The 72,089-nt window shown below is 38.5% G+C and overlaps 1 protein-coding gene across 3 annotated transcripts; it reads left to right on the top strand.

Moving 5' to 3' along the window:
* Nucleotides 1-18,227: 18,227 nt before the first annotated feature.
* Nucleotides 18,228-27,352, top strand: LOC127556460 (T-cell-interacting, activating receptor on myeloid cells protein 1-like). Of its 3 annotated transcripts, XM_051989627.1 has the most exons (12): nt 18,228-18,340; nt 18,567-18,602; nt 18,801-19,073; nt 22,340-22,639; nt 23,049-23,078; nt 23,531-23,560; nt 24,009-24,038; nt 24,235-24,327; nt 24,490-24,517; nt 24,639-24,706; nt 24,789-24,826; nt 24,991-27,352. In XM_051989627.1, exons 1-12 carry the CDS (start codon nt 18,307-18,309, stop codon nt 25,120-25,122), a joined length of 1,092 nt encoding a protein of 363 aa, XP_051845587.1. In that variant the 5' UTR covers nt 18,228-18,306; the 3' UTR covers nt 25,123-27,352. The 3 variants fall into 3 exon arrangements, with proteins under 3 accessions (XP_051845587.1, XP_051845588.1, XP_051845589.1); XM_051989628.1 differs by lacking the exon at nt 23,049-23,078; XM_051989629.1 differs by lacking the exon at nt 23,531-23,560.
* The last annotated feature ends 44,737 nt before the right edge of the window (nt 27,353-72,089 follow it).

Raw genomic sequence — 72,089 nt, 5'->3', positions numbered from 1 at the left:
ACTTCCGTTCCATGTCATCACCTCTCTTCCAGACGCAGGTACTCTATTCTCTTTAGAAGCATTCAATGTACCCAGGGCATGTATTACTCCCTTGCATCACTTTTGGCTTCCCCTTTTCTTGCCTTTGGGCTGGGACAGGCTTTTGAAATTCCCACGGCAGAGCGCTAATCTGTGAGAAATTTGTATAGTGTGTGTGTGAACATAATCACTTGCTCAACAGATGAGAGATACATAGACCATCAAGGAAGGATGTTGGATTAGCCAAAAGTTGTGCTGTAGGCTCCTGGCTGAGGTTGTTTGATACTTGGCACTGGGGATGGTGCTTAAAGCGACAGTCCTGAACATCAAAAGGACATCTAGAACTGGAAGGAAGGAGACAAGGAAATGAACTGTGTGCCAGGCACTGTGCTGGAGGTACAAAAAGAAGCAACAGATGATCCTTATCCTCGAGTAGCATATATTCTGTTGGAGGAAGGCAACATACAAAAGGGAGCCATAGGGTGGGGCAGGAGGGGCCCAGGGATATCCCCCTTGTGATGGGACTTGCAATCTGGAAGCCAACAGGAGAGATAGGGAGAAAATGAAGGCCATCTTGGACCCCTCCACACAATGGAAAATTTTCTAATGGGAGAAAGGGATGGGTCTTATATAGAAATACAGCAGATTGGAAGATGCAATGTCTGGACTAGCTCTCTGGAGGACCTAGGTCTTAGTGGAGGAGTGAAGGAGGCAGGACAGCTGTGTCTGTGGCTGAAAGAGCATTCAGTCTCTGAGACTCCCTTAAGTACCTCAGTAGCTTATATCACTGCAGCACACTGAGCATGCGTACCCATTACATCACCATATTAAGTACTATGTGTATGCTTAGCGATAAGTACCTTGCTAATCTAGATTTAAGTTCACCTTTTCAGAGTTCTGGCCCTCTACAAGAAGGCCATAGGGATGGTTGGATATTCCAGAGCACAGAGATCTCAAGTGCTGAAAGAAGTCCCTGCATGGTATATCATGATTTGCAAGTAGTAGGTCAAGGAGGAGCACTGATTTAATGAACAAATGTGTCCAAATCACCCCAGGAATTTTTCTGGGTACAGAAAATGTTTCACTGTGGGGAGACTGGCTATATTAATTAGGGACCCTTGGTTAATTGGTTTTCCCCTCTCCCTCCCACCCCAACTGATGAAATTACCAATTACAAGAGGCAACAAAGACAAAAAAATGTTAAGGTGTTTTAAAAAGTGCAAAAATGAGTATAGTCTTGCTGTCTTTGTGTCTCTCTTTCTTTCTCTGTTTGTGTCTCTGTCTCTCCCCCTCCCCCCCAATGGTATCATTGAGTTCTTCAGTCATGTTTGACAGAATTAGAGAGTGTACATCTATTGGCTGGTGGATCCTTGATGGCCCTTTCAAGAGCAAGCACATTTAGTTGGGAATTGTGTGGGAAAAAGGTGAAGAACTTACAGATTAAGCACATATTAATCAGGGACTGTTAGCTAAAGCCTCAAAGGCCTCAGCTTAGGAAACATGTGAGTTTAGATAAGGACTGGACTATATTCTATTGTTCCAAGAACACTGCTGAGAAAGCTGTACATCTACTGCATCCCATTGACCAAATAGAGGAATAGACTTATGTGACCAATTACATCATATAGAGGGTGGGATTTTGGGGGTTCTTTGTCTGAAATGTATAAATATTGTGAACGTTTTCAAGGGATTGGCCCTGTCCTGCTGTGAATTTGGCTCACAGACCAGGATGGGGTCTGCTTCTCGAGATTCTAATAAATAATTCTGTTTTCTATGAGTGATCACTGAGTAGACACTTTGGGTAGGTTTTTTTTGTCCCAAACAGTTGGGGGCTTGTCCGGGATGGGGTCTTTGGGGGAGATGGCTGTGCACCCTGGGCAGGGACAAGTGCTCACAGAGCAGTTTTCTCCAAGGTCTCTGGCTCTGGGTGGGCAGCCTCCCTCTCCTCTTAGACAATGACCCGAGGCAGAGGTACTCAGTGGAAAGCACAATTGAAGATTGAAGGAAGTATAGTCATGGCTGGCCGGCTCAGTTTTAGAATCCACATGTGATGGCTCGATAAGCTCTCAGAACAGTTTGGGGGTTTTATTGGCGGTGTCTTAGGGAACCTGAGGGAATAGCCCTTGTTAAATTTTGTTGAGTGCTGGACTGTGACAGGCCCCAGTGGTAAAGAACTGCTGAGGAAAACTTCCAGGGAACTGCTGAAGTTATTAGTTTGGGAACTAAGTATGGGAAAGACACAGTCCAAAAATGAATGTCAGGATGTTAGCTAGGGAATTTAAGATAAAAGGGAAAAATAGAGCTCTGCCTGTGTCTGTGTGTGTATGTTAGTTTGCTTTGCATTTTGTGTTCCATGTTAAAGGTTAGCAAGCTCATAAGAGATAAGAATTCAGCCTCTTTGTTTCAGGCTTAGAAAATATCAAGCTGAATTGCTTGAAGTAGAATTCATTCAGAGTAGTAATGCTTTCAGAGTGGCTTAGGTAAGAAAAGAAGTTTGAAAAATCTTTTTCTCTTTCTCTTTATCTCTGGCTGACTGCAGCGGCCTTGTGGGGAAAAGAGAGAAAAGGGAGGAAAAAGGGGGGAAATAAAAATATAGATTAAAAGGGATTTGCAAGTTTGGAAAGTTTAAAAAATATATAGAAGAACAGTGTGCTAACATTTAAAGAAAAGAAGTTTGAATGGAATATCTAGGCATTCTCTGTGAAGGCAGAGAGTTGCACTAAATGGGCTTGGAAGTTTACAGAAACTCCCTTTGGATTCTGGGAGGGAAGAATGTTCAAGGTGAAACAAATTTCTCTGGGGGAGTCCTGGAAAAAGCCCTAGTCTGTTTTGCTGATTTAAAAGCTCTGTTAAGTTTTAAGAACAATAACTGAGAAATTTGGGAATTAGTTATTTGACAATTTGCTTGTGATTTTAAACTTTTTAACCTAATGTACCAATTTGTAAGTAAGGAAAAACTGGGCTGAAGAGTTTTCAGAACCTGCCAGAGTAAAGAGCAATAAAATTCAAGCTTACCCTGACTTGGGCAATAAAAACCTCTGGAGATAAAATGCTAATTGCTGTGAGAAGAAATGTGGCAGAAAAGGAAAAAAAAAACTTTTAAAAACAGCTGTATTCAGTTTGATACAATATGTTACCTTCTGAAACATATTGGGTAATTTGTTAACATTGTAAGTTATGCTTTATGGAGTTTTTCTAGCTATTCACTATATTGTGAATCTTAAGAGTTCTGAAGGGAACTGGAGAGGAGAATGCAGGAGATTTATGAAGGATTGATTTGTAGAAGCAAATTGAGAGCCTGAATGATATCAAGAAGGAATCAGTTGGAAAAAGAAAGGAAATAAACTGCCTAAATCTTGAGAAGTATTCCTGTGTAGGAAATTGAGTGAGGGGGGAGGGCAGCATGGAAATGGGCCTTTGTTTGTGCTGGGGCTGAACTGCTGAAGAAAGCAGTCTAATCTTTTAAAGGGACAGGTTGCTCTTATAGGGTATTAATTGACTGAATATTTGTTTCTTTGAAATTTATCGAAGGATCTTAGCTGTGAAACGGGTGCCTTGGTCCGAATCTACTTACTCCACAACACATACCCTGGAATGATGTGCTCAAGGAGTACTTTTACGACTGCTGAGGCAGTCGCCCAGGCAAGGGAGGAAGGCCTCCACCCATGAGGTCAGATGGTTCACTACAACCAATAGGTATTTGAGATGCCCCACTGATGGGGCATAAATGTGATCATAAATGATCATAAATGTGATCTATAGTTTGAAAGGGTTATTTCAAAAAGTTTAATTGATATTTTTAAGAACTTTTCAGATTTTTTTATGTGAAAATAGGAAGTTTTAATTAACTTTATTGATGCCAATTATTTAAAGGGACTCCAAGGATAATAGTTTTTGCCTTTGTCCTTTTGAAAATGTTTTTGTTATGGACAATATGTAGTTTGAGATTTTTCTGTGTATTGGGTATTTTAAAAGCAAAATGATAGGTATAATATTCAATTTATGGAACATCTACTTGGGCATGTAAGAATTGTGTGAACATTCTGGGATAAATTTCTTACTGTTAAAAGTCTTACAATATGTAGATGATCTTGTGGCAGGAAGGAAAAAGAGTGACCTTGTCCAAGTCACTATCAGTTTGTTAAATTATTTAGGGGCACAGGGACCGAGAATTTCTCAAGACAAATTGCAATTTGTGAAACATGAGGTAAAATATTTAGGCCATTGTATAAGTGAAGGGAAAAAGAAATTAGATCCTGTAAATTACTTGAGGGAAGGAATGGAAACAGTAAGGGTAAGGGACTGGCACACAGGGCATTAGTCACTGAAATTTTAATCAATCTTATGTTCCCTAAGAACATTACAGTGATTCATGGGCAGGGCCACCAAAGAGGAGATTCATTTGAGGCGACGGGAAACCGCTTTGCAGATGAGGAGGTGAAACGGGCTGGAGAAGAGGAATCTGTGAGTCTGGAGGAGATGATGGTGCTGATTCTGCCATTTCCTCCTCCAATGCCTCCACCTTCCCTTACCCCAGAAGAGAAGCAGGAAATCCAAAGCCTTGGTGCTCAGGAGGATAAAGAGGGGCGATGGCTCCTCCCTGATGGCAGAGAGGTACTGACTACAGCGGGTATGGGACATGTGCTCCAACATTTACATCAGGGCAGTCACTGGGGTGTCCAAGGCCTGTACAAGGCAGTGATGACTAAGTTTGTGGGACTGGGCTTGTACACAATAGCAGGCAACTGGTCAGCAGGTGTCCTGTTTGTCAGAGGATGAATAGTCCATAAAGGAAGAAGGCCCCTTGGTATCAGGCCTTTCCAAAGCATAGAGGTGGACTTTACTGAGCTGCCATCAGTGGGCCATCTCAAATACCTATTGGTCGTAGTGGACCATCTGACCTCATGGGTAGAGGCCTTCCTCCCTTGCCTGGGCAACTGCCTCAGCAGTTGTAAAAGTACTCCTTGAGCACATCATTCCAGGGTATGTGTTGTGGAGTAAGTAGATTCGGACCAAGGCACCCGTTTCACAGCTAAGATTCTTCGATCTGTGGCCCAAGCTCTAGAAATATTCTGGGACTTACATATCCCATGGCATCCACCCTCATCAGGTAAAGTGGAAAGGATGGATAAGGAAATTAAACAGCAACTGACTAAATTGGTGTTAGAGACACAATTGCCCTGGACCAAGTGCCTTCCCCTTGCCTTATTAAGAATTAGAACAAAACCCCGAAGGGATGTGGGATTATCACCTTATGAATTATTGTACGGTCACCCTTATCCAAAAGGAATCAAAATTCTTCCTTGAACCCAATATTTGAAACCAAGGATCTGTTTTTAAGGAAATATGTCATGTCTTTACTGCAACATTTGAAAGCCTTACAACTAAAAGGGATTATTGCTCAGACAACTCCCTCAAGATTCATGGTGCATAAGTTCTAGCTTGGAGACTGGGTCCCAGTTCGGACGTGAAAGGAGGACAAGCTGACCCCAACCTGGGAAGGACCATTCCAGAGCCTCCTGACATCAGAAACAGCAGTGCTACACAGGAAAGAGGGTGGACTCAGCATACCAGAATTAAAGGACCAGTGGACCCTCCGAGGGTGTGGATTTCCAAACTGAATCCAGAGAACGAGCTGAGACAAACATTGAAAAGGAACCGATGAACTGTGCATGTGAAATCTTGATCTGGGGTACCTTATTGGGGCATTGCCTAAATCAAACAGGGGCAGGACCATGGATGGGAGAGAGTAAGTGTGAATGGACCTTTACTCATCACCCAGAGAGGGTAGATATTATAGATTGTGGAGAGCATAGAAACAGATGGAACAAGTCAAATATTGTTTGTGATGATGAGTCAGTGCTTAATTGTGTCCACCAGCATTCATTAGGGGGTATTGAGGGATATTTGAAGGAATTTAGAAAGAAGCCTACTTGTCAAACAGCTTGGAATCTATTCAAACTGATGATGCTAATGGGTGGGGAGATGCCTGGCCCCCAGCACAGATTATCAAGGAATATGGACTGGTGACATGGGCCCAAGACGGTGGTTGGGGATATTGGAAACCAATATATATATTAAACAGATTAATAAGCAGTCTTAGAGGTAATAACTAACCAAACTGCTCAGGCCCTTGATCTATTAGCTGATCAGGCCACCCAGACAAGAGAACTGATTTTAGAACATATATTAATTTTAGATTATCTGTTAGCAGAGGAAGGAGGGGTCTGTGAGAAACAAAACCTGTGCAAAGGTTTACAAGTAGTAAAAGAAATTACTAAGGGCATTCGCAGCATAATTCATATGCCTGTATAAGTTTGGAAACCCCCCTTCACAAATGGCTTGTGGTCTCTGTTTGATAGTGGCTGGTGGAAACCGCTCTCATGGTACAGACGTTGCAATCAGTGGTTATTTTGTTCCCACTATGTTTATCCTGTATGATTATATTGGTAACGAGAATAGTTCAAAGATTCCTGTCAAGAATCTTACAGACAGAGGATGCCATTAAAATGACAGAAAGAGGGATGGGAGGCAGTAGCAGGGGATGATCCAGATGAGGAGATTAACAAGCAATGTGTAGAGATGTTAATTGAATTTAACCACAATGTTAGTTCTTCATGAGGAAACATATATATATACACACACACACACACACACACACACACACGCATATATATTTATGAATAACAGGGGGGATTGTGTGGAAAAAAGGTGAAGAACTTATTGATTAAGCACATACTGATCAGGGACTGTTAGCTAAAGTCTTAAGGGCCTTAGTTTAGGAAGCATGGGAGTTTAGATAAGGCCTGGACTATATTCTATTGTTCCAAGAAGGACACTGCTGTACATCTACTGCACACCACTGACCAAATAGGGGAATAGACTTATGTGACCAATCACACCATATAGAGAGAGGGATTTTGGGGGTGCTTTATCTTAAATGTATAAATATTGTGAACATTTTCTTTCTTTCTTTTTTTTTTAATCTTTAAGCCTTTATAAACTGAGTATATCTACTAGTAAATTTTATGCACATTTTCTTTTATAATTATAACTTTTTGTTGACAGAATCCATGCCAGGGTAATTTTTTACAACATTATCCCTTGCACTCACTTCTGTTCTGATTTTTCCCTTCCCTCCCTCTCCATCCCCCTCCCCCCCAGATGGCAAGCTGTCCTATACATGTTAAATATGTCACAGTATATTCTAGATACAATATATGTCTGCAGGACCGAACAGTTCTCTTGTTGCACAGAAAGAGTTGGATTCAGAAGGTAAAAATAACCCAGGAAGAAAAACAAAAATGCAAACAGTTTACATTCATTTCCCAGTGTTCTTTCTTTGGGTATAGCTGCTTCTGTCCATCATTGATCAATTGAAACTGGGTTAAATCTTCTTTTTGTCAAAGAAATCCATTTCCATCAGAATACATCCTCATTCAGTATCGTTGTTGATGTATATAATGATTTCCTGGCTCTGCTCATTTCACTTAGCATCAGTTCACATAAGTCTCTCCAAGCCTCTCTGTATTCATCCTGCTGGTCATTTCTTACAGAACAATAATATTCCATAACATTCATATACCACAATTTACCCAGCCATTCTCCAACTGATGGGCATCCATTCATTTTCCAGTTTGTTGCCACTACAAACAGGGCTGCCACAAACATTTTGGCACATACAGGTCCCTTTCCCTTCTTTAGTATCTCTTTGGGGTATAAGCCCAGGAGAAACACTGCTGGATCAAAGGGTATGCACAGTTTTATAACTTTTTGGGCATAATTCCAGATTGCTCTCCAGAGTGGTTGGATTTGTTCACAGCTCCACCAACAATGCATCAGTGTCCCAGTTTTCCCGCATCCCCTCCAACATTCATCATTATTTTTTCCTGTCATCTTAGCCAATCTGACAGGTGTGTAGTGGTATCTCAGAGTTGTCTTAATTTGCATTTCTCTGATCAATAGTAATTTGGAACACTCTTTCATATGAGTGGAAATAGTTTCAATTTCATCATCTGAAAATTGTCTGTTCATATCCTTTGACCATTTATCAATTGGAGAATGGCTTGATTTCTTATAAATTAGAATATATTTTGGAATGAGGCCTTTATCAGAAATATTGTGAAGATTTTCAAGGAAGTGGCTCTCTCCTGCTGTGAATTCGGCTCACAGACCAGACTGGGGTCTGCTTCTTGAGATTCTAACAAATAATTCTGCTTTCTATGAGTGATCTCTGTAGTAGTCGATTTGGGTAGGTGTCTTTTTGTCCCAAACAGTATAAACCAAGGGAAATGAGAGCTCTGAGGAGTGCCGGCTTTGTGAACCAAGAGTGGGGAGCTGACAAGTCAGAAGGAGCACAGAGAGCACAAATGAATAACCTCCTCAGAATAGATGCCATGGCTGGGGAGAATGGCATCAGAATAGCTTGAGAGCAGGCAGATAGGAGAGCACAGTATCATCAATCACCTGAGCACAGGAGCTTCTCCCTACTAGAGCGTCCTTCATATCTTCCCAGTCTGCCCACTGATGCTGTGCAGATTTATGGGGGACAGGCCCTGAAGTTGCTGGCAGGAGTACGGTGGGATGGTGTTTTGCAGTTCTTACCATGCTTTCTTTGGATGCCTTTGCTTTGTGTTAATTGTGTCCCTTGGTTGTCTATAAAAGATAGGTGCACCAGTGAGAGTTCATGAACTATAGTTATAGAGTGCCATGTGTCTCAAACAGGTGTCATTCCCATTGGAACCTAATCTTTGAGTGAGAGTTAAAGGGTAAGTGTAGAAAGGACACTATAGCAATAAGGAACTTTGTAAGGGAAATAAGAGAATATGCTAATAAGAGAATAACAATAAGGAAAATAAGAGATCAAATAGCCCAATCAGAATCTGTTACAAGTCCCCTCACAAGTATTTATCCAGTGTTTCCTTGGAAAGCTACAAGGAAGAGGATGTCCCCTGTTTCCCCTAGCTCACTCCTCTTTTGGATTTCCCCTGATATGAAATTCAAACATAGGTCTTTATCCACATTTCCAAGGCCATGGTTCTCCCCTTTATCATTGGTTCTGCCCTGTAGGACAAAGTAGAACACTCTTATTCTTCTTTTGGGATGGAAATCTGCCCTGGAGAATGAACGGTGGCTGTAAACTACACTCAGATGTCATGCATGCTGGATTGTGCCCCTTTCTGGTGGGCTCAGCCTAAACTTGCCTCCGTCTGGCAGGCTTAAATAAATGGGAACAAATGGAACAGGAACCGTTGAACCATAAAATCTCATTAATAGCTCTTTAATAACTGAAGATTTAAAAACAATGCAAGAATAAATATATAATCAAATACAACTCCCTTTTGGCTTACTCACTAATTGAAAGACAGACCTCTGTCACTGACGCTGACTGTGCCTTGAAACTTGGGAAGGGACTTTGGACAAGCTTCCTTCCACCCAGGCTAATGTTTGTATGATTCCGCCCATGCACGATACCGGCCAATAGTCCCTGGAGCCCCTCTCAGCTCCCACTGCACCACTGCACCGATCAGAAATCACCCACTTTGTCTGTTCCAGATGGTCGTACTCTCTCCTTGGGTCCCCGACTTGGTATAGGAACAAAACTTGATGCCTGAAGCTCTCATGAACTTCAGACCAATCTTCCAATGGATCTATCCCCTTCACCCTGGAATTATAGGAATATGGCAGACTCTCTGGTGAAACTCCTTTCCTGTGTAAACAAAGGGAAAATCAAAATCCTAAGGTTGGGATTGAAAAGGCAGGTTTGCAATTATGAGATGTGGGAGATCTGGTGAGGAAGCAGTTCAGTCTGAAGAAGATCTGGAGACAAGAAAAGAGGAGATGAAAGATAAGAAAAGAGATAGCAACAATAAAACCCAGAGCCTGAGATTTCTGTATGCAAATGTATAAAGTGTGGATAACTTCTGTTATCAGGGTGAGTCTTACTTTAAATTCTCCTCTCCTCCTCCCATCCAGGCCTGAGAGTTTTTTTGGTAGAAGCCAAACCACTTCCTCTTTCTCTAGTTTGTGAAAGCACTATTTGGGACTATCACTTCTCCTCCATGAGTTGCCCCATCTTCCTTGCAGTCTCTGAAGAATTCAATTTTAGCTCATTTTCATTTTCCTATCTTTAGTGCTTAATATGGTTACCCAGAACACAGTAAGACTTTAATCAATATTTGTTGATTTGCCCATTGGTTGATTGACCCCTAGATGATAGAGAGATACATGACAAATATAAGTAGGCTATATGGTCAAGTAGAGAAAGCAGCCTTATGCTGACAAATGGTACTTGGAAGGTCTTAGACAAGTCATGTTATCCCTTGGACCCCTATCTCATCATTTATCAAATGATGGGTTAGATAAAATTGCCACCATGCTCCCTTTGCCTTTCCCTAATAGGAATTAGGAATATAATAGGATTTAGAATGATGTTTCCAATTATATGATTCCCATTTGATCCTTTTTTGATTCTAAGTTGTTTCAAGTGACAACTAGGAGCATTATAGGGATTACAAAGAATCATTTCACCACAGCTCTACCTTTAGAGTTTTGCTGAGTGGAATCCACAGGATGATTTGAAGGAACCAAAACTCCAGAAACAGGGATATGAAAGGAGTTTAAAGGAATTTTTGGACCATAATTCAAGTAATAATTTAAACTGAAATTATCCCAAAGGGTCTAGGAACTTCCTGGAGAAATGGCTTTATGGGTATAATAAGATCAATGGATGGATGACTAGGAGAGAAGCTTACCCAGTCTGTGAGGTATATATGAGATGTAATGTCTGTGGTCTGGGTGCTGAAGCACCATCTGCCATATTGAAAAATGAAGAGGAAGGCCATCAACATATTAGAGGAGAGTCATCAGCTAAATGTTAAAACATTTGTGTTCAGTACAGAGTTAGCACAATAGAATCTTATATTTTCTATCCTTTTTAGTCAATTATTTAACAAAGATGAAGTCTACTGTAGACACTTGTATTGTTCGCAAAATCCTAGCTGTCATCTTCTTAAAATTAAACTAATATAAGATGTCCTTGATACATATGAAAATTGTCTCAAAAAGATTGGTGTAGAGACGTGAAAATAGTCATTTATCTAGGCCCCAAAGAAGAATGGATCTTCTATTGAGCATTTAATGGAAGACATAAAAGACCAACAATGCAAAGGAGGGCATGGCTGAGTTGTGACTTATAACTCAGCTCTGAAGAGAATACTCACATTGATGAGATTACAATGAAGATTGAGAAAATCAGATCGATTCTATTCTGTAACTGATTTCATTCTGTATTACAATTACATTTTGTGTAATGATCTAAATCACTCATTGTCTCTGAGTTAAGTTTAGAAGTTCAGGTCTCTTGCTAATTACTATTTCATTATTGTTTTTTATTTTTATTTTTATTTTTTTTAGACAATTGGGGTTAAGTGACTTGCCCAGGGTCACACAGCTGGTAAATGTTAAGTATCTGAGACAAGATTTGAACTCAGGTCCTCCTGACTTCAGGACTGGTATGCTACCTAGCTGCTTTACTATTCATTATTGTATCACAAAAGTCTGTCCTTCAAGGATGCAGGTGGATGGGAGTCTGATCTGTTTAACTTGGCAACACTGGAAACTTCAAGAAAGTCTCTTCTGCTAACATTATGACACTAATTAGCCACGTAGAGGGACCTCACTCTGGAGCTTTCCATAGTGACAAGATAGAAGGCAAAATTTTTGCTAGCTCCATATTCTAAACTTGCAGCCAATCACATAACAATTTAGGCAAGTGCCTAAATCTATGACTTTTTGACTTTGTAACCAGTCATATTGTTTCCCCCAATTATGATGCTGTCTTTTAATTTTTGAATACTCCTCCTTTTATGCATAAAAACAGTCCATCAATTGTCATTTAGGATCTTTTAGCTTTCTAAGGAACTGAAAAACTTTTTCTTTGGGTAACTGTTGCCTTACCAATAGATGTGCTCAGAACTTTGTGCCTCAGTTTACTTTTTTTTAATTTATTTTTTCATATTTTATTTTATTTTATAATCACTTTATATTGACAGAATCCATGCCAGGGTGATTTTGCCTCAGTTTACTTTAATTTCAATCATGGCAAGACCTAGCCAAGTATCTAAAAGTACACTCCCATAATTGTTATTTTTTATCTTTTGTTCACAAATAAAAAAACTTCAGCTATATCCCAAACACTTTAATGTTATGTTATGGTTGTCATGTTGAATGTCTTTTTTTACAGTCTTTATATGATTTTTGATGTAATCTCATGATCGTTATCTATGATAATAGAATGAAAAAAACAAGCCCTCGATCTTTGTCAGATGCTGCACTAAGTGCTGGGGATATGCATAAAAAATGAGGAAAGTCCCTATTCTAAGAGAGTTTAGATTCAAAGAGTGAAGTAGAGAAGGGTTTGGTGTCCTCTGGCCCAGAGGGTCACAAAGGGTTGGAAACAACTGACTGCACGAATAACAAAAAACATAAAAACCTCACTTCCAAAATGTGTCAAACAAGGATAAATAATCAATAAGCTAAGAACTCATCAAATGGGGAGTATAGTGGATCTGGGGAGATAATAGGAGTTAGAATGATGTTTCCAATTCTATGATTCCCATTTGAGCCTTTTTTGATTTTAAGGTGTTTCAGGTGGCAACTAGGAGCGTTATGGGGATTACAAAGAATCATTTCACCACAGCTCTACCTTTAGAGCTTTGCTGAGTGGAATCCACAGGATGATTTGAAGGGACCCAAACTCCTGAAACAGGGATATGAAAGGAGTTTTTGGACCACAATTCAAGCGATAATTTCAACTGAGATTCCAGAATAGTAGCAGATTAAAAGCAATTGAAATGAGAGACTTAAAATGTGGAAGGGCTTTTTTAGCTAGATAAATGCTTCGGAAATTTATATGATGAAAGACTTGTCACCCTGGGGCAATAGAGAGCTAGAAAACTTCCCGCTGAGGGGAAAAAGCCCCTTCCTAGCCACAGCTGGTAGCATATGAAAGCAACAGCAATCCCCAGAGATACCCAAAGGAAAATAGTCAAAAGTAATCTGATTATTGAGTAATATGACAGGAAAATATAATGATAAATGTTGGAGGGGATGTGGGGAAAACTGGGACACTAATGCATTTCTGGTGGAGTCGTGAACTGATCCAACCATTCTGGAGAGCAATTTGGAACGGTCGTACCTTTTGGCCCAACAGCATCACTACTGTTATCTGTATACCAAAGAGGGTAAAGGGGCAGTGAGTTGGTGCAGTGGATAGAGCACCAGCCCTGAAGTCAGGAGGACCTAAGTTCATATCCAGCCTCAGACCCTTAACACTTCCTAGCTGTGTGACCCTGGGTAAGTCACAACCCTAATTGCCTCACAAAATGAAAGAGGGAAAAGAACTCACATGTACAAAAATGTTTGTGGCAGCCATTTTTGTAGTGGCAAGAAATGGAAATTGAATGGCTGCCCATCAGGTGGGATGTGACTGAATAAATTGTGACATGTGAATGTAATGGGATAATATTTTTCTATAAGAAATGATGAGCAGGCTTATTTGGAAAGACTCACATGAACTGATGCTGAGTGAAGCGAGCAGAGCTAAGAGAACATTGTACATAGTAACAAATAAGATTATGTGATGATCAGCTGTGATGGACTTGACACTTTTCACGGATGGGATAATTCAAGGCAATTCTAATAATCTTGTGATAGAAAGTGCCATCCACATCCACAGAGAGAAGTATGGAGACTGAATATGGATCAAAGCACAGTATTTTCACTTTTTTGGGGTTGTTGTTTTCTTGTTTTTTCTTTCTTGAGTTTCACTTTTAATCTGATTTTTTCTTGCACAGCCTGATGAATATGAACATATATTTAGAGGAATTGTACATGTTTAACCCACATTGGCTTGCTTGCTGTTTTGGGGAGGTGGGGAGAGAGGGAAAAAAATTTGGAATAGAAAGTTTGGTAAAGGCAAATGTTGAAAACTATCTTTGAATGTATTTGGAAAAATAAAATACAATAATAAAAATTTAAAAAGTAGATATCTGATTACATCATCAAAAATACAAATCAATCAATAAACATTTATTAAACACCTCTTCTATGTACAATCCTGTGCTATTCACGGACAAAAATGAAGCAGTTCCTGCATCCATAAAACCTATATTTTCTTAGTGGAGATTGTACATATAGGAATAATGCTAGTCTAAATAGGTGGTCCCATGGAGATTTTAATTACTGTTAGTATTCTTTTTTTTTTTTTAATGGAGAAAGTTGGCCTAACAATTAACTGTCACCTTCTAAGGAATCTATGTGAAGCACTGAGAAAGAATAACAGAAAGTGATTGGGAAGAGACTTGGATAATTAACTGATGGTGGCAAATGAAGCTGTTGAACAACTTACAAGTGTGGGAGGTCATATTTGAACTCAGGTCCTCCTTACTCCAAGCCCAGAACTTTTCTATTTTATACCTAGATTTTGCATCCAAGAATAAAAAAATGAACATTTTTCATTTCTTAGATCTTTTCATAAACTAATATCTTTGAAAATTAGTTGCTATTGTGTTTGATGCACAGTAGCTACTATTTATATCTATACTACATATATTTATATAGAACTGATATATTTTCACTATTAATTGTCTCTTTAATCAAAACATAGTTATATTTATTTATCTTCATGACTTTTAACTTGAAACTAAATTGACATTTGAGATAAACACAATCTCTGATTTAGAATTTAAATTTCCAAGCTCTTATTTTAAACCTAGAAATATCTTTTTGCCTTAGATATGTTTCTTGTGGGCACACTTGGTTGAATTTTGTGTTTTGATTAATTTTTGTATCTTTTTCTTCTTTTTATAAGAGGATTGAGTCTATCAGCAAATATTAAAGGATCTAATTATTCAATTTGGGTTTTGTTCTGTCATATTCATCTCTGTGCTTTGCACTTTCAGTAACATGAACATCTCCTTTCCTTTCGTTCAGTCACAAGCTACCACCCAGACCCTCACTTTGATACCCTTCTAAGACAACCCTCTACATACCTACTACATTAATTGTAATTTTTAGTTTTGTTTAATTATCACTATACTTTTAAAGATGTTTGTATTTTTTTCTTCCTTTTTTTCTTTTTGCTGAGGCAATTGGGGTTAAGTGACTTGCCCAGGATCACACAGCTGGGAAATGTTAAGCATCTGGCAAGATTTGAACTCAGGTCCTCCTGACTTCAAGATTGGTGCTCTATCCACTGTGCCACCTAGCTGCCCCACACTTCCTTGTTTCTTATCAGAAATGCTTCAACAAACAGCTACAACAGCCATCAATTTCCATTTTGATGGGATTAACTTTGTAAATTCTACCCCTCCCCTCTTTTTAGTATGTATCCTTTTCCTCTCCTTGTTTCTAAATGAGAATACTATACCTATTATCACTCACGGTCCCATTGTTTCTTTCTCATTTCTCTTGGTGTCTTGTGCCCTTTACATATTTATTATACCTTCAATCCAATCCAACCCAATATCATTATTTAGGGCCTGTTATGCATCAGAGCCTGAACTTATTCTTGAGGATACAACGTAAAGCAAAACAGGTCCTGTCCTCAAGGACCTTTAAAAAGTTCCCATTGCTGGCAATTTGTTAGTTGAATAAAAATCATTTTTTTTTTTTTTTTGTCTTATCATGATCCCAGTGAGGGAACCACATCATCTCTATCTGTCACTGATGTTATTTCTTGATTCTCTTTCAAATCCTTAAAGATAAGTGCTATTTTTTTCCACCTGTCACATTTGAGACTGATGGATGAGTAATTAATGAGGAGCGCATATAAAAGTCCCTCAGAATGATGTCTGGATGACTGTGATGGAAAGAGTATCTACATCCATGACATTACTGATTTACTGACATATGCGCTTCAACCCAACATCCACTATATGCAAAACACTGCACTTGAAGTTCCTAATACAAGAATAAAAATATTTCATCTCATGGCATTTCTATTTTCCTGGAGTAGAATAGTGATTGGGGGACTTTTTGGGAAAGGATTCAAAGGGCTTAATTGGATACAGACGACTAGATTCTTTGAAGAACAAAAAGTTTCATTTAGAATCTATTGTATATACTTTATTTTCTTTTCCCTTGTAATCTCTGGCTTAAATACCATTTGCAGAAGACTTCCAGTCGGTGGACATTGATTACTCAGTGATCTGTGACTTTAATTTGGAGGGAAGTTGGTGAGATTTGGAAAGAAAAGAACTTCTAGTCTTTTGAATTTAGCTTCTGAAGAGAAAACATGCACCTATAGATTCTTTTCAGGACCCTGAAGGGAGAAAAAGTTTTTGGGGAATAGTTAACATGTAGATGAGCTGATGCTTTGTTCACGTCCTGATTCCCAGTTCACTACAATAGAGACTTTGGAGAATTTCCCATTGGATGAGATGTAGGCTTCCTTCCTTCCTTCCTTCCTTCCTTCCTTCCTTCCTTCCTTCCTTCCTTCCTTCCTTCCTTCCTTCCTTCCTTCCTTCCTTCCTTCCTTCCTTCCTTCTTCCTTCCTTCCTTCCTTCCTTCCTTCCTTCCTTCCTTCCTTCCTTCCTTCCTTCCTTCCTTCCTTCCTTCCTTCCTTCCTTCCTTCCTTCCTTCCTTCCTTCCTTCCTCTTTTCATAGCTCACTCTCAGAATCAGAGGCCAGCCACTCAGTGTTTGTTTTTTTTTAATCATATATATTCCTATGTACACCTTTTCTTATTTCTGTTTGCTATCAGTCCCCTCCTCACTAAGCAAACTCAGTCCCCTCTTCACTAAGAGAAACACGTTTCTGAACTGAAGTCATCAGGGCTTTCTTCAGGCAGGAGGTGATGTCTTGTGGGAAAGCTTTATGGTGCTGTTTGAACCTATCCCTGGGTGGCTGAGACACCTGACCTGTTCCTTAGAGACCAACGTTGCCACATTTAGTTTAGTTTAATTCAATTGGTTTAATTACTAAATGCTTAACTGAGGTGCAAGGTTATGCTGGGGACAAGCTCAGTCAGATCTGAAGACTGATGCAAGGAATAAAAAGGAGTTTTCTCCTGTATCCACCTCAGGCAACCCGCAAATGGAATCTGGAAACAGCTTCTCTGTTGGCAATTCAGGTACTTATCGCTTTGTTTGAATCTTTTAAAATGTGTGAATTGGGGGCAGCTGGGTGGGGCAGTGGGTAAAGCACCAGCCCTGAAGTCAGGAGGACCCGAGTTCTAATCTGGCCTGATACTTAACCCATCCTACCTGGGTGACTCTGGGAAGGTCACTGAACCTTAATTGCCTCAGCAAAAAATAAAATGACATAAAATAAAATAAACCGTGTGGATTGCAAACACTCGATGGGAGTGTACCACCCACCCCCCTCTCCCCTCTCCCTTCTGCCGGATAATTTAATGAAAAAGTGATTTCATTTCTGAATTTTGTTTTCAGTCAGTGGTCTCTTGGAGGCCATTGTCTCCATCCTACTTTTCTACTTTGCCTCATACTGTTTTTTGGTCTTCACAGAGACCATCTATAGATCACAGTGTAGCTTCTTTTCACTCCTTTCCAACTTCCAGTCTCCTGTCCTTCAACATAGAGGCAAAGATTCACTGAGGTATCTGAGGCATTGCAAAGAGTCTGCAGTGTCAGAGGGGAGGGGGAATGGGGAGTCAGGCCCAGGGCAGATTTGGGGACTTTAAATTCCAAGCAGAGGAATTCCTATTTCAACTTAAAGGCAATGGGAGCCACTGAAGCTTCTTGAGTCCTCTTCATCTTCTTCCTCTCGCCTGCCTTCCAGCTCTTTGGTGCCCCAGAAGCTTGGCCGTGTCCTGACCGTGATGGTCCCCTCGTCCCCCCTTCAGTACGGGGCACCCTCCATTCCCTCTGCCCTGAGTGGGGGTGGGGGGTGGGAACTGCCCAGGCTTCCTACTCTCCCAGCCCTGCCACCATCAGTCTCTGAGAAGGGCGAGGGGGCCTCAAGGAGAGATCAAGGGAGGCCATGAAGAAGGTGAAAAAGCATGCTTCTGGTGGAGTAGGAAAAGGGGAAAAGGGGGAGGGGACAAGGGTATGGAAGGGGAAAAGGGGGCGGATGCACCCCAGAAGGGACCTATTGCCCTCTCCCACCATCTTCACTGGACAGATCATGGACCCGAGGGCTGTGGGCGTGGCCGACAGTTGTAACCACATCCTGTGTCTTGGATCACGGGGGCCACAGGGCCCAGAGGCTGCCCTGCTTCCTCCTTGTCCTGTGGCCGGATAGCTCAGCTCGGGCTGAGGGGCCAGCATGTCCCCCACGGTCGCCTCTCTGCTCTGCCTTGGTGAGCGCCAGGGCCCCAGGCTGGGCTGGAGGGGGAAGCTAAGGGGGTCCCTGGTCAGGGGATACTGAGGCTGGGGAGAAGCTACTGGCCATCAGAGCGCTGGTACCTTTCTTTTCTTCCTGGCTTGACCCAGGATGAGGTATTTGGGTGGGAAAGGGGCACAGGGGCATAAGCACAGGGGCTGGCCCCGGGGGCAGGATGACCCGTAACCTCTCCTCTCCTCCAGGGCTGTGCCTGGGCCAGAAGATCCCATCTGCAGAGGGTGAGTCCCTCCTCTCTCAGTGCCCCTGCCATCCTTCCAGCTCAGGAGAGACCCTACCTCCAAGGCAGCCGATGCTGGGGAGGGGGCGGGGAGGGAGCATGTCCTGGGCTCCTCTTCTGGGCTGAGGGGGGTGGATCTGGGTGGGCTGGAGCCCAGGAGGGCAGGACTGCCGAAATCCAGGGTCCGATTCCCTTCCAGGGGAGCTCTTCCGATCTTCCATTAGGGCTGTGCCCGGCTCTGTGGTCTCCCTGGGAGCAGGAGTAAGCCTCTATTGTCAGGGCCCACAGGGAAACAACAGTTTTCAGCTTTGGAAGGATGAAAACTTCATACTTCAGATAAATACCAGCAGAGGGGAGGCTGAGTTCCCCTTACGAGTTGAAGGAACTAATGCCATCGGCCACTACCGCTGTCGCTACTGGCAGGGGCCCCACTGGTCAGAGTTCAGTGCCCCTCTGCAGCTGCTGGTGACAGGTAAGGAGGAGGCAGACCCGGCTCTGGTGGGAAGGGGCTGGGTCTGAGAACTGGGCCCCAGGACCCTCTCTGGGATGTCATTCCCCTCCCCCCAGCTCTATTTACCCTGGTTAGCCAGAAAGGGCACCCTGGGGTCCCCTTGCTCCTGACTTTCCTGGCTTGGAGAAGAAGCAGAGCCCCATGGCTGAGCCCCAGGGCCTTCTCTGAGATGAGGATTTATCTCCCCCCCGCCCCCCCCCCCCCGGTCTTGCGGACCTACATTTCTGGCAAAGATGCCCCTCCCGGGCCTTTGGTCAAGTCTCACTGGAACCCTGGACAGTTCTTAAGTGTGTGCCCTATCCTGTGCTGAAAATGGGATAAGAATAATTCCCACTCTCTGAGGGTCCACATAATCTGGTGGGAGGAGACAGCCCCTGTAGGATGCAGGTGGCCACGGTGGGGACTGCAATTATAGAGGAGTAGATGAACATGTTCCCTGTAGGAGAAAGGGCAGAGCTGATTGGATTCTAGATTCAGAACTGAAAGATGTGTAACATGGGGCTGGGAGAGGGACGTCATCATCTGTATCATCAAGACATGTGGTAAGAAGATAACTAGGATGGAAGATAACACGTGGCTGGAGCCAGTTTCACTCTACTAGGCCACTAGAGGCACTCAGAAACCAACAAAATGAGGCCTTAGGACAAGAATACGAGAGTGGGAATAATTCCGTCCTCCAAGGAATTCTCTTGGGCTTAGTGGTGTAAGGTGGCTGTCCGAAGACTGTGGGGACATAAGAAAAGCAGAGTCAAGGATGACGCTGAGATCCTGAGGTTGGGTGATGGGCAGGAAGTCGGTGACCTTAAAAATAGAGAAGTTAAGGAGAATAGCTGCATTTAGGGGAGACGCAATGAACATCTGACAGCAAGGAGCTGAACTAGGAAGGAGCTGTAGTTATAAAGACAAGAGAGCTAATAATATCCAGGAGGTGGAAGTAGCCAATAGTGTTGCAATTGGAAAAGGTCAACAAAAATCAGAAATGGAAAAAGGGCATCCAACTTAGTAGTTAAGAAATCACGGCTGTGGTGTTCTCTTCTTTTGTATAATATAATTGTTCTCTGTGGGCAGGTTTCTTGGGGAGGTTTTCTGGAGGCAGCCTTACTTTCAGTTCAGAGTAATAATCACTCCAAATGCAGCCGGGTGTTAAAAGTTCAAATCTTTTATTGTCTCCTTCAATATATCCCGGTTAGTTTTCTTAGCTGTCTATCTCCTCCTTGCTTCCGAGAGCTCTTGCAGCTTGTCTTTTAGCTCTTCCAGCTTCTATCTCTAGCTCAACTCTGACTTGTGGCTTCTCAATCTCCAACTGATGCTCCCCTCTCAATCTTTTCAACTGAACTCTCCTGACTGAGCTCAGCTGTTTTTATGCTCTTTTAGAGGTGTAAACTCAAAGATTGACTCCTCCTCTGAGAGTGTGGGATTATGGGTTTCTGACTCTATGGCCAGAGGGAGTGACAGGACCAAGCAAATGGTTTTAATAATAGTAGAGTCATCTTGGCACATTTATGGGTAATAGGTAAAGAATCAGGAGATGGGATTCTATATTAGAGAGGGAATGAGGTGATTGTGAGTGCAACCCTTTGAAGGACACAGGAGTGGATTAGAATCATAGACTCCATTGTCTTAACTTTTTTCCCTAAGGCAATTGGAGTTAAGTGAGTTGCCCTAGGTCACTCAGTTAGGAAGTATTAAGTGTCTGAGACTAAATCTGAACTCAGGTCCTGACTTTTTCAGGGTTGGTGCTCTATCCATTGCACCACCTATCTGCCCCTTCATTTAAGTCTTTAAAAGACCGAAGCAGAATCTATTATGCTTCAGCTGAAGTAAAAAAACAAAACAAAACAAAACAAAACAACAACAACAAAAAAACCCAGGGGTTGTGATCCTGATCTCAGATGAAACAAGAGTTAAAATAGATCTAATAAAAAGAGACAAGGAAGAAAACGACATCTTACTAAAAGGTACCATAGATAATGCAGTAATAGCAATACTAAACATATATGCTCCAAGTTGTATAGCACCCAGATTCCTAGAAGAGAAGTTGAGAGATGCATGGACAAATAGACAGCAAAACTATCCTAGTGAGGGGATCTCAACTTCCCCCTATCAGAACTAGATAAATTGAATCACAGAATGAACAAGAAAGAAGTTAAGTAAGTTATTTTACTCTGTAAAGTAAAAAGAATTTTAGATAAGTTAGGTATGATAGACTTTTAGAGAAAATTGAATGAAGATAGAAAGAAATATACTTTTGTCTCGGTGGTACTTAGAACTTACAAGAAATTGACCATTTATTAGGGCATAAAAACCTCACAATCAAATGCAGAAAGGCAGACATTTTTCTGATCATGATGCAATAAAAATTACATGTAGGATTATGGAAAAATAGTTATATTTAATGAGGGTTTTTAAGAATGGGGGAGATGTGGTCATCTTTGTGATCAAGGAAGCAGCCAGCAGATAGCAAGAGATTAGAGATTAGTGAATGAGTGGGGATGCTGGAGGGGAAGATCTGAGGAAGACAGGGTATCCTTTGTGCATGTAGAAGCATTAGCTTTGGCAAAGAGAGGTGGGCTGCCTTTTGATGTGAGAACGGGTGCTTGCTTTTTTCATGATTCCTTTTGATCTTTCTTCTATTTACTTCTCTATATGTGAATGTTTCCTAATTTTTAAAAATTGTGAATTTAACTATCACCAAAAAAGACCATTTCCATATACAAAATAGAAAAGGATGAGAACTATGTAGCTCCACTATATACAGTTTTTTAAAAAAGAAGTCTAATATAAATTCAACATTGAATTAGCAATTTTTTTTGCTCTTATTTTCTGCCAAACATCATTTTCAGTTCTGACTTCAAAGTGCTTCCAATCCATTAGGGAGAGGCAAGGCATGACTCACAAAAATGAATGTAAAGTAACTTGGGGAGGGGAGAAGAGACACTGGTAACTACTTGCTCTTGTAGGAGGGGATAACAAGTAGGGCAACAAGAAGCTCTAAGAGTAAGGACTGGAGAGAGAAAGCATTGAAAACCCAAGGGACAATCAGGGCAAGAGATAGGAGAAATGTTGAGTGTGATAAAAGTCAGGTAGGTTCATTTGATGGTGGTAGAGAATGGAAGCGAGTAAGGAAAGCCTGGTGGTGTGGAAAGGGAGTCCAAGATGGACCTTTACAATCTCAGTCCTTCTCAGATCCACCTCAGATGCCTAATTATGATCCTTTCCCTTCCCAGGATTTTTCTCTAAACCATCTTTTCTGGTCCGACCGGGCACCTTGGTAGCCACAGGGGAGACAGTGACCCTCACCTGCCAGATTTCACTACCAAGTGGCATTCAAAAATTGACCTTCTTCCTGCTGAAGGCTGGGGTACCCGACCCCTTACAGTCTCAGAGCACAAAGGGGCATGTGGCCAACTTTACTCTCCCATCTGTGAAGGCTGAGGATGCTGGGAACTACAGCTGCATTTACTCAGAGGAGGAGGGCAGGAGGAGAGCCTCAGTTCCCAGTGAGCTCCTAAGACTGGAGGTGACAGGTGAGAGGAGACGCCTGAAAATGCATCCGCTACTTTCCCCATATTTAAGGCTTTGGGGATCATAGATAATAATGATGCTGTTAATAGCTGACATTTCTATAGTGCCGACCAGGCCGCGTGCTTTCCAAATACCCTCTCAGGTTATCCTCATGACAATCCCGGGAAATGGGTGCTATTAATACCCCCATTTTATAGCTGGGAAAACTGGGGCAAACAGAACTTAAGCGACTTGCCCAAGACCACACAGGTAGTAAGTGAGGCTGGATTTGAATTCAGGTCTTCCTGCCACCAGACCCCACCCACTACACCGAGCCCCCTGGCTGCCCGATGGGTGGAAAGGAAAGGAGGGTGCAGGGATTTAACCCCAGGTATCCCCACCCAGCTGTACAATTCTCTCATTGGTTTTCAGATGAAAAGGACACACATCCTAAAAGAGAAGGTAAGAAGGAGAGAGAGTGAGGTCTTAAGACTGGAGGTGACAGGGGAGAGGACACACCTGGAAATGCATCTGCTTTTTTCCCCATGTTTAAGGCTTGGGGAGCATAGATAATAATGATGCTGTCAATAGCTGACATTTCTATAGTGCCGACCTGGCCGCGTGCTTTCCAAATACTCTCTCAGGTTATCCTCATGACAACCCTGGGGAGTGGGTGCTATTATTACCCCCATTTTATAGCTGGGAAAACTGGGGCAAATAGAACGTAAGTGACTTGCCCTAGTTCCCCCAGCTAGCTAAGTGACTGAGACTATTTGAAGTCAGGTCTTCCTGATACCAGACCCCACACTCCGTACACCGAGCTTCCCTAGCTTCCCAATGAGTGGAGAGGAGGGTGCAGGGATTTAACCCCAGGCATCCCCAGCCAGCTGTACTATTCTCTCATTGGTTTTCAGATGAAAAGGACACACATCCTAAAAGAGAAGGTAAGAAGGAGAGACAGTGAGATCTTAAGACTGGAGGTGACAGGGGAGAGGACACACCTGGAAATGCATCTGCTTCTTTCCCCATGTTTAAGGCTTTGGGGATCATAGATGATAATGATGCTGTTAATAGCTGACATTTCTATAGTGCCGACCAGGCCGCGTGCTTTCCAAATACCCTCTCAGGTTATCCTCATGACAACCCTGGGGAGTGGGTGCTATTATTACCCCCATTTTATAGCTGGGAAAATTGGGGCAAACAGAACTTAAGTGACTTGCCCTAGTTCCCCCAGTAGTTAAGTGACTGAGACTATTTGAAGTCCTTCCTGATACCAGACCCCACACTCCGTACACCGAGCTTCCCTAGCTTCCCAATGAGTGGAAAGGAGGGTGCAGGGATTTAACCTCAGGCACCCCCACCCAGCTGTACAATTCTCTCATTGGTTTTCAGATGAAAAGAATGCACATTCTCAAGAAAAAGGTAAGAAGGAGAGGCAGCCATGGCAGAGACAGGCGGCCACTTCTGCTCATCTCCCTGGGTTCAAGGGCATCCCTCGTTTCGGCTGGTGGAGGATGGGGATGCTGGATGGGGGGACAGCTTGGGGGTGTTTGGGGGATATAGTGGGGATCTACCTCTGGCACAGTGGAACCTGGGAATGGGTTCTCTTCTATTTTAGACTCCAGAACTATCATCATTGTTACTGTCAGCTGTGTCTCCTCCATCTTCATCCTCCTCTGTGTCCTTTTTTGCCACCGTCATACCCGACACAGTGAGTTTAGAGGGAGGATGAGACCTCAAGGTTTGGGGAAGGAAATGAGGCATTGGGGTGTTCGGGTCCCCCTCTATATGAAAAGATGGGATGAGATGGATTCTAGGAGCCTTTCTATTCTCACTCTTGTCCCTGTTTCTGTCCATCTGTTTCTCCTCACAGAAAGCTCACATGGAGGCACTCCCCAGAGGTAAGGATGCCCAGTTCTGTTCCCATTTGTCCGACCAACTTCCCAGATACTCCTCCCCATTGCTCATCGATTCTGGCTGGGAGAGGGTAGTGAATCCCGGTTTCTCCTTGTGTCTCCATAGCCCTTCCAACAGCACGGGTATCTCTCAGTCTGTCGGCCTCACCTCCCTCCCTACAGAGAAGATAATATGTAAGTGGGGCAGCAAAAGGGGATGGGGCTCGGGAATGTTTGGAGGGCTCAGGGACTTATGGTACCCCCTTCCCTATTCTAGATGAAGATGTATCCAAGGGGAGACAGATAGAGATGCAGGTGAGTCCTTCCTCTCCTCTCCTCAGAGAAGCTTCTATCTCTCCTGTGACTCCCTTCAAATGCTGTCCCCTATTTTCATCCCTTCTTGTTCCCTGTCCCCCACTTCTTCCCTGTCTCTTCTGGACGGCATTCACTGACCCCCCACTGGGACATCTTTCCTTCAGGCCTCAGAATCTGAAGATCCCCATGGAGTGACATACTCTCAACTGAACACAGCTGCCCTCACTGAGGGACAGAGAGTCCCGACTTCCACAGTCCCAGAGCCTTGCATTTATTCCACTGTGGCTTTGCCTTGAGGGAGGATTAGAGAGGCCCATCACCCCAAAAAGGGACTGGAGCTTCGGAGGAAGAGAAGATCAAAGAGGGATGAGGGAAAGAAGTGAATTGGGAATTCAAACACCTGAATTGGAGTAAAAAGCTCTGGAAATGGATTCTCAAGCCAAAATCCCTCCCTCTTTGACCCCACTGCCCCCAGGGGGAACATCGGACACACGGGCCACATGCATCCCTCAGGTCCCATGGCACCTGGCCTGTGGCACCTTCTGTTTATACCAATTCTGACTAGGTTTTCTGCTGACTAGATCAGAACTTCTTAAAACTTTTTCTACTTGTGACCTTGTTTTGCCAAGAAATTTTAACATGACCTCAGGTTTATAGGTACATGAAATAGGTCTACAAGCCAAGCATTCACTGATAAGAAATTGTCATTTTGTGACCCCATATTCAGTTATTCAGACCCCCATATGTGGGGCTGCAAACCACAGTTTAAAAATCTGGGGACCAGATGACCTTTGCGGTCCCTCCTAATTCTGATTAAACTTTGAGTTGTGAAATACGTCACGTTGGCAGCTAAAGCATCGTTAACACAAATGATTATTCAGTGAATGAGCATCCTTTTTTTTAATCCTTGTGATGCTGTCATTGAATAATGAATAAATGTTCTGGGGGCCAGTGGGAAAAACACGCTTTGATGCGCTCCAGTCTAGGAAGCAGCTGATGAGGGAGAAGGTCCAAAGGGGATCAGTCCATTCCACACCTTCCTCCTATGGGCCACACAGAGGGAGTTTCCTCAGGAACAGCCCCATGTCTCAGCAGTCAATCATCTTTGATACTCCCAAATCCAATGAAGTCTAAACAGTGACTTCCTGTTATTGTAGCTAGGGGTTATGCTTCCCCCTTCAACCATGTTTAAAAAAAGGAACAGCGGTTTCCTGCTCTTGTGGTCCAATTTGTAGAACTGGCTGTTACTCTATTTTCTAGTGTTCTGGGCCAGCTCTCCTTGTCTTCCTTCCCCTTGCCCTTTCTGTCATTTCATTTTTACTATTGCATCCCCCATTGTTAGCTAGCTAAAGAGAACGTGGTTGTTGTTCTGTCATGTCTGAGTCTTGGTGAGTCTTCTTGGCAAAGATTTTGGAGTGTTCCTTCTCCAGCTTATTTTACAGATGAGAAAACTGAGACAAACAGGATAAAATGACTTGTTCAGGGTCATGCAGGTAGGAAGTCTGAAACTGGATTAGAACTCATGGAGATGAGCTGTCCTAGATCGAAGCCCAGTGCTCTATCTACTATGTCATCTAGCTACCCTAAACTTTGCTTACTGACCTTAATTGATGTGATTCTTTATTTGGGTGACAGAAGTTAGGGAGCAAAAAGAGAGGCTGGATAATGTGGGAGATTGCTATGAGAGAGGGTCAAAGGCTAGGAGGACCCTTTAATCTCCCTCTCTCCCTCCCCCTCTTTCTTTTTCTCTCTCTTCCTCTCTCCTCTTCCTCCCGCCCCCCCCCCCCCAATGTAACTGGATTTGTAGGAAGCAGAAAGCAAGCTTGCTCAGTGGGAACATGGAGAGTGAAAGGAAAGCTTTGCTTGGGAGGCTCTGGTTAGGCTACATCTGAAATACTGGGTTCAGGTTTGGGCACCCCACTCCAGGAAAAGAATCGGGCAGCTGGTAAGCTTACAAAGTTAGGGCCAGAATGTTGAAGGGCCATTGGGAACTAGTGGAAAAACTTGGGGATGTGTAGACTGGAGAAGACATTCCTTGGAGGAGTTTCACACAAGCATCTTAAGTTATTTGAAATTATAATCATTTATTTGCCTTTAATTAAGCTTCTCCAGGGTGCCAGGACCTGGGCTGAATGATGGGGGACACAGAGACAAATGACAGCTGTCTTTGCCCTCTAAGAGCTCCTACTATATTGGGAGAAAAAACACGCTGATAAGTACTGTGCATAGTAATGGCGGAAGGCACTCAAAACTCAGGGTGTCAGAGAAATATCTTGCATTTGATGAGAGTATACTGTACAAAGTGTCCGGCTCTTGACTGACTCCCAAAAGCAGCAGCATGTATTAAGAGGCAGAGATAAGGGAGGAGGAGTGGAGCCTATAAAAGGGCATGGATACATTAGATTAAATGTCACACACAGGGAGAAACCAGTAAGCATTACAGCAAAAAGTGTGTGAAGAGGAGAGTGTGTAACTAACTATTCTGGACAGACAAATTGAAGACAGATAATAAAAGATTTTCCATGAGAGAGGAGTTTGCATTTTATCTTAAAATTTTTTATTTTCCCCCAATTGCCTGTAAAAACAATTTTTAACATTGATTTAAAAAAATCTGGGTTTGAAACCCTCTCCCTTCTTCTCTCCTTCCTTCCCGAGAAAATGAACAATTTGATATCCATGGTTATCCACGGGCAATCATGCAAAACAACTTTCCATAATAGTCATATTGTGAAAGGAAACACAGATTTTAAAAAGCCCACATTAAAATAAAGGGAAAAGTAGTGTGCTTCATCTGAATTCAGATTCCATTTCTTTCTCTGGATACGGATAGCGTTTCTCAAAATGATGCCTTTGGAATTATCTTGGATCATGATATCGTTATGAATTGTTAAGTCATTCCTCCCAGTTCAACTCTGCCTCTGATCATCATTACTGTGTATAATGTCATCCTGGTTCTGTTCATTTCACTTTGCATCTGTTCATAGAAGTCTACCCAGGCTTTTCTGTTTTGTTGCTGTCATCCCTGTAAATCCTGCTTATTATTTTCTTATAGCACAATACTCTTCCATCATAATCATATTCCACAACTTGTTCAGCCATTTCCCAATTGATGAGTATCCTTGAAATTTCCAATTCTTTGCCACTGCAAAAGGAGCTGCTATAAATATTTTTGGGTACATATAGATCTTTTTTCCCTTTTTTGTGGGAGCAATATTTTTGGGTACAGATCTAGTAGTGGGTAGTCATAGTTTTATAGCCATTTGAGCACAGTTCCAAATTGCTCTCCAGAACAATTGCATCAGTTCATATCTCTATCAACAGTGCTTTAGTGTCCCAGTTTTCCCACATTCCCTGCAACATTTGCCATTTTTCTTTTGTCATATTTACCAATCATAGTATGAGGTGGCACCTTAGAGCTGTTTTAATTTGCATTTCTTCAAGCCATTCTCCAATTGATAAATGGTCAAAGGATATGAACAGACAATTTTCAGAGGATGAAATTGAAACTATTACCACTCATATGAAAGAGTGTTCCAAATCATTATTGATCAGAGAAATGCAAATTAAGACAACTCTGAGATACCACTACACACCTGTCAGATTGGCTAAGATGACAGAAAAAATAATGATGAATGTTGGAGGGGATGCGGGAAAACTGGGACACTAATGCATTGTTGGTGGAGTTGTGAACGAACCCTACCATTCTGGAGAGCAATCTGGAATTATGCCCAAAAAATTATCAAATTGTGCATACCCTTTGATCCAGCAGTGTTTCTATTGGGCTTATATCCCAAAGAAATACTAAAGAAGGGAAAGGGACCTGTATGTGCCAAAATGTTTGTAGCAGCCCTATTTGTAGTGACTAGAAACTGGAAAATGAATGGATGCCCATCCATTGGAGAATGGCTGGGTAAATTGTGGTATATGAATGTTATGGAATATTATTGTTCTGTAAGAAATGACCAGCAGGATGAATACAGAGAGGACTGGCGAGACTTACATGAACTGATGCTAAGTGAAATGAGCAGAACCAGGAGATCATTATACACTTCGACAACGATATTGTATGAGGACATATTTTGATGGAAGTGGATTTCTTTGACAAAGAGACCTAACTAAGTTTCAATTGATAAATGACGGACATAAGCAGCTACACCCAAAGAACGAACACTGGGAAACAAATGTGAACTATCTGCATTTTAGTTTTTCTTCCCGGGTTATCTATACCTTCTGAATCCAATTCTCCCTATGCAACAAGAGAACTGTTCGGTTCTGCAAACATATATTGTATCTAGGATATACTGCAACATATCCAACATATAAAGGACTGCTTGCCATCTAGGGGAGGGGGTGGAGGGAGGGAGGGGGAAAAAATCGGAAAAGAAACGAGTGCAAGGAATAATGTTGTCATTATAAAGTAATCATTAAATAAAAAAATAAAAAAAATAATTTGCATTTCTCTAATCAATAGTGATTTAGAACATTTTATTTAACTATAAAAACTTTTATTTCTTCATCAGAAGACTGTCTATTGATATCCTTTTATATTTATTTATTGTAATATTTGCCTAGTGTATGCTCTTAAATTTGACTCAGTTCTTTATATATTTGAAAAATAAGCCTCTATCAGAGTATTTATGTAAATTTTTCCTCTCAGTTTTTAGTTTTTCTTCTAATCTTGACTGCATTGGTTTTGTTTGTGCAAAAGCCTTTCAATTTAATGTGATCAAAATTATCCATTTAAAATTCGAGGCCAAGAGGGTGAGTTAAGAATCAGCAATCTAATGCTAAATCATTGCTGATTTTATTTTATTTGTTTTATTATAGCTTTTTATTTATAAGATATATGCATGGGTAATTTTTCAGCATTGACAATTGCAAAACTTTTTGTTCCAACTTTTACCCTCCTTCCCCCCACCTGCTCCCCCAGATGGCAGGTTGACCAATATATGTTAAATATGTTAAAGTATAAGTTAAACACAATATATGTATACATTCCAAACAGTTGTTTTGCTGCACAAGAAGAATTGGACTTTGTGAAAGAAATAACAGTTGCAGGCAGGCAAAAATAGAGGAACTGGGAATTCTATGTAATGGTTCATATCCATCTCCCAGAGTTCTTTCGCTGGGTGTCGCTGGTTCAGTTCATTACTGCTCTATTGGAACTGATTTGGTTCATCTCATTGCTGGAGAGGGCCACGTCCATCAGAATTGATCATCATACAGTATTGTTGTTGAAGTATAGAATGATCTCCTGGTCCTGCTCATTTCACTCAGCACCAGTTCATGTAAGTCTCTCCAGGCCTTTCTGAAATCATCCTGCTGGTCATTTTTTACATAACAATAATATCCCATAACCTTCATATACAGCAATTTACTCAGCCATTCTCCAATTGATGGGCATCAATTCAATTTCCAGTTTCTAGCCATTACAAAGAGATCAGCAATGATTTTAAATGCTGCCCTTGCTAGGAATGGGGAAGGTGGGAGAAGAGATGTACTTAGAATGGAGGACAATAACATCTGTTTGGGGAGCCACTGGCTTTTATTGAGTAGGGGGAGTGACGCGGTCAGGTGTGGACGTTAGCAAAATCCCTCTGGTGGTTGAATGGAGGGTGGATTGGAGGGAGGAGGTAGCTGAGTCAGACAGACCCTCCCCAACCAGTGGTCCAGGTGTGCATCAGGGTGGAGAGTCAGAGCAGAGAAAGGGGCATAGGTGAGAGATGTTGTAAAGGGGCACTCAATAGGACTTTTCAAAAGGGTCGATAGGTGCCCTTGATGAAGGCAAGTAGTCTGGTCCAGGTGAACAGCACTCTGGTTCTGAAGGAACTGATGAATTGTATCGCTGAGCCATAGAAGTGAGAGAGATGCTACAAGATTGCATAAAGGCAGATGTTATCCTGATTTTCCAAAGATGAGGGGAAATAGAGTCTCTGAGCTCTAGGCTCTTAATTGTCGCTGAGGCTGTTCAGTCATTTCAGTTGTGCCCAACTCTTCGTGACTCCATTTGGGATTTTCTTGGGAAAGATACCAGAGTGGTCAGCCTTTCCCTCCTCCAGCTCATTCTCCAGGCAAAAAACTGAGGCAAACAGGGTGGGACTTGCCCAGGATCGCACAGCTAGGGAGTGTCTGAGGTCAACATGAACTCTGGTCTTTTTAACTCCAGGTCTAGCACTAGGTATGCAAGGGTACCACCTAGCCCCTACACTTTGATTTCTGGGAAAATTCTAGGAGGGATTCTAAAGAGATGGCTGGGGAATTTTGAGAAAGAGGAGCCAGCCTGGCTTCCTCATGTGTCACATCAGAACAGCTTATTTCCTTTTTTTTTTTTTTTTACTTAGTTGCTAAGCAAATCATTGTCCATGCCTAATATGGGAATGTGATTTACATGATTGCACATATAGAATCTATGTCAACTTGCATGTCATCTTGGGGTGAGGGGGAGGTAAGGAAAAATGAGACAATTTGGAACTCAAAATTTAAAAAAATGAATGTTAAAAATGGTCTTTACATGTAATTTGGAAAAATTGAAATCTTATTTAATGCAATAAATAAATAAATAGATCATTGTCTGGATATAACTGCTCAGTTTCCTTAATCCAATATCAATTCCTGTCTCTGCTCCCTTTCCGGTCTGGTTGCACTTGAGTGCCCCCATCTCATTGTGGGCTCTGTGGCTGAGAATTTTAGAATGATGATCAACATGAATTATCTTCCTGTATCCCACACCCAGTGAACATTTAATCAGCAGATTTTTTCTTGAATTCCAAATGTCCCATTCTTTTGACTGGTTCTCTGTTAGCAATCTCCTGGACATTCTGGAATTGTTCTCCTCCTCAAGGTAACTCTGAATGGGGATCCTCTTCAGTAGAGTTGACTGACTAATTTTATATATTTTACAGATGATTAGGAGTTCTTTTTATAACCTATTCTAAAATGTATCTCAAAGCAATTTTAATAAATACTCTTAAATTTTGCTTCTCTAACAATCCCTTAAACTCAGATCACACTTTATGGTTCTAAAATGATCAATAATAGAGTTATGAGAAAATCATTAATAACCTATAGTTTTCTTTAACTTTCAAAGTTTTTAAATACCCTTGCTTTTTTCAAACTCTGGAATTGATATAAATGTGCTAAATAAAATCATGCTATAAGAAGAATTTTTAAAATGATGTTTACGAGGCAGCTAGGCAAAGCCGTGAATTGAGTACTGGCCCTGAAGTCCAGAGGACCTGAGTTTAAATGTGACCTCAGACACTTAACACTTCCTAGCTGTGTGACCCTGGACATGTCACTTAAACCCATTTGCCTCTGGGAAAATTTTTTTTCAATTCAATGTTTTTTCTTTTAGAATTACAATGTATTCTGATTTTTTTTTTTTTAGTATTTCGAATTTTTTTTCTTAGGAAGAGTAGAGGCTTTTAAGGATCTTAGCCTTATATGAAATAGCAAACTTTTTGTGTGAAGATGACATCTAATACACATTGCATTTACTTATATGTATAAATTTCATTCATATATAATTAAAAAAAAAAACCATTCTGGGATGGGATGAGCAAGCAAACTAAGTATTTAATTCCAAATTGTATACAATGTTTTGAGTATATATCAAATGAGTTGCCTGTTAGTAAGACATGTTTGTATTTCAGGACATTATCTACAAAGAGATATTAATTCACATTAGATAACAGACCTAAGTAAAACTGACTTTTCTTCTGAGTAACATAAGGTATTCCATAAGTTACTCCTCTAGGAAAACTGATTTCCCTCAAATTATTTTCTTCATGAGTAAACTGGAAAAGTTTCTGTTTTCAACTTAAACTAAGTCATTGATTTATACTTTGGTCTGACTAACTTGATATTTTTAGAAATTTCAAGAACCATATTTTATGCAGGAATACATGACTATGAACAGGTAATTTACAAATCTCAGTATGGAAATGATTATCTCAGATTGAAAAGCATAAAATCTTCACTTTCTTTATCTTCAACCAATGTAGAAGTGAGAAAATGTAGCATCGATAAGATACAGTGTTTCATATCATATCAACAAGTTACAATATGTCATATCATATCAACTTTATCTCAGCAAAAGATATTTGTATGAATATCAAGAACAGACATGATTATAACAGCATCAATATTAGTCCACCAGTCCTAAGTCCAAGGACCCAAAATGATTTAGCATATGTAGAATTAGATAAAGCACCTCAGATCCAAGTGATTTCAAATAAGGTTAGAAAAGCATCCAAGTATATGACAGGATACCTCATCCAGACTCAAATATAACCAGGTGAAAAACTAAGTCAGGAGGTATTAATTTGGCCTTCTCCAGTTCTCCCTTCCAACGTTTTTCACGTGGACAGAGATCCACCGGCCTCATTCCCGTTAAGCTGGATATTTTTCTTGAACTCATGAAACGTTAGTTCAAGGACACACAAAAAAATCGGAAAACAAAACTCAGACAATTTGATTATATTCTCCTGAGTTTATTTTGTCACATAGCAAGGCTCACTCTTCATGGGTAGACTTGGATATAGTTATTATCAATTCTCTCGTATCATTGCAACAAATTGGCTAACAAGTAAAAGTCATCAGACCTTCAAAAATTGCACAGAATCTTAATATACTTTTCTTCTAATTTTGCCATCCTCACATTTCTGAAATCTCTTTGATTGCAATTAAAAGCAACATTGACAAAATGTGTGTGAGGCTGCTTTTATGCCTCTTACCATTGCAACAGTTGAATGTATGTACTTTTCTCTACTTATGTTCTGTTCTGGTCCTTTAGCTCACACTCCCAAGAAATCCAGAAGAACTGTAGCCTAGATTGTGTAAGTTTGGAGTAAGCTAATCTTGGAATATGAGAAAAGAATACAAGCAAAGGAAAGCAAAACAAAACAAAATACTTTCAGTCTTCTTTTGTTTATTGTTAGCTGATAATACTGCTTTTCTGTAGAAATTTACAACCAACGTTTTGTGGAGAAAAGCATGCTTAAAAGTGTTAAGATAGTTGAAGAAGGAAAATAGTATCTTCAGACTTGTATATTATTCCTCATTGAGGATCTAACCAGCTTCTCATTACCTCAGACCCCCAAAACATCCTGGATCCAAAATCATCCTGTTGAATTTTCACCTGGTTCATCCATTCTTTTGAAAATTCCCCTCATTCGTTGTGCTTGTGAATCTAGCAGCCTCTTATGTCAGATATAAGGACAGAAACTGAGCTTTGGGTTCTCCATCTGGGTTTGCCTTCCCGCAGAAGCCCACCCCACTGTGTGTGCTTGTTCACTGAAAGACTACAGGGAGTCACACTTGAGTATCCATTCGTAATAAACTGCCTTGACTTGTAATTCACTGAAGGCTTGTTTTCCTTTTCAGTACATTATTCACAATCTCCTCAATCCAGTCTTCTTAAAGTTATGATGATCCATGAATATTCATGAAGAAATTTACAAACACATTTGAACAGGATTAAAAGACCCATAATTAAATAGACACAAGTGAGGCCAGAACAAAGGCTGCCCATTCTTCTTGTCTTTTTTCTTTCATGTTTCTACTACAAGAATATACATCTAGAATTCATCATTTAGGAGTCAAAACTCATGGTCTCGAAGACAAGAAACTGTAGATGTTTCAGACACTGCCTGATAGTTAACCTGTTGCCACCTGCCCCTTTTTTCATTTTCTCTGGAGAGTTCCTCAAAGATCAACTGCTTTATAAAAACAGGCAAGACTTCAGTTTCCCCATCTGAGTATCTATCTATCTAACAACAACAAAAGAATAAGAACAGTAATAATAATTGGATTTTATGTAGCATTAAGTATATGGCAAGCACTATTCTAAGTATTTTGCAAGTATTTTCTCATTTAAGTTGGTGTTAGTTTCTTTTCTTTCCAAATTGGGAAGATTTGTAACTTCTGAGGATCAGATGACCAAAACCCTGTCTGAGGTTTTTATATAACCCTCATTGAGGCAATTTCTGGCCTCAGATAACTTACATTCTTTTTTTTTTTTAATTAATCAACAATTTTTATTAAGCATCTCATTTCCAGGCAATGTGCTAGGTTCCACTGATATAAAGACAAAAGTTGTAGGAAATAGTATCTGCAAAGAGCCTTCATTCTATCATAAGAGACTATATATATGTACTTGTTGGTATTGATCAGTTTATTCAATCTTTTTATTTTTTAATTTCTTTTTTAAAATAGTTTTTTATTTACAAGTTATATGCATGGGTAATTTTACAACATTGACAATTGTAAAACCTTTTGTTCCAATTTTTCCCCTCCTTCCTCCCACCCCCTTCCCTAGATGGCAGGATGACCAGTAGATGTTAAACATATTAAAGTATAAATTAGATACACAATAAGTATATATGACCAAACCATTATTTTGCTGTACAAGAAGAATCAGACTCTGAAATATTGTACAATTAGCCTGTGAAGGAAATCCAAAATGCAGGCAGGCAAAAATATAGGGATTGGGAATTAAATGTCATGCTTCTTAGTCATCTCCCAGAGTTCTTTTGCTGGGCATAGCTGGTTCAGTTCATTATTGCTCCATTGGAACTGATTTGATTCATCTCATTGCTGAGGATGGCCAGGTCCATCAGAATTGATCATCATATAGTATTGTTTTGAAGTATAATGATCTCCTGGCCCTGCTCATTTCCCTCAGCATCAGTTCGTGGAAGTCTGTCCAGGCCTTTCTGAGATCATCCTATTGGTCATTTCTTACAGAACAATAATATTCCATAATATTCATATACCACAATTTATTCAGCCATTCTCCAATTCATGGGCATCCACTCAGTTTCCAGTTTCTGGCCACTACAAACAGGAATGCCACAAACATTTTGGCACATACAGGTCCCTTTCCCTTCTTTATGATCTCTTTGGGGTATAAGCCCAGTAGTAATACTGCTGGATCAAAGGGGATGCACAGTTTGATAACTTTTTGAGCATAGTTCCAAATTGCTCTTCACAATTCTACTAACAATGTATCAGTGTCCCTGTTTTCCCAATCCCCTCCAACATTCCGCATTATCTTTCCCTGTCATTCTGGCCAGTCTGACAGGTGTGGAGTGGTATCTCAGAATTATCTTAATTTGCATTTCTCTGATTAATAATGACTTGGAACATCTTTTCATTTGGCTAGAAAATTGGCATTTTAATTTCTTCGTCTGAGAATTGTCTGTTCATATCCTTTGATCATTTATCAATTGGAGAATGGCTTGATTTCTTATAAATTAGAGTCAATTCTCTATATATTTTGGAAATGAGGCCTTTATCAGAACCTTTAACTGTGAAGATGTTTTCCCAGTTTGTTGCTTCCCTTCTAATCTTGTTTGCATTAGTTTTGTTTGTACAAAAACTTTTCAGTTTGATATAATCAAAATTTTCTATTTTGTGGTCAGTAACGATCTCTAGTTCTTCTTTGGTCATAAATTCCTTCCTCTTTCACAGGTCTGAGAGGTAAACTATCCTGTGTTCCTCTAATTTATTTATCTCATTCTTTATGTTTAGGTCATGAACCCATTTTGACCTTATCTTGGTGTACAGTGTTAAGTGTGGGTCAATGCTTAGTTTCTGGCATACTAGTTTCCAATTTTCCCAGCAATTTTTGTCAAACAGTAAGTTCTTATCCCAAATATGGGGTCTCTGGGTTTGTCAAAGGTAACTTACATTCTAATAAGGAATTCAAAACATAAAAAAGGCCCTAGAAGGAGTGGAGACAGTGACCAATGTGAGCCAAACAGTTATGGAGAAAGTGAAAAAACCTAGAGAGTTAGGTTTGTTGATGAAGAAATTTGACTTCTATAGAAATGGTCACAGAAGTCACAAATAACAGAAGGATTTGAACCTAGGTATTCTCATTATAAACAACATATTATACATTCTCACCATGCTTTTATTGTGTACTATCTCAGTCAACCTTCTTTTAATAATTTTATTAAAAAAATGATATTCATATTTGTTGTCTCAGACAGGATCACGAAACTACTAAGTTTCAGAGTTGGAATCAGTACCAGAGTGCTTCCAATTTCAAGAATCTTTGCATTCATAAAAAAAATTTTTGTTATTTTTGCATTGGATCTGTTCTCCCTTCTGCATTCCCTTAATTTGTTGTAGGTATTCAATAGTCTGAGTGTGTGTGTGTGTGTGTGTGTGTGTGTGTGTGTGTGTGTGTATGTGAGAGAGAGAGAGAGAGAGAGAGAGAGAGAGAGAGAGAGAGAGAGACAGAGAGAGAGAGAGAGAGACAGAGACAGAGACAGAGAAACACAGTGAAAAACAGAGAAAGAGAGAGAGACAGAGACAGAGACACAGAGACAGAGAGACAGAGACAGAGACAGAGAAACACAATGAGAAACAGAGAAAGAGAGAGAGAGACAGAGACACAGAGACAGAGACAGAGAGACAGAGACAGAGAAACACAGTGAGAAACAGAGAGAGAGAGAGAGAGAGAGAGAGAGAGAGAAAGGAGATAGAGATTGGAAGAGAAAGCTTTGAAAACTTATAAATTTGATAAATTGATATGGACAGATGAGAATATAAAATATTTTAACAATGTTGTCTTCATGCAGGAAGGCATAATCAGTGACTAAACTAAGGAAATGCATACAAGAAAAGATTCTTTTTAGTTAAAATCAAGAACAAAGCTTGAAAATCACTCAAAGTGCCCTCAGCTGTTTTTCCTTATCTCCATCCTCCGAGGATATTGTTTAAATTTCACATCCCTCTATTCTTGGTAACCTGCAAAAGTTTCTCAAGTAGCTCCCAACTATATTTTTAAAAAATTATTTTAATTCATAATCATTATTAATTAGCAATTTTTATGGGTCTATCATCACCAATAAGAATAGCGGCTGATATTTTCTACGTGGAACAAATTTCAAGCCTTTGGTGACACTCTTGAGATTCCATGAAGTCAACACTATTTGTCTTATTACTGAAATGATAATCACATCTCTAAGAGAAGAGAGAATCTTGAATCTATAACTAACTTATGTCTTCCTCTTCTCATCTCCATTCTCTGAGTGGCAGATCCCAGCTTTACAGCACAGAGGCAGAGTCCAGACTGGTGAGGATCTTCCTCCTTATGATTCTGAATCAGGTCCTTAGAGGCAGAGCTTCATCTCACTTCCTGGAAGTAAAAAGGGAAGCACAGAGAGATCAAAATCCTCTTTTTGCTGCAAATAGGGAAGGCAGGCTGGTTTTTTTCCTTCAGAATCCTAGCTAGCTAATGTCTGTGATCTGCTACTAGGCCAAGTCCCCTTTGCTGCACATATGAGCTAGTGCAATATCCCCAGATTTAATCTTTTTTATTTAAGTGATCTTTGTAACCTTTGTATGCTTTTTTGTCAGATATTTCCAAATCCCAATTGCCATTTTCATCACAAACTTTTTGTTTCATAAATTCATAGAGCACAGGGTCAGGAGGGACTGTTTCCTGTATTCTATTTGTAATTCTTGTTGATTGATAGATAAGAGAGTTGTAAGTGACCTGAGATCATCTAACTGAATCCTCAGAAGGAGGAAAGTAAAGCACTACAGGTGGCCTCCATCCCTTCAGCAAAACGAAATGTCACATCCTTTCTACTTAGCAGTTCTTGAGTAGATAGCATCTGCAACAAGTATAAAACTTTCTAAATGTTCACTTTTCCTTTTCTTTCTTGAAACAAAGATTATGGTATTTCCTGGAGGTATTATTTTGCTTTCTGAACACCAAATGGCTGGCTAAAACTTTTCCACTTCTTTGTTTTTTCCCTACTTTGAAAGAGATTAGTATTGGAATAGAATCTTTATATAATACTGTTCATTGGCTATGTGTCCTCTGAAAGGGCTGATTATGGGGCCCAATTTCTACTTAAAGAAAAACATATTCTTGGATTGGAAAGTTGTTAAAGGACAGGTCAGTTCTCCTAAAGCCTCCACAGCTGTGGATCACAGCATCCGAAGGGGTGGCAGGCAGCCTTTTCTGACACAGGTGTTCCAGATTGGGCATGAGATAAATTGGAGGCGGAGGGAGGAGGAGAGAGGCCAGACAAGGTGATGGCCTCTCAGCCAGAGATGTCAGAGAATAGCAACTGTCTCTTGGTCTCCTTGTATCATCCTCTCACGAGAGGAGATCCATTCTAGGTTGGACCTCCAGTAGCTACTGTCAGGCGGCTCCCGTGTGTTCCGGCAGCTCTCCCGTGCAGTCCAACATATGGCATGTGAACGTGGGGCAAGAATTACAAGGAAAGCCAGCGCTGTTCGTGAGAAGGATCCTTCCAGAACTAAGGAAGAAGAGTCCTGGTAAGAATTTTGTATTCGGGGTAATGAAATGGGCCAACACATCAAAGGGCCGAGCCAGGAGACTGACGAGAGACTTGTGCTGACCACAGTCGTCCTCTCCATTGGAGAGTTTGCCTCCATGATATTTCACAAGATCAACACCTGCTACAACCCTCCGGAAGTGAGTGTCGCTGTCGTTCCTCAGTGTGCGGGCCATGCTGGGGGGGAGGAGGGAGAGGGAAATAACAGCAGAATACAAACAACAACAATAAACAAAACTGGGAAATCGTTAAGGGACAGGTCAATTCCCCGAGAGCTTCCACAGCTGTGGAACACAGCATCTGAAGGAGTCGCAGGGCAGCCTTTGCTGACACAAGAGTTGGGGACAGGGAATGAGGTAAGTCGGAGGCAGAGGGAAGAGGAGGGAGGTGAGACAATGCAACGGCCTCTCAGTCAGAGAGGTCAGAGAACAGCCACTGTCTCGGTCTCCTTGTTCCATCCCCTCAGGAGAGGAGATCCATTCTGGGTTGGATCTTCAGCAGCCACGGTCAGGTGACTCCCGTGTATTCCACCGGAAAGTCACTTCCTAGTGAGGGATACTCTAAATTTCCAATAAATGTGTGTTTTTCTTTTCAGTTAATCTCTGAAATTATTCACTTTCAGTTAGGAGACTGAATGAATGGACGAGAGTCTCCCTTGTTTCACCTGGAACCGTAATTACAATTTCTCCAAAAATTTAGAAATGAGATGACTCCAACTCTCCTGAGGTCCCAGAGTGATGGAAAGGAAACCATTGGAGTGGAATCCCAAAGTAAGGGTTTTTATTCCTATCAGACTTCCCTGCTTCTGTTTGTGTGGACCAGAGAGATCAGGTTTGTGTTTAAGATTTGGGATGGAAATTATTAAATGGTGCCATCATTGCTGTTATGGATGTTTGGGAACTTTATATGTGGGATAATTATTTGATGCTTTAGCTTTAAAATCCCTTATTCTGTTGGAATTGCTCTGGCAGCCTGTTCTCTGATTGCCTGTTTTCAGGAAATCTCCAAGCTATAGACACAGTCTCGGGACTGGCAGTCTCCGGCCCTGTAACCCCAGTTTCTTAATGGATATCTCCACATTTCCAGAGCACACTGCCGTGTTGAGATCAAGCCTCTAAAGTTTGGGGTTTGCCTGCCTTCATGGTCTCACTGTGCACATTCTGCTCAGAAATCCTTTCTGGATCCCGGTAGCAGTTCCTGCTCTATCAGAGGGGACAGGTGGAGCTACTCCAGGCCCCACCCTTTCCCTCCTTTGGAATCTCTGATGGACTCGGGGTGCCCCTCCTAACATGGGGCTGTCTTGAGCACTGCTATTCCCTATATAAGCAGAAGCTGAGTTAAGTGCACAAATGAGTGCAGACCCTCTAACACAGTGAACTGTCCATCTCAAACGGGATTCTCTGCTGAAATGAGGGCCTTTTTAGTGCTGATAACTCTGGGCTTGTCAGGAAGAGACTTGCCTTTGCCATAAATTCTGCATTTTCTAGTTTTATTTTTGATTTATTTGCTTCACATTGGGCTGGCCAAAATTATAGTCCCGAGACCTCCCAGATGTCCAGGGGAAGGTAATTCAATAATTCAAATTCAGAAGGAGAGTGTAATGTTGTGCCTCAGTTTCCCTAGATTGTCATCTTTGTTAATTTATCTTTGTATTTTTGTGTCTGCCAAATGCCAATCTGTTCTGTGATAACTGTTTCCAAGAGAGTTGGTGGAAGCAATTTTTATGGTATGAACTTATTGCAGTTGGTGGTATTACCCTGTTGCCACTATGTCTACCCTATATAATTACATTAGGAACCAGAATAGTTCAGTGGTCCCTATCACAATATTGCATACAGAAGATGCTATTCAAATGATAATTCTTCAGAGAAAAGGCTGTTTTTTATTTTCTTTATTTCTGTATTTCTCCTATGACCTGTATAGTATGTGCAGACCCATATTTACTTGAGCCTTGGCCAGCTAGAAACGTATTTCCTTAACCCAACTGATAACATTTCTTAGTACTTGACATTTATCCATATTTAGTCTATTAGTTTGACCACTGTCTATTGGAAGCCTGATGGCCTGATTTTCTGTTTCTGAGAAATCAGAGAATTTTGGGGAAACAGAAACCTTCCCTTCCAATCTGTCCAGATAGCAACAACCAATTAGATGCCTCATCCTCCCCGCCCCCCTCAATGTTCTCTTACTTGTGATGTAATCTCTTGTATAAGAGCTGTGTATCTTTACTACTTCTTTAGCCCTCCTACCACGAGCTTTCTCTTTCCCTTATCTCGTGATAAAAGGGCTCATCCTCTGGAGCGTTTAATAATCTTTCTGCTTTCTACCAAGTGATCTGAGTAGTCATTTTGAGTAAGGGGCTTCTACATCCCTCACAGGTTGGTGCCTTGTATTCTTTTGGAGTAGTGTTTTTTTCCTGTAAAATCTCTTCTCTTGTGTGATGCTACTTTAAAGTTTACAAACTCAAATTGTATCCAAAGTAAATGAGACAGAATTATAGAAATCTGCCTGTGTCCTATCAGCAGTGATTGACTCCTAGAATGACTTCCAGATTCCCGGGAGAAAGCCTGATAAGTTTTCTTTTGAACTTTATTAGTGCTTTAAGGGGGGGTCCTCTTTTGGTGGCTCCAGTCTATATCAAAGATAGACAAGATTAAGGTTAAAGTAACCATTGTAAACAGACTCTGGTACAGTCTGAGGTTAAATTAAACCATGAACAAGTAAAAGAGTAAGCCCATTTCTGAAAGTGCATTGCCATTTTTACAGAAAAATTTTGTGGCCAGTACCATCTATAAATTATTAATCTTTCATCCATTGTAAATTATTAATCTTTCATCCATTATACATAGTTTAAGAATACCAAGGGTAGCTTAATTTGACATTAGAAAGGTGTCCAAATTGAATAAATTGATCTATTTTGAGGTTTCTTTTTAAAAGAAAGAAATTGATGGTTCATTTAGAGACTTTTTTTTTTTGAAGAAATGTTGTTTCCTATTTATTCCTAAACAAATGTTTAATTTAACAAATTAAATATGTTGCTATTTCCAAAATTCTGATACTTTATACATAAAAAATATTTCCTGTCCTAAAATTGAAGGGTACATGATTCTAATTATTCAACAAAAATGTCGTCATTGATCAAGTAAAGTATATTGTATGTATGAGGGATAGCTTTGATCTTCAAATATAAAAGGTTTTGGTCTATTTTATTTTCCCCATGGCAATTATTTTAATAACAATGTAAAATGTTACAGCAATAAGAGTAATTGTACTACCCACATCTTTGGGGAACACTCGCCTGTCTTCTGGTGGATAATGGAGAAAGTGCATTGAAATATTGTGTCCCCATCTCGGTAAGTAGAGGTTTAGGGAATTTACTTCTAGCGTTTGTGTAGCTGCATATTTGTCTAGTTCTACAAATTATGCAAGTGAAAATACTCATCAGAACTCCTGGTTTCAGTTACTGAATCACAACAGGGTTTATGGAGAATAGAGGCGGAGCTTCTTAGAAGCCGGTAAAGTAACTGCTCAGAGTTACTGAATGCAAATAGAAAAGATGCTCTTTTCACAATGTCAGCATGTTCTGTCACTGTAGAGGGCTTTAATTTCTCTTACCTGTGTGTATTTAGGTCCAAGGAAAATGGAAACTTGTAGCAGCTGGAGACTTACCAGGATTTTTGAATAAAACCCCAGCCCTTCCTCAGAGTCTGAGATAACTAAAAAGGAAGAGGCCACAGAGCTGCAATTTGTCAGCACCAACGGGAGATGGAAGTGAACGGCCACTACTCTGGGGGTTTATATGAAGAAACTCAATCCCGAATTTGATGTGTGTATGAAGAAATGAAGGCAAGAGTTTCAATATCCTCCCAGTAACAGTAGATTGTGGCCCACAAGAAGGCCGTGATCCCCTTTGTTTTGACATCAAACATAATTCCTCCCTGAATTTCCCATATCCCTTTGTAAATTAATGACCCTGATTTCTCCCTGTGTCTTCTTCTTTGCCTTAAAATCAACAAACAGTACCTCCTTCTTGATTTCATTTCCATTTCCATTTCCATTTCATTTCCTCCGCCCGCGACCCGCAGCAGCGGCCTCCCTCTTCCGAGGTCTCCAGGGCCCGCGCAAGTAGGCCTCTAGAGATATGAAATTTTCCCTTATTACCGCTTTGGCTGCATCCCCCACATTTTGGTATGACGTCTCATTATTGTTGTTTTCTTGGGTGAAGTTATTAATCATGTCTGTGATTTGCTGTTTCACCCAATCATTCTTTAGTATGAGATTATTTAGCTTCCAATTATTTTTTGGTCTACATTCCCCTGGCTTTTTGTTGAATGTAACTTTCATTGCATCGTGGTCTGAAAAGGATGCGTTTACTATTTCTGCCTTACTGCATTTGAGTTTGAGGTTTTTATGTCCTAATATATGGTCCCTTTTTGTATAGGTTCCGAGAACTGCTGGGAAGAAAGCGTACTCCTTTCTGTCTCCATTAAGTTTTCTCCAAAGATCCATCATATCTAACTTTTTTAGTGTTCTAGTTACCTCTTTGAGAAGTCCTTATATTCTCCCAGTAGGAAACAACATGTTTGTAGACGAGTACAAATCATAGTCAGTAGATTCAAGGAGGATAACATAACATCATAGACGTCTGAAAGGTCACAAAGAAGCGGACTGAGACTTGTTTGACTTGGCAAAAAGGCAGAATGAAATGCCAGAAGTTGAAGGTACATAGTATCTACATTGGGATTGGGGTTAAGTACCTTTGTAACAGAAATCAAGAGGATGCCTTGGGATAGATCGGTGTTTTAGAGTCTCAAGAAGACCTGGAAGAGTGCTTAGAGACCTTTTCATGCAATTTTTAAAGATGATGAAATAGATTCAGGGATGTTAATGAATTTGAGGAAAGCAAAAGGAGAATTCAAAGAATATTAGATTGGAACCCAGTTCTTCTGCTATCAAAATTAGTGTTCATCCCACTTTACTATACTGTCTTACATTAAAATGTAAGTTTTTTTTTAAATAACTTTTTATTGACAGTAAAATGTAAGTTTCAAGTCAGATTCTAAGCTGAACGATTCAGATAACATTGTATAAGCATATTAATCATCTCCCGATTGATAAATGGCTGAAGATATGAACAGGCAGTTTTTTATGAAAATTATTTATGGTCACGTTAAAAATGTGATAAATCATAACTGATTAAAAAATTTTAAATAAAAAGTAAACTTTAATGTAGTCCTCAGAACTATCAGATTAGCTAAAATGATAGAAGGTGGAAAGGAAAATATGGAAAGAGATGTGGAAAAATTAGGATCCTAATTGTACCTTTTGTGGGTGTCTGAAGTGATCCAGCTCTTTTGGGAGCAATCTGAAATTATGCACAAAGGGTCATAAAAGTGTGTATAACCTTTTATCCAGCAATACCGTTATTATGTTTGTTTTCTAATGTGGTCAAGGGAAAAAGAAAAGGAACCTCTATGCTCCAAAATATTTATAGCAACTCTCTTTGTTGTGGCTAAGAACTGGAAAGTAAGTGGATGCCCATGAATTCGGGAATATCTCAAGTTGTGGTATAGGATTCTGATGTAAGTGTAGTGGTTGTGTGACCATGAAAAAATCATGAGAGAGAATGAAAATTACAGAGTTTTTCCTATTTACTCAGATCAAGAATTCGAAGTAATATCTCTAGGCAACACATTAGGTTATGAATAGCATATCAGGCCTGTTGGTAGCAGTAGAATCCATTAAGGCTTCATCATTAGGGTCTTTATTATTAGCTTGTCATGTTGCTGACAATTCTGGGGAACTAGTGACTGTAAAGGATGCTTTACATAGATTTTTTTTTTTTATGTATGGCTAATGTTTGTGTAGAGAATGTTAGTTTTTAAGAGCCAGACGATTGTTGAATGAATGATCACCTATTTTTACTTTTACTATTTAGCTGAAGAGCAAACATGGTGTAGTGTACAGAAATCATATGGCATTATATGTTTGAAATATCTCCTTTTTTTATTCTTTGTCCGAATCAGATACACTTTCTATGATTCAAAGACAACCTCTTTGTTGAGCCTGCTGAGATGAGAGACTTCCATCTTTAGCACGCTGATCTAACAGGTCGACTCACTCAATATTTAACAATAAGCGATTTTGATTAATTTTCTTCTTGAGCATTCAAAAGTCCAAGGAGCTGCTTTGTAAACAAAGGTGCCTAGCTAGTCTCCACTTGGATATCCAGGAGCTTTTATTTATGCTTCTAATTTCTATATCCCATAACTAGTAAGATTTCTTAATCGAATTTCATCTCCTGGTCAAAAGTCCTGATGATGAACGTGAATTTCATATCTCCATTTTTTCTTTCAGCATTCTTGGTGATTGATGCTATATCTAGGTGGGAAGCTTCTTTCAATATCTCTCTCAAAGTTTTCATATATGAAATATGAATTATGATGAGTATCTTCTGTTTCTTTTCATAGATGTCCAACCATAGATTTGGGGGTGATAGGAGTTTTTCAGGAGTTTTCAAACAGCAGATGGGTAAAATCATTAAGATAATGCTGATGGAGTTGTACAACTGTATCACCAGAAAAGCCACATGCTGATTCCATTCAGAGGTTTGCTCTGTTCTCAGAGTTTCCAACATGTTCATCATAATGCAGTTGAAATATTCAGATCATGGGTCCCCATGAGAATGTTAACATAGAATTTTTTTTTAATAGGCACACATTAAAATTAATATATAACATATAACACAAATATTGTTAATAGGCACATATTAAAATTAACACATAATATATAACACAAAAGTGTTAATAGGCACATATTAAAATAAACATATATAACACAAAGGTTGCTAATAGGCATATTAATAAGGGCATTTTGGATGGCACACTGGCTAGAAGGCTGGGTCTGGCATCAAGAAAACTTCTCTCTGGTTGTTGCTCAGTTGTGACAGCCATGTCCAGCCCTTGTTGTCCCCATTTGGCCTTTTCTTGGCAGAGATCTTCCCTAGTAGATCGAGTGGATCCATTTTGTCAGATAGTCGGAGGTAAAATGACTTGTCCAGGGCTAGGCAGGATGTGAGGCTAGATTTGAATTCAGTTCTTCTTGACTCCAGCTCCTGTGCTCCATCTCTTTTTTTTTTTTTTTTTTTTTTTTTTTTGTGAGTGGGTTGGGTAGGAGACATTTATTTGGTCACTCCAAATACAGGATTTGGAGGCACAGGAGTCAAGGGCATGTTACAGTGTGCCTGACCAACATAGAATTCTTCAAGGCAATTAGCACCCAGATGTTTTTGGTCTTCATCCCTACCTTGCTTTAAAGGGATCTAGCAGAAAGTAGATACAATTAAAAGATTTCTTTTAAAATTCTTTTGCCACAAAGCAGAATTTTGAGGGGTTTTTTTGCGAGGCAGTTGGGGTGAAGTGACTTGCCCACGATCACACAGTTAAGTGTCTGAAACTAGATTTGAACTCTAGTCCTTTTGACTTCAGGGCTGGTGCTCTATCCACTATACCAATTAGCTATCCCTGGTTCCTTTTTTTTAAGGTATGACTGACCATAATTAGTCAAATGGTCTGTCAATACTATTATATAGCTATATTTTTTCTATCTTATCTGAGATAGGATTTCACTGAAGGTAGGTTCCAAAGTTTAGTTAGTATCTATATTCTCCAAGTAAATAACATGATTTCTTGGTAGTTGGCAGTTGGTAGTTAATATTCTTAGAATAAGATAAGTTAATTTAATATTAAGTTTATATATGTAGTTGATAGTTTTTCATATGGACACATCTCTCATTCCTTTGTATTAATGTGAGGATGTTAAGCAGTAGAATCTGTTCCTTATAAATACTAGAATCCTTTCTTGACTCATGGATCCAAAATCAATTTGTAGATTTTTTTCAGAGCAAAAGAAATTTCCAATTTTTTCCTCCCTTCTTCCTTTATCTGTCCCTTCTCTGAAACAGTAAAAAAAATGATTTAGGTTAGATATGTTCATTTGTACAAAACATACTACTATAGTAGTCATATTGTAAAAGGAGATACAGAACCAAAGAGGAAAAAAAACATAAAAAACATAGAAAGTGAAAAGTAGTATGATTTGATATATATTAATAATTAATCAGTTCTTTCTCCGGAGATGGGTAGTAGCATTTTTTCATCATAAGTCATTTGGGATGGTCTTGGATAATGGTTTTGTTCATAATAACTAAGTTATTCATCGTTGATCATTGTCCAATATTACTCTTACTGTAGATGGTGTTCTCCTGGTTTTGCTCATTTCATTTTGCATAAATTCATATAAAGTTTTTTTGAGATCAGCCTATTCATTTCATAAAGCACAAAAGAATTTCATTATAATCATATACCACAGTCGTTCAGCCATTCTCAAAATGATAAGCTCGTCTATTTCTTTGCCATTTCCAAAAAAAATGCAATAATTATTTTTGTACTAATCCATTTTCCACTCTCTGATCTTTTGGGGATATAGATCTAGTCGTAGTATTGTTGGATCAATGAGCAGTTTCACAGAAGTTCTTACCTGAAATTTTGCTTCTCGAATTGCTCATATACATGCCCCAAGCTTAAAAATGGACATAAAACTCTTCAATAATTACCTTGGTGGATGATCATCTTCTGAATTTGAAAAGGTCGTTTTCCATTGCCTCTTTTTCCAGAACTCTCTTTTATTTTCATGCTGCTTATGTTCAGCAATAGGTGTATACATTTTAAATCTGAAAAACATATTTTTTATGATAGCTTTTTATTTACAAGATATATGCATGGGTAATTTTTCAGCACTGACCCTTGCAAAACCTTCTGTTCCAATTTTTCCCCTTCTTCCCCCCACACCCTCCCCTAGATGGCAGGTAGTCCCATACATGTTAAATATGTTAAAGTATATGTTAAATACAATATGTGTATACATATCCATACAGTTCTTTTGTTGCACAAGAAGAATCAGACTTTGAAATAAAGTAAAATTAACCTGAGAAGGAAATCAAAAATGTGAGTGGACAAAAATGGAGGAGGAAGAGGTTGCCTGTTTTTAGGAAATCTCCAAGATATAGAAGGAATAGAGGAAATCTCTAAGATATAGAAAGAATAGAGGAAATCTCCAAGATATAGATGGCTGTCTTGGGACTGGCAGTCTCCAGCCCTGTAACCCCAGTTTCTTAATTGATATCTCAGCATTTCCAGAGCACACTGCCGTGTTGAGATCAAGCCTCTAAAGTTCGGGGTTTGCCTGCCTTCATGGTCTCACTGTGCACATTCTGCTCAGAAATCCTTTCTGGATCCCAGTAGCAGTTCCTGCTCTATCAGAGGGGACAGGTGGAGCTACTCCAGGCCCCACCTTTTCCCTCCTTTGGAATCCCTGACAGACAGCCCTCCTAACATGGGGCTGTGTAGCACCGCTACTCCCTATATAAGCAGAAGTTGAGGTTAGTGCACAAATGACTGAAGACCACCTAACACAGTGAACCATCCATCTCAAACTGGGTTCTCTGGCTGAGATGAGGGCCTTTTTAGTGCCGATAACTCTGGACTTGTCAGGAAGAGACTCGCCTTTGCCATAAGTTCTTGCATATTCTAGTTTCATTTTTGATTTATTTGCTTCACATTGGGTTGGCAAAATTATAGTGGTGAGACCTCCCAGGTATCCAGGGGGAGGTAATTCAGTAATTCAAATATTCAGAAAGAGAGTGTATAATGTTGTGCCTCAGTTTCCCTATATTGTCATCTTTGTTAATTTATCTTTGTATTTTTGTCTGCCAAATGCCAATCTGTTCTGTGATGACTGTTTCCAAGAAGGTGGTGGAAGCATTTTTTATGGTATGGACTTATTGCAATTGGTGACATTATCCTGTTGCCACTATGTCTACCCTGTATAATTACCTTAAGAACCAGAATAGTTCAATGGTCCCTATCACAATATTGCATACAGAAGATGCTATTCAAATGATGATTCTTCAGAGAAGAGGCTGGAATGTATTAGAGAGGGATGATCTTGATGGTGAACTTGATAAACAGTGTATAGGTATGTTAACTAATTTTGAACAGGGTGTAGTTCATAGAAATATGATAAAAATCAGTTACATATTACAAAGGGGAAATGGTGTGAAATAGAGAGATAAGGTGAAGTATTGACAGAAATATGTGAATTCTTTTTCTGTATTTTATTTTCTTTATTTCTGTGTTTCCCCTATGACCTGTATAGTATGTGCAGGCTCATATTTACTTGAGTCTTGGCCAGCTAGAAACATATTTACTTAATCTGAGCTGATGACATTTCTCAGTATTTGACATTTATCCATATTTAGTCTATTAGCTTGACCACTGTCTATCTGAAGCCTGAAGGCCTGATTTTCTGTTTCTTAGAAATCAGAGGATTTTGGGGAAACAAAAAGCTTCCATTCTAAAATCTCCAGATAGCACCAACCAATTAGATGCCTCCCCCTTCTTCTCAATGCTCTCTTACTTGTGATCCAATCTCTTGTATAAGAGCTGTGTAGCTTTACTACTTCTTTAGCCCTCCTCCCATGAACTTTCTCTTTCCCTCATCTTGTGATAGAAGGGCTAATCCTCGCTGCTTTCTACCAAGTGATCTCTGAGTAGTCATTTTGGGTAAGGATCTTCTACATCCCTCACAGGTTGATGCCTTAGTCTTTTGGAGTAGTGTTTTTTTTTCCTGTAAAATCTCTTCTCTTGTGTGATGCTACTTTAAATTTTACAAACTCAAATTGTATCCAAAGTAAATGAGACAGAATTATAGAAATCTGCCTGTGTCCTATGAGCAGTGATTATTGACTCACAGAATGACTTCCAGATTCCTGGGAGAAAGCCTGGTGATAAGTTTTCTTTTGAACTTTATTAATGCTTTAAGAGGGTCCTCTTCTGGTGGCTTCAGTCTATATCAAAGATAGACTAGATTAAAGTTAATCATTGCAGACTCTGGTACAGTCCGAGGTTAAATTAGACCATGAGCAAGTAAAAGAGTAAGCCCATCCTTGAAAGTGCATTGCCACTTTTACTGAAAAAATTTTGTGGCCAGTACCATCTATAAATTATTAATCTTTCATCCATTATACATCATTTAAGAATACTATGGATAACTTAATTTGGCATTAGAAAGGTGTAGGATCATTACAATTGGATAAATTGATCTATTTACAGGTTTCTTTTTAAAAGAAAGGCAGCTCCCCAAAGAAATTGATGGTTCATTTAGAGACAGTTTTTTGAAGAAATGTTGTTTCCTATTTGTTCCTAAACAAATAAATGTTTAATTTAACAAATCAAATATGTTGCTATTTCCAAAATTCTGATACTTTATACATAAAATATATTTCCTGTCCTAAAATTGAAGGGTACATGATTCTAATTATTCAATAAAAATATAGTCATTGATAAAGTAAAGTATATTTTAAGTATGAAGGATAGACCAAAACCTTTTATATTGTAAGATCAAAGCTATTTTATTTTTCCCATTGCAATTATTTTAATAACAATTTAAAATGTTACAGCAATAAGATTAACTAATTATACTACCCACATCTTTGGGGAACACTCACCTATCTCTCTTCTGGTGGGTAACGGAGAAAGTTCATTGAAATATTGTGTCCCCATCTTAATAAGTAGAGGTTTGGGGAATTTATTTCTAGCGTTTGTGTAGCTGCATGTTTGTCAATCAAACAGGAGTGGGAGGGGAAAGAGAAGGAAGGGAAGAGGGAGAGGAGGGGGAGGAATCCGCTGCCTGCCGGTAGGATCAGCCTCCAGAGTCTCTCTGTAATTTTGTTCTCTCTTCCTGATTTTTCTGCGTGTGGGATTTATGGGCACAGCCAGTGGCACCTGGTGCTTCTCCTGCAAAAACACCATCAACAAGTCCAGCATATTCCCAGTTCCAGCACATTATCCAGAAGGCCCCTGAGACTAGGGCCACTTAACCATCTTGGTGTTGGGGAGCACCTAGGTCACTTTTTACTCGGCCAAGTCCTTTTTCTCATTTTCTCTCTTTAATTTTGATAAACATTATCAGTGGTCGATGCCCATCACAGCTTTCTTGAATGAATCTTACCCGGCCATCAATCTATTTGTGCTTATTAGCTCTGATTCCCTAATCCTCCGCTTCTCTTATTCATTCTGACAAAAAGAAAAGGTCCGAAGACTCTCTTTTCCCCAGATGTTCCACTGCCCACCATTCTATTTCCATCTTTACAAAAGACTACAAAATCGGCTACTAAAAATAGCTGATGAGAACAGGTTACCAAACATTAGAATTTTGCAGCTTATTAACTAGAAAGTGTTTTAATGATGACAATTGTCATCATTTTGAGCCTTTGAACTTTAAAATTTAAAAGACTTTATATTGAGTCTATCTGCATTGCCTTTTATTCTGAACCTCCTGGTTTCCCTTCCTGTAAGGCATTTTGAACTCTCACTTCTGAAATCTTTATTGTTTACTCATAAAACTTCCAATTTCTTTTTGTTTTATTTTGATAGTATATTACTTTTTAATTACATGAAATGATGGATTTCCACTTTCCCTGTTGTAAGATTTTAGCACATATACAGCTTATATCAGATTGCCCATCATTTAAACAAGAGGGAAGGAGAAAGCAAGACAATTTTGGACCTCAACATTTTGTAAAAATAAATGCTAAAATTTTTCTTGATGTAATTGGGGGAAAAAATCCTATTTAAAAAAATGCAACTCAACAAGTGTTCAGTAAGTATCTCTAATATACCTGGAACTGTCCTAGATGTTGCAGATACAAAGGAAATTTTAAACAACTAAAAACAGGATCTCTCTTTCAAGTACTTATATTTTACCTGTAGGAAGCTATAGACGAATACAAATCATAGTCAGTAGATTCAAGAGGGATAACATAATATCTGCCCATAGATGTTTGAAAGGTCACAAAGAAAAGGAATGAGACTTGTTTGACTTGGCAAAAAGGCAGAATAAAATGCCAGAAGTTGAAGGTACATAGTACCTAAATTGGGATTGGGGTTAAGTACCTTTGTAACAGAAATCGAGAGGATGCCTTGGGATAGATCTGTGTTTTAGAAGATCTAGAAGACCTAGAAGAGTGCTTAGAGACCTTTCAGTTCCATGTAATTTTTAAAGATGATGAAATGGATCCAGGGATGTTAGTGAATTTGAGGAAAGAAAAGGGAGAATTCAAAGAATATTAGATTTAAACCCAGATCTTCTGATATCAAGATCAGTGTTCATCCCACTTCACTATACTGTCTTACATTAAAATGTAAGTCTGAAGTCAGATTCTAAGCTGAACGATTCAGATAACATTGTATAAGAGCATTGGTCATCCCCCAATTGATAAATGGCTGAAGATATGAACAGATAGTTTTTTTTTTTTATGAAAAAAGCAAGTATTATTCATGGTCACATTAAAATGTGATAAATCATAACCAATTAGAGAATTTCAAATAAAAAGAAAACTTTAATATAGTCCTCAGAACTACAAGATTAGCTAAAATGATAGAAGGTGGAAAGGAAAATATTGAAGGAGATGTGGAAAAATTAGGATCCTAATGTACCTTTTGTGAATGTCTGAAGTGATCCAACTATTTTGCGAGCACTCTGAAATTATGCACAAAGGGTTATAAAAGTATGTATAACCTTTTATCCATTATTATGTTTGTTTTCTAATGTGGTCAAGGGAAAAAGAAAAGGAACCTCTATGCTCCAAATTTATAGCAACTCTCTTTGTCGTAGCTAAGAACTGGAAAGTAAGTGGATGCCCATGAATTCGCAAACCTCTCAACAAATTGTGGTATAGGATTCTGATGTAAGTGTAGTGGTTGTGTGACCATGGAAAAATCATGAGAGAGAATGAAAATTACAGAGTTTTTCCTATTTACTCAGATCAAGAATTCGAAGTAATATCTCTAGGCAACACATTAGGTTATGAATAGCATATCAGGCCTGTTGGTAGCAGTAGAATCCATTAAGGCTTCATCATTAGAGTCTTTATTATTAGCTTGTCATGTTGCTGACAATTCTGGGGAACTGGTGACTGTAAAGGATGCTTTACATAGATTTTTTTTTTTATATGTATGGCTAATGTTTGTGTAGAGAATGTTAATTTTTAATAGCCAGATGATTGTTGAATGAATGATCACCTATTTTTACTTTTATTATGTAGCTGAAGAACAAACATGGTGTAGTGTACAGAAATCATATGACATTATATGTTTGAAATGTCTCCTTTTTTTTATTCCTTGCCCAAATCAGATACACTTTCTATGACTCAAAGGCAACCTCTTTGAGTCTGCTGAGATGAGTGATTTCCATCTTTAGCATGCTGATCTAACAGATCAACTCGCTCAATATTTAACAATAAGCGATTTTGATTAATTTTCTTCTTGAGCATTCAAAAGTCCAAAGAGCTGCTTTGTAAATAAAGGTGCCTTGCTATTCTCCACTTGGATATCCAGCAGCTTTTATTTAATTTTCTAATTTCTATATTCCATAACTAGTAAGATTTCTTAATCGAATTTCATCTTCTGGTCAAAAGTCCTGATGATGAACATGAATTTCATATCTCCATTTTTTCTTTCGGCATTCTTCCTGATTGATGCTATATCTAGGTGGGAAACTGTGGTGTTCTCTCCATTAAAATATAATGGTTCTCTGGGAGCAGGTTTCTTGGGGAGGTTTTCTGGAGGCAGCCTTAGTTTCAGTTCAGAGTAATAATCACCTCAAATATAGCCAGCTAATAAAATCCAAACATAGATTTTCTCCTTCCGAGTCTTGTCTCCTTGCCTGGGGCTGGGCAGCTTTCTGAAGAGCTTTTCAGACCAACCTTGGTCTCAGTGGGGGAAGTGCAGGAGGCCAGCCACCACGGTGGTGTGAGATGAAGTGAATGAATCTGGTTCCACCTCTGAGAGTAGGCTTCTTCTGAACTGACTCTGACTGATTCACTGAAGCTTTTTTATGCTCGATGTAAAAGGTTGACTCCTCCTCTGAGAGAGTGGAACTGTGGGTTTCTGACTTGTGAATCTCATACTGAATACTTGTGTGAACTCCAGTGAGTACTTAAATACATTAGTGAGCTAGAGAATTTGCTAAGTACCATGCTAAATTAGGCAACTGACTTACCACTTTGTAAGGCTTCTAACAGGAAGCTTCTTTCAATATCTCTCTCAAAGTTTTCATTTGTGAGATATGAATTATGATGAGTATCTTATGTTTCTTTTCATAGATGTCAAACCATAGATTTGGGGGTGATCGGAGTTTTTCAGATGCAAACAGCAGATGGGTAAAATCATTAAGATAGTGCTGGTGGAGTCAACTATCACTAGAAAAGCCACATGCTAATTCCATTCAGAGGTTTGCTTTGTTCTCAGAGTTTCCAACATGTTCCTCAGAATGCAGCTGAAATATTCAGATCATGGGGCCCCGTAAGAATGTTAATAAAGAATTCTTTAAGGCAATTAGCACCCAAATGTCTTTGGTCTTCATTCCTACCTTGCTTTAAAGGGTTCTAGCAGAAAGTAGGTACAGTTAAAATATTTCTTTTAAAATTCATTTGCTACAAAGCAGAATTTTGAGGGTTTTTTGTGAGGCAATTGGGGTTAAATGACTTGCCCACAATCACACAGTTAAGTGTCTGAGGCCAGATTTGAACTCTGGTTCTTTTGACTTCAGGGCTGGTGCTCTATCCACTATCCCAGCTAGCTGCCCTTAGTTCCTTTTTTTAAGGGTATGACTGACCATACTTAGTCAAGTGGTCTGTCAATACCAATATATAGTTATTTTTTTCAGTCTTACCTGAGATAGGATTTCACTGAAGGTAAGCTCCAAAGTTTAATTAGTATTAATATTCTCCAAGTAACATGAATTCTTGGTAGTTGGCAGTTGGTAGTTACTATTCTTAAGATAAAATAATCAGGAGCATATATTTAAAACCGTCAGGAAGCCTCTTATGTAATGGGGGAAAAACTCCTTATGAAAATTATGCTTATGAAAATTATGAAAGTGTATCTAGATTGTATGGGTTGAAGTTACATCTTTGAACCAACTTAGTATCAACAGACTCACTTAAATATTTTCTTTTGCCTTAAAAGTTAATATGCAACACCTAACATCATAGATATCTATCAGCCTCAAAGTGCTGGAATCTTTACAAACTGCTAACTCATTAGAGTTGATAGATTATTGATCTGATCTTACAAGAAGATGTTTTGGGCCAGAACCTGAATCAAGGTACTAAGTAGAACTAATTGATACAATGCTTGTGTTCACACCAGTACTCATTGGAGTTCACAAGTATGGGAGATTCACAAAGTAAACTTTGTAACTTGGTGAATTCACATCTCCCTTAGGTGTTCCTTCAGAAGGAGAAGTCAACCTTTGGGAAATCATATATAAAGAGGCTCTTAGCTTCCGGTTAGTTAGTTACTTCGGGTTAGAGAGAGTTCAGCTGAATTTAGATTGAGAGGGGAGCGTCAAGTGAATTCAGCCAGAAGCCTTCTCTGAGGGAGGAGTTTTACTTCGCAACATTGACTGGGGTCAGAGAGGAGCACTCTGGGAGATTGAGAGCCAGAAGCCCTCTCTCAGAGGCAAGACAGATTCAACCTGGTACAGGCTCTGGAGACTGAAGAAAGCAGAGGCACAGAACTGAGTCAGTGTGATTTACTCAGTTTCCACAGTTAACCATTCACTGTCCTAATTCCCTCAGTAAGGAGAATAAATATCCTTTCTTTAATCTTGTGTTTATTATTATATATAATAATTTTTTTTCGGGGGGAAGTTGGGTTAAATACATATGTATTTAATATTAATATTAATTTACACATATGTACGCTGGAGGTGATACCTCAGAGTTGTTTTAATTTACATTTCTCTAATTATGCAATGTAGAGCATTTTTATATGCTCATGAATAGTTTTGATTTTTCATTCAGAAAACTGCCTGTACATTTCCTTCAACTATTACTCAATTGGAGAATGACTCTTATTTTAATAACTTTAGTTAAATTCCCTATATATTTGGGAAAAATAAGGCCTTTGTTAGAGAAATTTACCCTAAAATGTTTTCTCCAGTTTTCTATTTTCCTTTTAATTTTGGGTGCATTGGTTTTGTTTGTGAAAATTTTTTTTAATTCCATGAAATCAATATTATCTCTTTTACCTTTTATAATTTTCTCTATCTTTTTTTTTTTTTTTGGTGACAAATTCTTCCTTTTTCCATGCTTCCCTAATTTGCTTAGGGTATTATCCTTTATGTCTAAATTATATACTCATTTTGACCTTATCTTGGCATATGGTGTGAAATGCTGGTATTACTGGAATCACCCCTAGTTCTGGAGTATGTGGCATGGGGTCACTGGCGTCAGGTGCTCCGTCAGTTCTCCCCTCTGACCTGGAACCTGAAACCAAGAACTTCACCCTCCTGTGAGTGAGTGTAGCCAGAATCCTGCCCCACTGCTGTTTTATTGATCAGGAATGTGCTAGCCCCTTCTCATGTAGGGTTGCATGGAGGAAGCACAGCTGGGCCTGGTACCCCTTATCAGCTGAGATTCCTTTAATGTTCCCCAACTCAGAGATCCAGCTCTCCATACTGTCTAGGTGAAAGTTTCTGTACTAGGGTTGAGGTCATCTTCCAACCTAGCTAGCCCTAGGGCCCACTGCTTGCGGTTTCAGTGGTGTTAGTTTGGAAAAGTTTACACTTTACAAGAGCCAAACCTCCCTCCTGGTCTTAGGAAAACTATTGTTCTATTCCAGCTCATATTTATTTTTAAGGGCTCTATGTTTTCCCTAAGATGCAATTTTGTCATCTTTGAGGAGGAAATTTGGAGAGGTTAAATTTTTCTGACCTAATCTGTCATCTTCCCTGAATCCTCTCCTGTCCTCTTTAACCAGGTTGGCTGAATGTTTATTCATTATGTTAATCTTTTCAAACATCCTAGATTTTTATCTTTTCCATAATTTTTTGTTTTTCTATTTATGTATTTCTCCTCTATTTTAAAACATCTCCCGTGTTATTCTTATTTTAGCTAGGTTTGGATTTTTCTAATTTTTAGGAAATTTATATCTGCTTTATTACTCTTCCCCTTTCCTATTTTGTTAATGGGTGTTACAATGTGTTTTTTTTTTTTTTTTTGGCTCCCTGAAGATTGCTTTATTTTCATTGCAGAGGTTTTGATATGTTGTTTTATTAAAAAATTAATATAACTACCAAATGCTATTGTTTTCTTTGTTTATTTCTTTGATCCAGTCATTATTTTGGAATTTATTGTTAAATCATTATTTGGATCTGCAGCTTTTATTTATGCTCTGTACAATGATAACTCTTTTTCTTGCATTATGGGCAGTAAAAGAAATGTTAACTATTCTTGATTTTTCCTTTATTAGAAAATATCTTAGGTGCTAATATATTGCCAATTTTTATAAAAGTTGGATGTGGTTCTGAGGCATTTGTACATTCTGTGACAATATCAATTCTTAGGATGTCAAAAAATTTTTTAGTTCCAGTTTCTCTAGCAATGTTTTCAATTATATTTTTTGCTTTTGCTTGATCTTGTATTGAATTTATGTGGAACTTAGAGATGTTAAAGTTCCTTCTTACTGTTGTGTTACTATCTACATCTTTTAATTTAGCTATTTTTCTTTTTAAATTTAGTGTATAAGTTAAAAATTGATATTTATTTGTTGTTTATAATTCCTATTATGTACAGTGCAGTTGGTTACTTCTCATTACGTTGTGCATATTTGTTTTTGATCTGTCCAATAGCTAATTTTCAATACAAACTTTGGGAAGATCAATTAATTTGTGGTCAATTTTCTTCTAATCTGTAATTTCTTTTTTATTCATATCTTCACTATTTTGGTATGCTTCTTGCAGACAAAAAATTGTTTGTTTTCCCTCGTATCCACACTTTATTGATATTGGATTATTTAATCAATTTGCATATGTATCTGTGGAAGTTAGATTCATATTTTTCACCATTTGCCTGTAATATTTTTCTGTAATAAAATTTCTGCAATAAATATTTTTCTGTAATTATATTATATTTTATAATTATCTATATTATATGATATATTCTATTATTGTATTATACTAGAATACATTATATTATATAAGAAATTCTAAGATGTATTATAAAATATGATACTGTATTATATTATATTTAATGATTTTATATTATTATATATGATATATACTATTATTTTTTATATAATAATATGTCATATTATCATTCTATATGAAATTCTATATCATATTATATTACAGGTTTGCATTATATGTTATTATAATATCTTACATATTATAATGTTATATGTTATATCATAATACTATATATTATATTACACATTATATTATATGTTATATTACCATTCTATAGGAAATTCTATGAAATATTATACTATATTAGACTATTTTATATTATTATACATGATATATTATATTATTATATTATATAATGTTGAGACTAGCTTTCTGGAGATTCTTTGGATAGGTCTTAGTCTTAGCAGGATAGATACCACGAGAATGGTCAAGAATAGAGTCTAGATTCTTTATTCTGACCCAGTCTGATCCTAGTGCAGGAAGCAGGAGAGTCATCACGAGGCAGGTCAAAAATAGAATGTCCATCTTCCAGTCCTTCTTAGTCTTTATGTACCTTATTCTAATTCCATCTTTACAGCATACTGATTATATGTGAAGTTAGAAAACCATCACACCACCATGTTAAGTACTAAGTACATATGTGAACTAGAGACCCATCATCTCATCAATTCCACTGAGGTAACACATTGTTTCCAGTATACTTCTCCAGAGTTGCAGCTCTCTACATTTCCCCAAAGATTGGTGGGGAATCTTTTCAACTACAAAAGGAGTAAAGACTCCTGTTTCAGCTTCAAATGTCCATCTCATAGGGGCAGCACTAACTTCTGCTGCTCTTGGTCCCCCTACTCCAGACGTATACCTGTCTGCTTTAATCGTTTACCAGTGACAGAGCCAGCTAGCACCTCTAATGACTGTACCATCTGCACCTGTGTCTACCAACCCTTTCAATGGCATGCCATTTGTATTGATAGTGAGCATAGGGCAGTCAGCTGTAACAGCTGCAGTCCAGAATATTCCTGGATTTTCGTGCTGAGAGTCAAAATCTGGGCAAATATCAACAAATTGCCTCTTCAATAAAAAAATCAGATGCTACTACTTCTCCTGGTTGATAAGTCACACATTGTCTACCTGTATTGGTGACTGGGATATTAGCTACACATTCCCCAGTTTCCCACCTCAGTGTATGGATGGACACAGTTTTGTAAGCACTCTCAGGAGGTGAAATGGTCAAGCCTACTGTGGCTGGAGGCAAAGGATCCATGGGCCAGACAGGGACAGATTTCACTTCTGTAAAAGATATCTCAGTAGTTCCAGCTGCATAAAACTCTATTCTTCCAAATTGTAATCTCTTTCTCCCATCAGATTTCTTCTTGGAGGATTGATCATGTCAGAGTACTGAACTTTTAAAGATTCTGGGTATAACCTCAGCTGCCATCATGTCCCAAGTGTTTTTTGCCTTGAGGCCTGAAGCTAGGCCCTGCCTCTAGTTTCCCCAAGTCATTCTAGATTCTGATGCCCAATGGAAGCCTCTCTTGCATTTTGAATATCGGGTTTGGGGTCTTGTTCTCCCACCCTGTATTTTATGCCAACACTGAGCTTTCAGATGCCCTACTTTACTACACTGAAAGCATTGACAAGTCTCTCTGGAAATCTCTTGCCAAGAGGCACCATTTCTTCGCATGTTCTTCATCATTGCATGGGTATAAAAGGTATTTGGGACCCCTTTGGCACAGTCTTGTGAGCTCCTCTAAAGGAGCATCCTTGTGTAGTCCTAGTATAATTCTTCTACACACTTCATTAGCATTTTCTCTAACAAGTTGTCTTTTCATAATTTCTGCTCCTACATTTTCACCAATAGTTCATATGATACCTGTCTGCAAAAATCCCCAAAACTCACCAAAGGGTTCGATTGGAATTTGTGATATTTTCGTGAAGCTTTCCCCTCTATCTTGCCTTCCTGGGAGGGTCCCCATGCCTTGATAACAGTAACAGCAATTTGCTCATATGCTGCTATAGTGTAATTAATCTGTGCTAAAGTGTGTGCATAAGGATCTGAACCTGTTAGTTGGTCACAGGTGATTGGTATATTAACTCCAGGTTGCCTGTTTCGTTGGGCTTATATCCCATAAAGTTCACTATACTCAGAAAGCCACAACAAGTTTTGTCCAGGTTCTAAACATGTCCTTGCTATAGATGTCCCATCATTAGGGGTTAAAACGTCAAAAGCCAAATTCCTCTAATAACATCTGAACATAAGATGATATAAACCAATAAAGAGTGTCATCCTTTTTTCAGATCTTTGATAATTTCTAGATTAAAAGGAATGTATCTTCCTTTTTCTTCACCCTGAAGAGTTAAGCTGTTCAATCACAGGATAAATTTCTACTCTCAAATCACCTGTATCCTGCCCTCCTTCTTGGGCTTTAAGTGGTGCCTTTTGCAATGGAATCAAGTGGGGGTAGTCGCTGGGGTGGGTGAGTTCTGCTTGTGTCACTGCCCTTCCCACTCCTCCTTGTCCCTCAATCCAGGAAGGTTAAATTGATTGAGGAGGATCAAGTGCCTCCTTGTTTGTAGGGGGAGGTGAAGCTGAGCTGTGAGAATGAGAATCACCACACCCTTTAAGATCAATCAACTCTCCATGACTTTCAGCAATTTTGTCAGTACTATGCCCTTCTCTTCCTCTTTCTCCTCATGCTTCTTTGTCTGGCTGTTCTTAAAATTTGGGGTTTTTGTTAGAACTCGTGGGATTCTTTAAGGCCAATTGTATTATGTTGTATGTATAGAATGTTTCCTTAGAAAAAGAAGCAGGACCATTATCACTGTAATATTCACATAGTTTCTCTCCTACTAGATTCCAATTATCTGCCTCTATTTCTTCTTCCTTGCAGAAGCAAGGGGATGTGCAATCTAATGTTTCTAAGGGTTCACCAATCAGCTCCCAAGTTAGAAACCAACCTTGCCTCTTCATTAGCCTGAGTATGCTTTCTATAAACCTCCCTCGAGTTGGGGATTGGGGTAGGGGTGGAGGAGGCTCTTTTCCTAGTATCAGTCCCATTTCCGTGAGAAGAAAAGTTACTCGTTTAGCCCTTAACAAAGTTTCCTGCTTGTCTGTTTTAAAACTCATCCCATTTCCAGGTCCCAAGGCCTTCTTCACTGAAATTACACTCCAGCTGCATGTAGGTCCTGGGTCCACTTTGTTCACCAATATATAATGTCCCAGCTAGCTCTCTGGAGGGCCTTGGGACCAGTGAGAAAGAATCAGTCAAAGATGCCATGGGGCCCATCAAAGATGAATCCTGAACTCTGGAGTCCGGAACCTGAAGTCTTCTGTCCTCACCATGCTGCTACTGAAAGAATCTAACCCTCTCCCTATGATATAATATATCATAAAATTTCATAGAGATTGATAATGTAACATATTATAATAGAATATATCATATATAATAATATAAAATATTACAGTGTAAAATGACAAAATATGATATAAGATATCATACAATTTCATATAAAATGATGATGTAACATATTATAAGAGAAATAATTATAGAATCTATAATTGTTGGAATCCTTACTAACTGCTAAGTAATTAGAGTTGATCTAATCTTACAAGAAGTTGTTTTGGCCAGAACCTGAAACAAGGTACTAAGTAGAACTAATCAAGACAAGGCTTGTGTTCCCACCTTTACTCATTGGACTCCACAAGTATGCTAGCTTCACAAAGTACACTTTCTAACTTCAAGAGAGTTCACACCTCCCTTAAAGTCATTGGGCCAGAGAGCACTATGGGAGAAAACCCATAATCCCATTCTCTCAGAAGAGGCAGATAAAAAGCCAGCGATGAAGGATCTATGGCAGAATACATTTTTTCCTCTTGGCTGGCTGATCGCGCTAGACTCGAGAGAAACGACTCTGCTGCAGAGAACACTTTTGACGGACTTCAGTGGAGCTACGCCAGAAGCCCTCTCTCCACGGCAAATTGGTGCCTGGGCCCCCCAGAAGGAGATAAGAGAGATCTTCCATCTCTGTTGGAGGCAGAAGAAGGCAGAGGCAGAGGCTGAAGGACAGAACCTTTGGATTTAGAGACATCCGAAGGGCTTTAAGCCTCTAAACCGGCTGTCCTCTGAGAACAAACTCCAACATTTGAACTCTAACATTTGGCGCCCAAGCGTGGGAACCAAGGACCCTACTTTCACAAGAAGTCTCCAGTGACCAGGAACTGAGTGAGTACAACCTTTTTTGGCTGAAATGGGACAGATCCTAGGTAAAGATTCTCCATCCCCCACCCCAACCCCCCCAACCCCAGACCCACCCAGGAGTGGTGCTATAGAAAGCCTGCTTAAGCTGATAGAAGATCAAGGGCTACTTGTAACTTGGGGACAAGCAGCTAGACTTCTGGCTACATTAAAACGCACCTCCCCTTGGCTCTTAGAGGAAGAGAAAATCTCTCTAAAAAACTGGGCATTGGTTGGTCAACAGCTCTCCGCATATTACAATGAAAACGGTCCTCGTTCAGTTTCCATTGAAGTATTCTTTTTATATAATACGATACAGATGGCCTTAAAATACCGTACTTGTTCTAGGAAAAAAGGAAAAAACTCTAGGAATAGCCAAAAGGGGAAGCCTGAGATAAAGGAGGAAGACAAAGAACAGATTAATGGCCATATCCCCACAGGGCAGGGAGACTTAAGTGAGGCTCAAGGGTGGGGTGAATCTGAGGCAGCCTCAGCCCCACCTGAGGAGCAGGTAATTGACTTTCCTTCATCAACTCCACCCTCCTGGATGGAGGGAGGAGGGGTAGTGGGGGGGGCAGTGACAGCAACAGCACCTCCCCCCCAGCATCCAGCACCTCCCCCCCAGTATCCAGCACCTCCTCCCCAGCATCCAGCACCTCCCCCCCAGCATCCAGCTGCTCCTTTGACTAGATTGCAAAAGGGACTAATTAAGGCCAGAGAAGAAGGGAAAAATGTAGCAGAATTTCAACACCACATTTTTCCTGTAATTCAACAGTTTAATTCTTCAGGTCAAGAAAGTAGAAGATACTCACCTTTTGATATAGAAATCCTCAAAGACCTGAAAAAAGCTTGCACTCTTTATGGGGCTACATCAGCTTATGTTAAGATGCTATTGCAAAATTTGTCTTTTGAAATCTTGACCCCTAATGACTGGAAATCGATAGCAAAAATATGCCTAGAACCTGGACAGAACTACTTGTGGCTTTCTGAATATAGTGAGCTCTGTAGGATACAAGCCCAACAAAATATTCAAAGTGGAGTTCATACTGCAATCACCTGTGACCTACTAACAGGTACAGGTCCTTATGCAGATGTCGCAGCACAAATTGGTTATTCTGTAGCAGCATATCAGCAAATTGCTGATAATGCTATCAAAGCGTGGGCTTCTCTTCACAATAAAGACGACAAAGGGGGGGCCTTCACAAAAATAACACAAGGGCCAAATGAACCCTTCGCTGACTTTGTGGGACGCTTGCAGACAGCTATCATAAGAACAAATGGAGAAAATGCAATAACAGACATCTTGATAAGGCAACTTGCTAAGGAAAATGCTAATGAGGTTTGCAGAAGAATTATACTAGGACTGCGCAAGGATGCTCCTTTAGAGGAACTCATAAGACGCTGTGCCACAGTGGACACAGGTGCCTTTTATAGCCAGGCTATGATGCAGACTTCCCAAAATCCAAACATGAGAAGACAGAATCCCTTTTGGCAAGGGACTTCCAGAGAGACTCGTAGATGCTTTCAGTGTGGAAAAGTAGGACATCTGAAAGCTCAATGTTGGTATAGAGATAGAATGGGAAGACAAGGTGGGAGAACAAGACCCCAAACCCCATGTCCAAAATGCAACAGAGGCTTCCATTGGGCCTCAGAATGCAGACAGATTCAGGGAAACGGGATGAGGGGCCCAGCCCCAGGGCCCAAGGCAAAAAATACTTGGGGCATGATGGCAGCCAATGGTGCACCCAGAGAGTGCCTAGAAGTCCAGTACCCAGACATGACCAATCAGCCAGAAAGCCATACGATGGGAGAAGGGGATTACACAGTCAACCAGCCAGGAAGCAACCTGATGGCAGAAGGGAATTACAATTGGGGAGAATAGAGTTATATGCAGCTGGGACAACTGAGATACCCCCTGGAGAGGTGAAATCTGTTCCTCTCCAGCCTATGGATCCCTTACCTCCAGGCACAGTAGGCTTGACCATTTCACCTTCTTGTATGTACAAAACAGTGTCCATCCACACACTGATGTGGGAAACTGGGGAATGTGTAGATAATATCCCAGTCACTAATACAGGTAGTCAATGTGTGACTTATCACCCAGGAGACGTAGTAGCATCAGGGTTACTCATACAGAATCCTAATAAGCAGCCTCGTGATAGTCACCCAGGTTCTGACTCCAGACCACAAAAACCAGAAATATACTGGACAGCAGCAGTAACGGCTGACCGACCTATGCTCACTATCTATATAAATGGCCTACCATTGGAAGGATTGGTAGACACAGGTGCGGATCGTACAGTTATTAGAGGTGCCAGTTGGCCCAGTCACTGGCCAAAGATTAAAGCAGATACCTATATGTCTGGAGTAGGAGGATCAATAGCAGCTGAAGTTAGTGCTGCCCCTATGAGATGGACTTTTGAAGGCAAAACAGGAGTTTTTACTCCTTTTATAGTTGAAAAAATCCCCATCAATCTGTGGGGAAGAGACGTTTTACAACAATTGGGGTTAAAAATGAGTACTTCGGTTTTTTAAGCAGGGCTGCTGTTGAAGGCCTGCCAACACTTTCACCTATTCCTATCCAATGGAAAACTGATACACCAGTGTGGATAGAACAGTGGCCCTTAAGTAGCGATAAAATTCAGGCCTTATTAGATATAGTACAGGAGCAGCTTGAACAAGGGCATTTACAACCTTCTCTAAGTCCTTGGAATTCACCAGTGTTCGTTGTAAAAAAGAAATCGGGAAAATGGAGGATGCTCACTGATTTAAGAAAAGTGAATGAACAGATGGAAACTATGGGAACTCTTCAGCCTGGACTTCCATCTCCTACTCAGCTTCCTAGAGAATGGCCTCTTTGGGTTATAGACATCAAGGATTGTTTCTATTCCATTCCTCTGGATAAGGAGGATATGAAGAGATTTGCCTTTTCGGTGCCCAGTGTCAATTTAGCTGAGCCTTATAAAAGATATGAATGGACGGTTTTGCCACAGGGTATGAAGAACAGCCCCACTATGTGTCAAATGTATGTTGCTGCTGCTCTTGCTCCAATAAGAAAAGCATTTCCAAAAGTTATGCTATTACATTATATGGATGATATTTTGGGATGTGCACCGGAGGAACAAATTCTAGAAGCATGTCTACAAAAAACCATAGAAACACTAAGATACTACAAACTTCATATCGCTACAGAAAAAATTCAAAGACATGCTCCTTTTCAATATTTAGGATATGAAATATATCCTAAGGCACTTACACTACAAAAACTGTCTTTAAGAACAGAGAGGTTGAACACCTTAAATGATTTCCAAAAATTAATAGGAGATATCCAATGGATGCGTCCAGTATTAGGTTTAACTACCAATCAATTGCAACCCCTATATGACATTTTAAGGGGAGACACTGCTTTAAATTCACCACGCCGGCTTACAAAAGAAGCTCAAGAGACCTTGAGAGAAGTTGAACTGGCTTTATCCAATGTAGTTGAGAGAGTAACTCAAAAACCCTTGGAAATATCAGTTTTTGCTACAAAAGAAGCACCCACAGCAGTCCTTCATCAAGGAGACAGTGTGATAGAGTGGGTGAACCTCCCAGCACAACCAGAACAAAGCCTTACTCCTTACCCAGTGCTTGTGGCTAGAATTCTATTAAAGGCCATTAAGCGAGTAGTACAATTATCTGGAACAAGACCTGACAAGATATATACCTTCTATACAAATGCACAAGTTAATGTATGCTGTGAAACCATCCCAGAGTGGCAGATTTTATTGGCCATGGCTCCAAATTTTGCACATGGATCTCCATTAAAGATAACCAGACTACTGCATAATTGGCAATGGATTTTTGAGGAGAAGGTTTCTAAGGTTCCTCTTGAAGGACCAACCATTTTTACAGACGCAGCCAAACAAAATATTTGTGCTGTATACTCTCATGATCTAACTGTAAAAAGAGTAGTCAGAACTCCTTTTCAGTCCACTCAGCAGAACGAATTATATGCGATCATGCTAGCTCTCACTTATTACCCAGGCGACATAAATATAATATCTGATTCAGCCTATTCAGTAGGTGTGGTACAAAGAATTGCCACAGCCCAAATAAAATTTGCAGCTTCTAATATATATCAGCTCTTTAAGGAACTTCAAGAGCAAGTGAGAAAGCATCCAGGAAAGATTTATATCCTGCATGTCCATTCACATAGTGGACTTCCAGGTCCTATTTTTGATGGAAATTCAAAGGCAGATAGCCTTTTAACTATGTTGGCCAGTACGCCTTTATTTCAGGAGGCCCAGGAATCCCATTCTAAATACCATCAGGCTGCTCGAGCTTTGCGTTTACAGTTTGGGATTACAAAAGAAGAAGCTAGGAGCATAGTGAAAAGCTGTACAGCTTGCCTTCCCTTCCACGCTCCTACACTGCCTCCAGGGAAGAACCCTCATGGTTTGAGACCCAATGAAATCTGGCAAATGGATGTGACTCATTATAAATCTTTTGGTCGTCTGTCTTTTATCCACGTTGTGGTAGACACCTTTTCAGGATTCACTTTTGCCATACCAACAGCAAAAGAGACAGCCCGAGTGGTCACTGAATTCCTCATTCAAGCATTCGCAATTATGGGTGTGCCACAAGAAATAAAAACAGATAATGGACCGGCATATACCTCCAAACATTTTGAACACTTTTGTGCACAGTATAAGATTCTACACACTACTGGCATACCCTTCAATCCTCAAGGTCAAGCAATAGTAGAAAGAAGAAACAGAGACATTAAGACACTCCTCCAAAAACAAAAGAAAGGAGGAGCCACGGGTAACCCTAGAGAACTTCTAAATTTAGTTCTCTATACCATTAATTTTTTAATCTTTGATAAAGATGCACTGGCTCCAGCAGACAGGTTTTATAACCCACCAGAAGAGCAGTGTCCAGTGCGAGCAGCTCCACTATCTTTAGATAATCGCCAGGTGATGTGGAGAGACCCAGAAAGTGGTGAATGGAAGGGACCAGATGGACTAACTGCTTGGGGGAGAGGATTTGCTTGCATCTCTACAGGTGGAGAAGGAATCAGATGGGTGCCTACGAGCCGCATTCGCCTTGTCCATCGCAGAAAGATGGAGCAGACCCTTGAAACAAAGGAGAAGACCCAAGAAATATCGGGTGGTTCTGTTGCTGATTGTGCTCATAAGAATTATTAGATTCCTGGCACATGAACTAATGGACAATGGAATCCTATTGGACTGTTTCTAGGACTTATGGACATGTGTAAATTTTCAGATTGATTCTTGTTATTTGTTACATTACTACTAGCCTGTGTTATATTGCTATGTGCTCATGTAAATTATGTATAATGCCTCCCATATTGATGGATTTATGTATACCATGTATATCTGTTACAAAGTTCTGGCCCATATTGATGGATTTATGTGTACCCCTCAGAAACCCCCTATGTTTTAAAACAAAAGAAAGGGGGAGATGTTGGAATCCTTACTAACTGCTAAGTAATTAGAGTTGATCTAATCTTACAAGAAGTTGTTTTGGCCAGAACCTGAAACAAGGTACTAAGTAGAACTAATCAAGACAAGGCTTGTGTTCCCACCTTTACTCATTGGACTCCACAAGTATGCTAGCTTCACAAAGTACACTTTCTAACTTCAAGAGAGTTCACACCTCCCTTAAAGTCATTGGGCCAGAGAGCACTATGGGAGAAAACCCATAATCCCATTCTCTCAGAAGAGGCAGATAAAAAGCCAGCGATGAAGGATCTATGGCAGAATACATTTTTTCCTCTTGGCTGGCTGATCGCGCTAGACTCGAGAGAAACGACTCTGCTGCAGAGAACACTTTTGACGGACTTCAGTGGAGCTACGCCAGAAGCCCTCTCTCCACGGCAAATTGGTGCCTGGGCCCCCCAGAAGGAGATAAGAGAGATCTTCCATCTCTGTTGGAGGCAGAAGAAGGCAGAGGCAGAGGCTGAAGGACAGAACCTTTGGATTTAGAGACATCCGAAGGGCTTTAAGCCTCTAAACCGGCTGTCCTCTGAGAACAAACTCCAACATTTGAACTCTAACATATAATATATAATATGAACTAATAAATGTAATATAAAAATAATATAATATAATATATCATAATTGCTTATAGAATGTTATTGTAATGTATTGTAATATAATATACCAAATATAATATGATAATATATCAGAGAATTTAACATAGAATGATAATAAAACATATTATAATATAATAATAATATATATCATATATTATACTATAAAATAATAAAACTGAAAATATATCATGACATATCATATAATATCATAAATATAAGACATGATATCATGATAATATATAATAGAATTTAATATAGAAGGATAATATCACATATAATATAATATAATAATAGAATATATCATATATAATAATATAAAATAAAAGAATATAAACTAATATAATGTAAGATATGCTATATACTAAATATGATAAATATAATATGATGTGATATGACATAATGCAATGTAATATAATAAATCATAGAATTTCGTATATGTAACATTATAATAGAATAAAATAAAAATACATTGTACATATTAACATAAAATAATAAAATATAATATAGTAAATATATTATATTATTTATAATGCAATATAACAAATATTATACATTATATCATAGAATTTCTTATAGAATGATTCATATTATCATAGAATGTAATAACAGAATATGTCATGTATAATAACATAAAATAATATAATATAATATGACAAAGAATTTCTTATACAATGGTAATATAATATAATATAATACATTGTAATAACGGAATATATTATATATACTAACATAAAATAATAACATGTAATAAAATACAATGTGACATAATATGATATGATATGATATAATGTAATATAATATATCATAGAATTTCTTATCAAATGACATAACATTATGATATAATATACTAATAGAACATATCATATATAATAATAGAATAGAATAGAAAATATAGTAATATGACACCATAAAATATAATTTATCATTGAATTTCATATAGAATGATAATAGAATATATTATAACAGAATATATCATATAGGATAATAGAATATATCATAATATGATATAATAAAATGTGTCATAGAATTTCATATAGAATGTTAATATTACATATTATAATATAATAATAGAATATATCATGCATAATAATATGGACTAATAAAATGTGGTACAATATAATATCATATCATATTATGTTATATTATGTATAAAATAACATGTAATATAATATATCTTAGAATTTTATATAGAATTATAATATCGCATATCAAGATATAATATATTCATACAATATGTCATATATAATAATAAAAAGGAATATAAAATCATTAAATAAAATATGAAATATGATTATATATAGAATATAATATATACAATATAATATACAATATAAAAATATAATATGACATTATGCAATAGGATATAATATACTGTAATATAATACATCATAGAATTTAGTACTGAATGATAAGATAACATATTATAATAGAGTATATCATATATATATAAATGTAAAATAATAAAATATAATATAACACAAAATAATACAATATAATGTTATATAATACATAATATAATACAACATATATACTATAATATAATACATCACAGATTTTAGTATAGAATGATAATGTAACATATAAAGCAATATAACATATATAACATAATAATATCATATATAATTGAATTTCATGTACAATGATAATATAACTTATTATAATACAATGTAATAATACAATATATTAAATATACTAATATAAAATACTAAAATATAATATGGTACAATACTATATATCACAATATAGTATCATATAATATGAGATAATGTAATATTATGTATAATAAATTTTCATATAAAATTATAATATAACCTATCATAATAGAATAATAAAATATGTCATACATAATAATAGAATAGTATATATTATAATAATAAAAACTAATAAAATGTAGTATAAAATAACATCATATATTATATTACATTGTATTATATATAAAACATGTTATATCAGAATTTCTTATCGAAAGAAAATATATTATTATATAATGATAGTGTATATCATATATAATATTGCATGTAAAACCTAATACATCATAGAATTTTGCATGCAACTATAATATCATATATTATATTAACAGATTTTGTCACATGTAATAGTATAAAATAATACAATATAATATAATCTAACATAACATGACATAATATGATATGATATATGGTAGAATTTTGTATAGTATAATAATATAACATTATACAATATAATAACAGAATATATTATATATATTATATAACATTTAATAAAATGTATCAAAGAATTTCTTATTCTATGGTAAAATAACATATAATATAATAGATCATATATAGCAATTTATCATATACATTGATATTATAACATATTTTGATCTAATATTAGCATATATTGTATGTTATGATATAAAATAATAACACCTAAAATAATAAAATATATCATATATTATACAATAATATATTAAGTATAATATTATATAATATAATACAATAAGGTATATTGTGATATAATATGATAAGATATATATAATATAATATATTATGGTATAATGTAATACACTATTTCATAGAATTTTATATACAATGATTATATCACATATCAAAATATAACATATTAATAGAATATATCATATATGATAATGTCAAAAATGTATATAAAATTAAATTGAATATAAAATATTATAAAATAATATATTATAAAATAACATATACAATATAATATATAATATGATATTATGTGATGTGATATAATATAATGTAATAAAATATATCATAGAATTTAGCATAGAATGATAATGTAATATTATAATAGAATATAATAATACAATATAACATATATATGAATCTAAAATAATAAAATATAATATAAAACAAAACAACATAATATAATTTGATATAATACATAATATAACATAACATATACTACATAATATATCATAGAAGTTAGTATAGAATGATAATGTAACATTATAATAGAATATATAATATAATATAATATATCATAGAATTTCATGTACAAGAATAATATCGCGTATTGTAATACAATGTAATAATACAATATATTTTATAGACTTATATAAAATACTAAAATATAATTTGGTACATTACTATATAACATAATATAGTATGGTATGATATGATATAATGTAATAACATATATCATAGGGTTTCATGTACAATGATAACATAACCTATCATAATGTAATAGAATAATAAAATATGTCATATATAATAATATAATACAATAAATTTATAAAAATATGATATTGTATAATAAAATATATCATAGAAGTTCATATAACATGATAATATAACTCATAATGGAATATAATACTAGAATATATCATATATAATAATGGAATATACAATAATATATCATAGAATTTCATATACATTCATAATATTACATATTAGAATATATCTTATATAATCATACAAATTAATACAATGTAGTACAATATAAAATATGTTATGTTATATTATATATACTATAACATATAATATATCATTGAATTACTTACAGAATGATAATAACCAAATTTTAAT

Source organism: Antechinus flavipes, chromosome 3 (assembly GCF_016432865.1).
Source record: "Antechinus flavipes isolate AdamAnt ecotype Samford, QLD, Australia chromosome 3, AdamAnt_v2, whole genome shotgun sequence".
Taxonomy (NCBI): Eukaryota; Metazoa; Chordata; class Mammalia; order Dasyuromorphia; family Dasyuridae; genus Antechinus; species Antechinus flavipes.
The sequence above is the reverse complement of the archived record's forward strand: the minus strand, read 5'-3'. Positions and strand labels throughout refer to the sequence as shown.

What these genes read in the sequence shown, in the direction of transcription:
- LOC127556460 (XM_051989627.1), top strand. Translation starts at nt 18,307, where the DNA reads ATGTCCCCCACGGTCGCCTCTCTGCTCTGCCTTG. An exon ending in CCTAAGACTGGAGGTGACAG is followed by an intron (nt 22,640 to 23,048) that starts GTGAGAGGAGAC and finishes ATTGGTTTTCAG; the next exon opens with ATGAAAAGGACACACATCCT. An exon ending in CCACCGTCATACCCGACACA is followed by an intron (nt 24,328 to 24,489) that starts GTGAGTTTAGAG and finishes TTCTCCTCACAG; the next exon opens with AAAGCTCACATGGAGGCACT.